The following is a 60,948-nucleotide window of genomic DNA, read 5'->3' on the forward strand; positions in this document are numbered from 1 at the left end:
ATTACCAATCGCCAGATATCTGAAAATAAAAAAATAAAATAGAATTAGATACTTTCATAGCATATGTTCTTAAATCTAGCACATTACTTGACATTATTTAATGGAAAAGTAGCTGATAAATATATGAAACAAGCACATAGTAGTATATTTTTAAAACATATGATTTATATTCTGATATAAAACTAAATAAGGAATAGCATTGAAACCTTTCATAAAGTTCAAGACAATTAACATATACACACAGGTGAAGTGTCCTCATCATTACAGGCTGCATTTGAATAATTAACCCCTGCGGAACTGGATTCTGGTGTGACTAATCTAACCACACACAGTTTCTCACAAAAAATAAGGGAGTTTAAATACAGGTCTACTTCATTTACGCACTCAGGCATATAATATTAAAAATGTATAATACATAGGCCATTGACCTAACAACTATGTATTGGAAAACAGGGTGGCATTAAAGTATTTAGTCTGAGAATATATATAGTCTTACCTTAAAGTAATAATAAGCCGTTCTTCAGGTGACACACTCCGCCGCATATTGGTGTCCTGAAAAGTTAAGGAAGGCCTCAACTCCTCCAACAGACGATCAAACGTAGACACCGACATGCGGCAATAATTGAAGAACTTTGGAGGGTGCGCACGGAGCTCAGCGTACAAGCCAACAAAGATACCTTTGCTGGCAGGCTGCGAAAGTATAGGATGCACCCACATGCGCTTCCTCGCGGCTCCTCCTCAATCATTTCTGACTGCTCTCCAAAACAGCGGGAGACCAGCCAGTGCAAAAACACATGGTCAGTGGATGACAGGGTGAAAGTGGACATCCTGCAAAGGATAATCCACTAACAAACACACACACCAATCAACACACAAACCACTCCACCCAAAAATGGAGCTGTCCAAAAAAACAATGCATGCTGGGGGTATTTATATGGTGTTTGCAGTTACAGGTGAATGTAGTGGATTTGTGTAGTGCAGTTTTTTTTAACGCGCGTGGAAAAAAATGCATGCCATCCGGATGTCACACGCACGGGAAAAACACACGAACGCGAGGCAATCGCATAATGAACTGACAGCACTCGCCTGAAAAATCGCAAGCTTTTCACTGAGCGCACCCTGAACGCATCCGGCTAAAAACATGACGCCCGTGTGAAAGAGGCCTTATACTTGCTGGTGGTGCTGTGTCTGAATGTGAGTAATCAGTGAGTAGTCAGGAGTGGCCAGAGACAGAATGACGTGGGAAGCTGGCCTTCTATTGGCGGACTGAAACATGATTTGAAATAATGAATGGGGAGAGGACATGTACTGTGATTGGTTAAAAGAAACATGTGACAAAGTGATGAATGGAGAACGGGGTTCTACTACAGCGAATAGGATAGATATTAAAAGGAGCTTTTTATAATATAGGTGGGTGAATAATTGTGAGGATTTGGAGAGAAGATTCCAATTTTGTATGTGATGTAGATTTACAGTTGCAAGAAAAAGTAGGTGAACCCTTTGAAATGATATGGATTTCTGCACAAATTGGTCATAAAAAGTGATCTGATCTTCATCTAAGTCACAACAATAGACAATCACAGTCTGCTTAAACTAATAACACACAAAGAATTAAATGTTACCATGTTTTTACTGAACACACCATGTAAACAATCCCAGTGCAGGTGGAAAAAGTATGTGAACCCTTGGATTTAATAACTGGTTGAACCTCCTTTGGCAGCAATAACTTCAACCAAATGTTTCCTGCAGTTGCAGATCAGACGTGCACAACGGTCAGGAGTAATTCTTGACCATTCCTCTTTACAGAACTGTTTCAGTTCACCAATATTCTTGGGATGTCTGATGTGAATCGCTTTCTAGAGGTCATGCCACAGCATCTCAATCGGGTTGAGGTCAGGACTCTTACTGGGCCACTCCAGAAGGCATATTTTCTTCTGTTTAAGCCATTCTGTTGTTGATTTACTTCTATGCTTTGGGTCGTTGACCTGTTGCAACACCCATCTTCCGTTGAGCTTCAGCTGGTGGACAGATGGCCTTAAGTTCTCCTGCTAAATGTTTTGATAAACTTGGGAATTCATTTTTCCTTCGATGATAGCCCAGGCCCTGACGCAGCAAAGCAGCCCCAAACCATGATGCCCCCACCACCATACTTCACAGTTGGAATAAGGTTTTGATGTTGGTGTGCTGTGCCTCTTTTTCTCCACACATAGTGTTGTGTGTTTCTTCCAAACAACTCAACTTTGGTTTCATCTGTCCACAGAATATGTTCCCAGTACTGCTGTGGAACATCCAGGTTCTCTTGTGCAAACTGTAAACGTGCAGCAATGTTTTTTTGGACAGCAGTGGCTTCCTCTGTGGTATCCTCCCATGAAATTCATTCATGTTTAGTGTTTTACGTATATCGTAGATTCGCTAACAGGGATGTTAGCATATTCCAGAGACTTTTGTAAGTCTTTAGCTGACACTCTAGGATTCTTCTTCACCTCATTGAGCAGTCTGCGCTGTGCTCTTGCAGTCATATTTACAGGACAGCCAATCCTAGGGAGAGTAGCAGCAGTGCTGAACTTTCTCCATTTATAGAGAATTTGTCTTACCGTGGACTGATGAACAGCAAGGCTTTTGGAGATACTTTTATAACCCTTTCCACCTTTATGCAAGTCAACAATTCTTAATCGTAGGTCTTCTGAGAGCTCTTTTGTGCGAGGCATCATTAACATCAGGCAATGCTTCTTGTGAAAAGCAAACCCAGAACTGGTGTGTGTTTTTTATAGGGCAGGGCAGCTGTAACCAATACCTCCAATCTCATAATGAACTGACAGCACTCGCCTGAAAAATCGCAAGCTTTTCACTGAGCGCACCCTGAACGCATCCGGCTAAAAACATGACGCCCGTGTGAAAGAGGCCTTATACTTGCTGGTGGTGCTGTGTCTGAATGTGAGTAATCAGTGAGTAGTCAGGAGTGGCCAGAGACAGAATGACGTGGGAAGCTGGCCTTCTATTGGCGGACTGAAACATGATTTGAAATAATGAATGGGGAGAGGACATGTACTGTGATTGGTTAAAAGAAACATGTGACAAAGTGATGAATGGAGAACGGGGTTCTACTACAGCGAATAGGATAGATATTAAAAGGAGCTTTTTATAATATAGGTGGGTGAATAATTGTGAGGATTTGGAGAGAAGATTCCAATTTTGTATGTGATGTAGATTTACAGTTGCAAGAAAAAGTAGGTGAACCCTTTGAAATGATATGGATTTCTGCACAAATTGGTCATAAAAAGTGATCTGATCTTCATCTAAGTCACAACAATAGACAATCACAGTCTGCTTAAACTAATAACACACAAAGAATTAAATGTTACCATGTTTTTACTGAACACACCATGTAAACAATCCCAGTGCAGGTGGAAAAAGTATGTGAACCCTTGGATTTAATAACTGGTTGAACCTCCTTTGGCAGCAATAACTTCAACCAAATGTTTCCTGCAGTTGCAGATCAGACGTGCACAACGGTCAGGAGTAATTCTTGACCATTCCTCTTTACAGAACTGTTTCAGTTCACCAATATTCTTGGGATGTCTGATGTGAATCGCTTTCTAGAGGTCATGCCACAGCATCTCAATCGGGTTGAGGTCAGGACTCTTACTGGGCCACTCCAGAAGGCATATTTTCTTCTGTTTAAGCCATTCTGTTGTTGATTTACTTCTATGCTTTGGGTCGTTGACCTGTTGCAACACCCATCTTCCGTTGAGCTTCAGCTGGTGGACAGATGGCCTTAAGTTCTCCTGCTAAATGTTTTGATAAACTTGGGAATTCATTTTTCCTTCGATGATAGCCCAGGCCCTGACGCAGCAAAGCAGCCCCAAACCATGATGCCCCCACCACCATACTTCACAGTTGGAATAAGGTTTTGATGTTGGTGTGCTGTGCCTCTTTTTCTCCACACATAGTGTTGTGTGTTTCTTCCAAACAACTCAACTTTGGTTTCATCTGTCCACAGAATATGTTCCCAGTACTGCTGTGGAACATCCAGGTTCTCTTGTGCAAACTGTAAACGTGCAGCAATGTTTTTTTGGACAGCAGTGGCTTCCTCTGTGGTATCCTCCCATGAAATTCATTCATGTTTAGTGTTTTACGTATATCGTAGATTCGCTAACAGGGATGTTAGCATATTCCAGAGACTTTTGTAAGTCTTTAGCTGACACTCTAGGATTCTTCTTCACCTCATTGAGCAGTCTGCGCTGTGCTCTTGCAGTCATATTTACAGGACAGCCAATCCTAGGGAGAGTAGCAGCAGTGCTGAACTTTCTCCATTTATAGAGAATTTGTCTTACCGTGGACTGATGAACAGCAAGGCTTTTGGAGATACTTTTATAACCCTTTCCACCTTTATGCAAGTCAACAATTCTTAATCGTAGGTCTTCTGAGAGCTCTTTTGTGCGAGGCATCATTAACATCAGGCAATGCTTCTTGTGAAAAGCAAACCCAGAACTGGTGTGTGTTTTTTATAGGGCAGGGCAGCTGTAACCAATACCTCCAATCTCATCTCATTGATTGGACTCCAGTTGGCTTACACCTCACTCCAATTAGCTCTTGGAGATGTCATTAGTCTAGGGGTTCACATACTTTTTCCACCTGCACTGTGAATGTTTACATGGTGTGTTCAATAAAAACATGGTAACATTTAATTCTTTGTGTGGTATTAGTTTAAGCAGACTGTGATTGTCTATTGTTGTGACTTAGATGAAGATCAGCTCACATTTTATGACCAATTTGTGCAGAAATCCAAATCATTCCAAAGGGTTCACATACTTTTTCTTGCAACTGTATATAAGATATGTTATATGGGAAGTGGGAAATGTTTTAGGGGCCATTTTAGTTGTTTGTTCTGCAGGTGTGCTGTTTGTTGAACATGATGTAATTTTCCTAGCCATGGGAATTGGGGGAGGGGGGAGAAGTTAAATAGCTTCCATTCCTATCAATGTTAGATTTCTCCCCTGACGAAGCCATGTGCGAAACCCGGGTCAGGTTGTGATGAAAAGTTGTTTTTAAGAGATGCTGGCAATTTTAATATGTTTCTGAGTATAATAAAATCTTGGATTTGAATGCATCAAAGGTACCTCACTATTGTGTGATCCTTGATACTTTGCAGAGGAACCCTTAGTGATTTTGTTCCAAGCGGACGCTGGAAGTGTCGACATCTTGGGTCTGACTATCTGGATAACTGCAGTAAAGGATAACGTTCCATTTGATTGAGGAGCAGCGCGGTTCCACCACTATCGCACTATAAAAATATCACAAGATCTACCCCATTAGGTGAATGCCGTAAGAAAAGAAATAAAAAGTGTGCCATTTTTTGGTCACCTTGCTCCAAAAGAAGTGTAATATCGAGCGATCAAAAATCATATCTACCCAAAAATGGTACCAATAAAAACATTATGTCTTTCCAGAAAATCAGCGGATAAATGAAAAAATATGGCATTCAGTAAATGGTGACACAAAGTAGTTTTAAAAAAGAAAAAATGCTTTTATAGTGTAAAACTGAAACAAAAAATACATATTTAGCATTGCTGCGTCCGTAACGACCTGCTCTATAAAGAGTCTAAAAATATTACATGATATATCCCGTCAGATGAATGCTGTAAAAAATAAAAACAGTGCAGAAGAGCCATTTTTTTTCGTTACCATGCCTCGCAAAAAGTGTAATATTGAGCGATCAAAATACCCCAAAATAGAACCAGTGAAGCTGTCACCTTATCCTGTAGTTTCCAAAATAGGGTCACTTTTGGGAGTTTCTACTGGGTGCATCACTGGGTCTTCAAATGTGACATGGCAACTTAAAATTATCCCAGTGAAATCTGCCCTACAAAATCCATATGTTACTCCCTTCTGTGCCCTGCAGTTTATGACCACATATCAGGTGTTTCTGTAAACTGAAGAATCAGCGTAATAAATATTGAGTTTTGTTTGGCTGTTAAACTTTGCTGCCTTATAGATAAAACATGGATTTAAATGGAAAATCTGCAAAAAAAAGTGAAAAGTAACATTTTGACATTTTTATTTTAGTTCTAACACCTAAAGGTGGTAATATTTGAATGATAGCGTGAGAAAGAAAGCACCGCGGCACTCACCACTGGTCACAAAGTTGCTGTTTGCAGTTTATATCTTAATGCACATCGTGGACGCGCACAGAACACAGGCAAATGGATAGGCCTATCCATTCACCTGTGTCCACCACTGGTCACTGCAAACAGCAACTTTGTGACCAGTGGTGAGTGCCGCGGTGCTTTCTTTCTCACGCTATCATCATTATCATTATATCACCGATAGAGCACCACCGTGAAGGTTCGGGATCCTAGTGTTTAAAGCGCTTCAGTGACTATATAGGCACATGTAGCAGTGCGGGTTTCGTTCTTTTTCTCATTCCTTGTTAAAGGGAACCTGTCACCTAAAAAGCGCATATAAAACCGCCAGCAGTACTTCATAGTAGCCCCCAGTCTGTTAATAATCATATGTTTGATCGGTTAGTCTGATGCTTCATAGGTTCAAAAAACAATGTTTTAAGCGCCATCAGCGCTATCTTGCTGGTCAGCTTGAAGTCAAGAGGGCAGCGGCTTCCTTGCTTCAAGTCAAGGTAAGCACGCCCCCTAACCGTCCCCTCTCTTGTTAGATTGACAGCCTGCAGTGCGGCCGGGATCGCATAAGTCTCGCGCATGCGCGGTGCGCTCCCTGGTAAGGTGCGATCCAGTCTACGGCTGTCGCTGTTAGCCGGGTTCCAGCGGTGCACTGAGCATGCGCGAGACTTATGCGATCACGGCCGCACTGCAGGCTGTCAATCTAACAAGAAAGGGGACGGTTAGGGGGCGTGCTTACCTTGACTTGAAGCAAGGAAGCTACTGCCCTCTTGACTTCAAGCTGACCAGCAAGATAGCGCTGATGGCGCTTAAAACATCGTTTTTTGAACCTATGGAGCATCAGACTAACTGATCAAGCATATGATTATTAACAGACTGGGGGCTACTATGAGGTAATGCTGGCCGTTTTTTATATGCGTTTTTTAGGTGACAGGTTCCCTTTAATATTTGAATATCTTAACGGGTGTTGTTTCTAAAATGGGGTCATTCATGGGCGGCTTGTATTATGTAAGCCCTACAAAGTGACTTCATAACTGAAAGCTTTCAAAAGAGTTTTTTTAGAAATGTAGTTAAACATTTAAAAAACTGCACCTAAAATTCCAATCAATCTAACATCCGAGAAAAATAAAATTACGTTTACAAGATGATGCCATCATAAAAAAGGGCATATGGGAAATGTCAAGTAATAATTATAAATAAAGCCAAAACATCAACTCAAATTTACTACTTTCATGAAGTAAGATGTGTAAAGTCTCCTTGTGGGACGAAAACTAAAATAAGAGTGTTTACCCAATTTTTCAGTTTTAGCAATGGGGCTATCTAACTGCAAAAAAAAACAATTAAATTTCTGAGCCAATCTAGGTGTATTTGATATTATTTTTCACAGGACACCTTAGCCCAGTGGTGGTGAACCTACGGCATGGATGCCAGAGGCAGCACCCTGGAGAAAGTCTATGGTGTACCAATATGCCTTAGAGTTTTCCTACCATTCATCAGCGCAGGGCGCACTATGACCAGCACAGGCAGCGCACTGAATGCAGGCAGGATATTATAGCTAAATGATAAAGCACATGGAAGATGTACTATATTGGGCTGTAGTGTTCAGGCTAAATTGCCGTGTGGGCACTTTTGCAATAAATATGTGGGTTTTGGGTTACAGTTTGGGCACTCGGTCTGTAAAAGGTTCGCCATCACTGCCTTAGCCCTTTCTTTTGTGCCATTAGATGACAGATATAATTTTTTGTAACAATATTTAAGAAAAAAATTAACATTTTCAAAACATTTTTCCTTTCTTAGCAATTTCAAGACCAAACATGTCTAAAACCATTATTGTATGTTTGTACGGTGAAAATGGATGCTGTCTGTGTAATTTATCTACTGGCTGGGCTCACCGCGAATCTTCAAAGGACTGGGGCGCATTTTGGCTATTTTTCTATTGCTGGTATTATAGCAACGTACTGCCAGTACAGATGTAGTACAGTGCCAAAACATTAGAAACGCCTTCAAAGTGATTTTTTTTTATGTTGATCCCCTATGGTATTGTCACGGCCATGGTTATGGTCGTGACTCCTTAACCGCAAGCTGTTGCCTGCGGTTTGTTTTTGGTTGTTCAACCACAGGTGAGGGCTGCTAGTGTGTTGCCTCACTTGTGGTTGCCGCGGGCAACAAGTGGTTGGAGATTGTCGCAGATAGCAGCCTGAGCTGGTGCTAGGCAGCTTGCAGCATCTTCATGCGGTTACACCTAGCTACCTCTTTGTTAGGTGTGTGTGTGTGTATGTGTGCACTTGGTTTTATGTTATTGTGTACACTTCCCCTTTTAGTGGTGTTTTCCCTTCCCTGGTGATGGAAGGGTTAACTCCCTTTTTGTGTCTGTGAGTCACGGGGTGTGTCTGATTGTTGGGTGTGGCCTCTTGGCCCTATAAAGCCTCAGTTGAAGGCAGTAGCCAGAGAGGGTGCTTCAGCCATGCTTGCTGGAGACATCCTCCTGGTTACTTACCAACTGCCAGTGGGGGCCATCCTTCTGGTCATAGCAAATATAATGTCGTTTGGTGTCTAGAAGATGTGTTTGGTTTTATGTTTGTTTATTGCACCTATGGTCCTGGGTTCCTGTGTGTAGTGTGTGGTGTGCTGAGTCCTGTTGTCTGTGGGTTCTACTTCCACATGGGTTCCAGGCTTTGTGTCTATGGCAGGTGAGAGTTATGTTTGTGGCAAGTACCTGCCATTGCCATAGGTTGCATTTGTTCTCCCTTCCTTGCAGCTTGGCCAGTGAGACTCCTGTTCCTCCGTATCCAGAAGGAACAGGTTGTCTTACCCTGACTCCTAGCCCAGGGACTGGTCGGAGGGTGAGTTAGGGCTCCGAGGTTCCTGAGCATGAGTCCTCCTACCTTAAAGGTCGGCCCATGCAGCTAGGAGTTAGGGTCAGGTTAGGGACGCGATAGGAGGTGACCTGCTCCCTAATCCTGTCGTCCTGGTCAAGCAGCGACCATCTTCCATCAACGCACGGCTGAGGGTTTTCCCCATCCTCAGCCGTGACAGGTATTCATCTTGGGGAAATTTAGACATTTTATAATTTTAGATTTTTCAACATAAATGAAAAAAAAATGTGTGTACATTTGCATATTTTACACAGGCAAAGTCTATCCTATTCCTAAAACTACCAGTAATATATTTTTTTATGAAAGTAAAAAGAGGAAACAATGTGTGTGTGTATTAGGGTTGCACCGGGTAACGGACTTTCGAAACCCAATCGATTGTACCCGGATTGATACGATACCGGGACACAGCTGTCACCCGCCCTCAATGACAGGGCATGGCGATCCGCCGAACTGCGTCTATTAACCCCGCACCTAAGGGGTTAATAGACACGGTTTGGCGGAATCCCTGTCATTGAGGGTGGGTGATGGCTGTGTGATTCGTCATTTTTTAGTCACCTTGTCCCCCTTCAAAAATAGGATAGGACTGTTCTATGTTCCATAAAATGCAGAATGCACGTGGCTTTTTTGGTATTGTTTTCGCGTGGTATCGAGTATCGCAATACTTTTTTATGGCATCAAAATCGAATCAAAATTTTGGCATCGTGACAACCCTTTTGTTTACATAGTCTGCTATACTATTGCTAAAACTGATAACTATAACTTTTTTAATTTTCTTTATTTTACTATTAAGATGTTACTGTTTACTGACTCCAGAGGGAGGACCTCCTTTTCCCCACTCCATTTACTGACTCCAGAGGGAGGACCTCCTATTATCCTCTCCCTTTATTGACTCCAGAGGGAGGACCTCCTATTATCCTCTCCCTTTACTGTCTCCAGAGGGGGGACCTCCTTTTACCCTCTCCAATTACTGACTCCAGAGGGAGGACCTCCTTTTTCCCACTCCATTTACTGACTCCAGAGGGAAGACCTCCTTTTTACCACTACATTTACTGACTCCAGAGGGAAGACCTTCTTATCATCTCCATTTACTGACTCAAGAAGGAGGACCTCCTTTTTCCCACTCCATTTACTGACTCCAGAGGGTGGACCTCCTTTTTCCCACTCCATTTACTGACTCCAGAGGGAGGACCTCCTTTTTCCCACTACATTTACTGACTCCAGAGGGAGGACCTCCTATTATCCTCTCCATTTACTGACTCCAGAGGGAGGACCTTCTTTTTACCCTCTCCATTTACTGACTCCAGAGGGAGAACCTCCTTTTGCCCACTCCATTTACTGACTCCAGAGGGAGGACCTCCTTTTGCCCACTCCATTTACTGACTCCAGAGGGAGGACCTCCTTTTTCCCACTACATTTACTGACTCAAGAGGGAAGACCTCCTTATCATCTCCATTTACTGACTCCAGAAGGAGGACCTCCTTTTCCCAATCAATTTACTGACTCCAGAGTAAGGACCTCCTATTATCCTCTCTATTTACTGACTCCAAAAGAAGGACCTCCTATTGCCCACTCCATTTACTGGCTCCAGAGGCAGGGCCTCCTTTTTCCCACTCAATTTACTGACTCCAGAGGGAGGACCTCCTATCATCCTCTGCATTTACTGACTCCAGAGGGAGGACCTCCTTTTTCCCTCTCCATTTACTGACTCCAGAGGGAGGACCTCCTTATCATCTCCATTTACTGACTCCAGAAGGTGGACCTCCTTTTGCCCACTCCATGTACTAAATCCAGAGGAAGGACCTCCTTATCATCTCCATTTACTAACTCCAGAGGGAGGACCTCCTATTACCCACTCCATTTACTGACTCCAGAGGGAGGACCTCCTATTACCCACTCCATTTACTGACTCCAGGAGGAAGGAACTCCTATTACCCACTCAATTTACTGACTCCAGAAGGAGGACCTCCTATTACCCACTCCATTTACTGACTCCAGAGGGTGGACCTCATTTTCCACTCCATTTACTGACTCCAGAAGGAGGACCTCCTATTACCCTCTCCATGTACTGACTCAAGAGGGAGGACCTCCTATTATCCTCTCCATTTACTGACTTCCAAAGGGAGGACCTCCTTTTTCCCACTCAATTTACTGACTCCAGAGGGAGGACCTCCTTATCATCTCCATTTACTGACTCCAGAGGGAGGACCTCCTATTATCCTCTGCATTTACTGACTCCAGAGGGAGGACCTCCTATTATCCTCTCCATTTACTGACTTCCAGAGGGAGTGCCTCCTTTTTCCCACTCCATTTACTGACTCCAGAGGGAGGACCTCCTATTATCCTCTCCATTTACTGACTCCAGAGGGAGGACGTCCTATTATCCTCTCCATTTACTGACTTCAGAGGGAGGACGTCCTATTATCCTCTCCATTTACTGACTTCAGAGGGAGGACGTCCTATTATCCTCTCCATTTACTGACTCCAGGGGGAGGACCTCCTATTATCCTCTCCATTTACTGACTCCAGAGGGAGGACCTCCTATTATCCTCTCCATTTACTGACTTCAGAGGGAGGACGTCCTATTACCCACTCCATTTACTGACTTCAGAGGGAGGACGTCCTATTACCCACTCCATTTACTGACTTCAGAGGGAGGACGTCCTGTTACTCCCACCATTCTAGTGTTAATCACCAGATCATCGCCAGTATCCGGCTTTACCTGCAGGCACACCAAATGCACATGTGTCACTGTCTGTGATTGGTCTGCCAGCGGCCACGCCCATGAACACGAACAACTCTAGAGGAATGTTCTTATGCCGTGACGTCAGTATTTTAATACCGGCGGCTGTCTTCTGATTGCCTGCGAATACGGCAGTGGAGGCGGGGAGATGATTCCAATAACTTAATTGGCAGACTGTAGAAGTATTGCAAACCCGCTGGGCGGAGACAGCTGAGAACTAAGACGCTGATTGGTGAGATGTTTGAAAGAAGGCGGGGTCTTGCGTTCATCCGGAAGTGCTGTGCTGCTGATGTGGCCGGAGGCGGAGCTACGAAGAAGGGATACGGGAAGAAATCTGTGGGATCTAAGCCGTGCAGGAGAGCCCTGAGAAGAGTGGGTGCACGTCCAGGGTGATCCGGGGAGAGGTAATGGCGGATACTGGGCTGCACTGCACATCCTTGTGTAGGTGGGCACCCTGTTCTGTGTGGTGCTGGCCAGGTCATCACGGGGCACTGTCTGATACTAGCACATTGGTACTAGTTGGGGGCATAGTACTACCCCTGATTTTACAGTGGAGCATGTCCTACATCCCCTGTGATCACCAGATGAGAACACATTGCATCTATCAGCTTGTCGCCTCCAGTAACATCATCATCATCGTCCCTGGTGCTCCTTGGGCATCACATCGTTGCGTTGCAATCCCTAGAATGTATCCCTGCACCCATGGGTACAAATCATGTTATGATCACTAATTGACATCACTTTTCCAATGTGGGACACTGCTACCGTGTGCCCCATGCTACACATGTGTGTGTTAACCCCTACTGGTAACACCCAGAGGGACTTTTTTATTGCAGAAGTCTGACAATTCTTTAACAAACTTCTAGTAGGAATAATAGAGGGATGTCACAACAGAGTCATCAGTCCGGGAAACATGCTGTGTATGATGGCTTCATCTCTCTGAGCCGAACTCGCAGCATCCTAATGATTTATGCTGCTGTCAGTTCCTGCCGGGCTGTGATCCCTCTGTACTGTACTCCCGGCGTTATATGAGAACAGTAGGTCTGCAGTCAGACAGGAACTCGCAGCATCCTAATGATTTACGCTGCTGTGAGTTCCTGCCGGGCTGTGATCCCTCTGTACTGTACTCCCGGCGTTATATGAGAACAGTAGGCCTGCAGTCAGGCAGGAACTCGCAGCATCCTAATGATTTATGCTGCTGTCAGTTCCTGCCGGGCTGTGATCCCTCTGTACTGTACTCCCGGCGTTATATGAGAACAGTAGGTCTGCAGTCAGACAGGAACTCGCAGCATCCTAATGATTTACGCTGCTGTGAGTTCCTGCCGGGCTGTGATCCCTCTGTACTGTACTCCCAGCGTTATGAGAACAGTAGGTCTGCAGTCAGGCAGGAACTCGCAGCATCCTAATGATTTATGCTGCTGTGAGTTCCTGCCGGGCTGTGATCCCTCTGTACTGTACTCCCGGCGTTATATGAGAACAGTAGGCCTGCAGTCAGACAGGAACTCGCAGCATCCTAATGATTTACGCTGCTGTGAGTTCCTGCCGGGCTGTGATCCCTCTGTACTGTACTCCCAGCGTTATATGAGAACAGTAGGCCTGCAGTCAGGCAGGAACTCGCAGCATCCTAATGATTTACGCTGCTGTGAGTTCCTGCCGGGCTGTGATCCCTCTGTACTGTACTCCCAGCGTTATATGAGAACAGTAGGCCTGCAGTCAGGCAGGAACTCGCAGCATCCTAATGATTTATGCTGCTGTCAGTTCCTGCCGGGCTGTGATCCCTCTGTACTGTACTCCCGGCGTTATATGAGAACAGTAGGCCTGCAGTCAGGCAGGAACTCGCAGCATCCTAATGATTTACGCTGCTGTGAGTTCCTGCCGGGCTGTGATCCCTCTGTACTGTACTCCCAGCGTTATATGAGAACAGTAGGCCTGCAGTCAGGCAGGAACTCGCAGCATCCTAATGATTTACGCTGCTGTGAGTTCCTGCCGGGCTGTGATCCCTCTGTACTGTACTCCCGGCGTTATATGAGAACAGTAGGCCTGCAGTCAGACAGGAACTCGCAGCATCCTACGTCACGATGTTGTGAGTTCAGGTTAGAGGAGGAGTCTTTGGTCTGGGAAATGCAGCCATCACATGTGGCGTGGTTCCTGGGCCGAGCATGCTAGTGTGACATTAGCCTAGTAGTCAATAAAACAGGAGAGGTGACAGGTCCTCTACAAAACACAGAAACGGGTTCAACTGTCAAATTGGTTAAAAATAAAACTTTCTATGCAGGAATTTTATATTTTATTTTTGTTGTTCTGTTCTTAATAGACGTAGGGGGAGGTTTATCAAACTGGTGTAAAGTAGAACTAGCTTAGTTGCCCATAGCAACCAATCAGATTCCACCTTTCATTTTTGACAGCTCCTTTGGAAAATGAAAAGGAGGAGTCTGATTGGTTGCTATGGACAACTAAGCCAGTTCTACTTTACACCAGTTTGATAAATCTCCCCCGTAGTTCCAGCTCCCGCCAGGTGTCACCCAGCTTTCCTGTACAGCAAATCTGCCTAGTTACACAGCATACCCAATGAGACTGGAAGAGCTGGGTGATGGCCACTGGATAGGAGTAAAGGACTAATCAGGTGGCTTATGAGATGGTCATTCTTGTATTCTAGGCCGGAGTCAGCTCGGGATGTTTAGCCGTCTTTCTGGCATTGCCAACACAGTCCTTCATGAGCTTTCTGGTGATGGCGAAGGATCTGAAGACACAAGGGACCCCGTAAGTTACACTCAACACGGATAAGATGTGAGACACAAGCAATAGTACAAAATGTGCTGCCAGGCAGGACTTGTGTTATTCGACCACTGTTTATACCCGTTTCAGTCCAGAAACTCAGACGTTCACCAAATCTGGGCTCTTTCTGCATTTGGGAGTCGTGTGGGTGGTCCTGGTAGGGGACTGACAGCCTTCCCTGTAGGATTAGCCATGCCGTTAGCTGTCAGTCACTGACTATCGCTTCCCACAAGCCCCCCAAAGTATAGAAAGGGCAGGGATTTAAATGTAAAATTATTAATTTTACTGACTATTTCCCCATGCAACTATAGACCGATCTGCTCCGCTCCTCCTGCTCTATAACATGCTGATTGCACTCAGTGGCGTACATATAGGGGTCGCAGGGGTCGCAGTTGCGACCGGGCCCGGCACCCAAGGGGGCCCGGCCGCCTGCGGACCCCTGGCCCTGCTGCTTCAGCTGCATCTGACTCTATTTATCAGTTCCAGTCCACACACTTCCCCCCCCTTGCGGTCAGCGCCGGGCCCGGGCAGGAGCGAGCACGGCGTCAATCCTGCGAGACCTGTGAACTCCTGTTGCAGGTCTCGCGGGAACATGCGCGCGCGCGCCTGAACTCACGCAGCAGACGGGATCCGGACATGAGAGAGGACGGCCGTAAAGTGAGGACCGTGCGCCGACCGACCAGAAGACAGAAGTTCCTGCTGCACCAGAAGACGACTCGGTAAGTAAAAGGAAAAGCCGCGGGCCGCACTGACTGAATAGTGGACTTAGTCACTCACACTGGACTGGAGTTGTTGAAGTAGTAGAGAGGGCCCCCAGCCCAGGCCTACCCCCGGCCCCTGGCAGATGACCGGGGGGGGGGAGGGTTTGCACACTGGCAGTGGCACTCTGTCAGAAAAAGCCCACCTCAGGGCACTGAGTCTGACTACTCGAGTAGTGGGGGCCCTGGCCTGAGAGTCACACTGGACTGGAGTTGTTGAAGTAGTAGAGAGGGCCCCCAGCCCAGGCCTCCCCCCTGGCCCCTGGCAGATGACCGGGGGGGGGGGGGGGAGGGTTTGCACTGGCACTCTGGCAGGAAAAGCCCGCCTCAGGGCACTGACTCGAGTAGTGGGCCTGATTATAATGACCAGCAGCAGTGCGGCCCTGGAGGGCTGAATTTATTGATGGGATTGCCAGATTGGGGTCTTTGGGGCCTGGGCTGATCTGATCATCTAAGGGGTCTTTGCTTTCGGCTGATGATTGATCTGGTGGCTGATGGGGGGTCTTTGGGCTGATGGGCATGGGGGGCTGGGGGGCTTTGGGCTGATGATTGATCTGGTGGCTGAGTGGGGGGTCTGATGGGGGTCTTTGGCTGATCTGAGGTCTGATGGGCAGGGGGGGGCTGGGGGTCTTTGGGCTGATTGATCTGGTGGCTTATGGGGGGTCTTTAGGCTGATCTGAGGTCTGATGGGCATGGGGTCTAAGTGGGGATCTTTGGGCTAATCTGACGTCTGATGGGGGCTGACTGTGGGTCTGATGGGGGTCTGGGCTGATCTGAGGTCTGATCCGTGCTGACTAGGGCTCTTTGGGCTGATCTGAGGTCTGATGGGGGTTGACTGGGGGTCTGATGGGGGTCTTTGGGCTGATCTGAAGTCTGATGGGGCTGACTGGGGGTCTTTGGGCTGGTCTGATGGGGTAGGAAACTAAGATGTCTGTCTGTCAAACTCTGCAGAGATGAGAGGTGGCTGAAAGAAATCATCATGGTGGTCCGGTCTGAATGGAGAAGATGAAGAAAGAGAACATCTACTGTACATCAAAGGAGACGTCAGGGGATGTAAGAGGTATGGGCGCGATATATAGGTAGGGCTGTGCGTGGGTGTGGCTTGAGGGTGGGCGACTGGGCGAGGACACAGGGGCCCCATAATCTCCTATTGCCCGGGGAAGTGCCCCTCCCGAGACCAGGCTCTGGATCCGCCACTGGGGGCGGCGGCGGGGGGGGGCCCATGGATCAGTTTCGCACAGGGGCCCCATGGATTGTGTGTACGCCACTGATTGCACTGCGTTTTTCCGGGGGCCATGTTCCCTTTAAAGGGGTTTTCCAAGATTTTAATACTGATGACCTATCCTCCAGATAGGCCATCAGTGCCTGATTGGTGGGGGTCCGACGACTGGACTCCCGCCGATGAGCTGTCTGAGAAGACAGCTGCACTTACAGTAGCGCCGCGGCCTACTCGCTTCTTTCCCTACATCAGTGACACATTCATCAGTCACCTGGCCTAGGCGCAGCTCAGCCCCATAGAAGTGAATGGGGCTGAGCGCAATACCAAGCACTGCCGCTGTATAATGTATGGCACTATGCTTACGTGAGCTGAGAGGGGGCCATAGCGCCTACAGGAGTGGCGGTGCCTTCTCAGACAGCTGATTGGTGGGTGTCCTCGGTGTTGGACCCCCACCAATCAGATACTGATCACCTATCCTGAGGATAGATCATCTCAGACAATCTATATACAATCTATACAGAAGGTATAGACGTATATGTTAAATATGACGTATACATTAAGTATGTGGAGGCACCCACATCAATCCATTGAAGGAGGGTAGGAGTTCCATAGATAAAGATATACAATAATCTAACAAATATCCACATTATAGAGACAGACCTCCATAGTTCTGTGACTATATAGCCTAGGTACGAGTGTGACAAATATTGTGTATAGCACATACAATATTTATATGTGATGGAAAAAAAGAACCAGAAAAATCATGATATGAAATCTGATGTAGACCACGCGGTACAGCATATATGCCCAAAACTGTCCATATGAATAGCATAGAGATCCAGGCCAACTCACCGGATTGCTTGAGGAACACCGTAAGGTGTATCGGTGACCACCACTGGAGAAGTAGCTGCTGCATATGGAAAATGGGCACTAAATTCCACAGGGTGCACCAGGTCTGATCAGGGTCTGATTCTGGAGCACTCTGCGTCTATTTGAAAGGGAAAAAGAGTGTCATGTGACAGATTTTAAGGCAAAGTGACTGGGCCCGGGCTGCAGCCCCACTGTATCTGTAACATGGCAGACAATGATAATGACTTCCTTTTAAGAAATTGGGAAAAAGGTTTGGTCAGAAGCGAGGAACGTTACATGAGCTAAGGGCACTGTGATGCATTTATTTTTCACTCGAGCTGCACTTGAGGGGGTATTACCATCTCAGCGCCATCCAGGGGTGTCTAGAGTTAAAGGGGTTTTCCAGGATTTTTATACTGATGACCTCAGGGAAAGCTGAGAGAGGCCACAGTGCTCACAGGAGCACCGATGCCTTCTCAGACAGCTGATCACTGGGGGTCCCGGGTGTCGGACTCCAACCGATCAGAAACCCTCAGTATAAAAATCTCGGAAAACCCCTTTGAGGAAACATCTAAGGCTACTTTAACACTTGCGATTTCCCTTTCCGCTATTGAGATCTGTCATAGGATCTCGATAGCGGCAGGGGGGCGCTTCAGTTTTGTCCCCATTTATTGTCAATGAGGACAAAACTGAACTGATTGAAACAGAGTGCACCAGACTGCATTCCGAGGTTCCTCTCCCATCGCGGACAGAATAACGATGCAGGCTGCGTTTTTCTGTCTACGATGTGGTGTGGAGCAAGACGGATCCGCCCTGACACACAATGTAAGTCAATGGGGGCGGATCGGTTTTCTCAGACACAATAGAAAACGGATCCGTCCCGCATTAACTTTCAATGTTGTTCATGACGTCATGGCTATATAAGATCTAGTACAACCGGATCTGTTCATAACGGATGCAGGTGGTTGTATTATCAGAATGGATGCGTTTTTGCTGATCCATGGCGGATCCAGCAAAAATGCTGGTGTGAAAGTAGCCTAAGGCTACTTTCACACTAGCGTTTAAGTTTTCCGGTATTGAGATCCGTCCTAGGGGCTCAATACTGGGGGGAAAAAAAAACTTCAGTTTTGTCCCCAGTCATTGTCAATGGGTACAAAACTGAACTGATCAAAATGGAGTGCTCCAAAATGCATTCCGTTCGTTTAGTTGCGTTCCCATACCGGAGAAAAAACCGCAACATGTTCTGACATAATAGAAAACGGATCCGTCCTCCATTTACTTTCAATGGAGTACATGACGGATCCGTCTTGGGTATGTTAAAGATAATACAATGGATGCAGACGGTTGTATTATCAGTAACAGAGGCGTTTTTGCTGAACTCTGCCGGATCAGGCAAAAACGGAAGCGTGAAAGTCGCCTAAGCCTGCTTTGCTCAGCTGTTTCCATAACCCTGTAGCTAGATGTACTATGCTTTTTGCAAAGCGCCTATTCATTGCTATGAGAGTTACAGAACAGAAAGAGAGGAGGGCAGCCCGCTCAGCCATGGCTGTAACACCGCCCCCATCTTCTGCACTAAAAGGCCGAGATGGGAGTACCCATCCTACAGATGTCGCATCTTCAGGGTGCACAGACATGAACAACAGCCTGCATTCTAACGATATGTCTGTAGGGTAAATGTGGGCATTTTAATACTGTCGGTCAGGGGTCAGCAACTTTTCGGCACTCCTGCTGAGAACTGCCAAGCAAATGTGCATGCTGGGAGTTTTTCAACAGCTGGAGTGCCGAAGGTTCGTGACCCCCTGCTGTAGGTTATTATTCAGTCACCTCTGTCTCCAAAGGGAAGAATTATTATTATAAAAACCATTGGCACCATCATTAGTTTTATTTCCAAATCTTATTTTTATGTATTTTGGGGTTTTCTTTTGTTAGTTCTTGACAAATAATATCCAGCGACTCAGAAGTGTTGTGACAACTGAAGAAAATGCCAAGCGGCACATATCTCTCCTCTAAACAGTGAGATTCATCCTCGGGCAAATGTACACCTCGTCCCTGCAGAATGCAGATTTCTTCTTGATTACCTTCATCACTTATTCCTATGCCCCAGCAGGATTACATTTACAGGGTAATTAGGAGTTGGGTGCATAAGGAGTCGTCATAACAGCTTGGGGCACATTTACTAAGACCGGTGTTTTAGACGCCGGTCCTAATAAACCCCTAAGATGGCGGTGGATCTGCCGATGTTATTAAGAGTCACCGGCCTCTCCACAACTTCACCGCAACCAGCGCCAGTTCTAAATGTAAGACCACTTCCTAGCTGTTTTACATTGAGACCCTTTTCTACGCCTAAAACAGGCGTAGAAAATGGTAAATGAGACAGGCCTGTCCCTGGCAACACCATGCCTACAGTTTTACACCTGCTGGAAAACTCACAGATAGCGGCGCAATCTGCGCCTGAAATACGCCTAATTTAGTATTTAGACCCCCATAGTATAAACCTTCTGTATTTCAGTATTCTGGAAGTCAAAGGGGTTTTCCACGATTTTAATACTGATGATCTATCCCAGGGATGCTCAACCTGTGGCCCTCTAGCTATTGCAAAACTACAACTCCCAGCATGCCCTCATAGCTGTAGGCTGTCCAGGCATGCTGGGAGTTGTAGTTTTTCAACAGCTGGAGGGCCGCAGGTTGGGCATCCTTAATCTATTCCATCAATCATTTACAAGTGATGGTCCATCCTGAGGACAGGTCATCACTTGTAAAGGGTTGGATATATAGGGGAAAATTGTGGCTTACGCTGCAGACTGTCTGGAGAACGGCTGTGTAATTGTCAGGAGTAATGTTGAGCGAGCTTGTGTTTTAAGTTCGGAATTTAGAATCCATAACGCGATTCTTCGATAACCCGAACTTTAGACACCGATCTTAAAACACAAGTTCGCTCAACACTAGTCATAAGTGGTGTGGGGGGTTAGCTCTTCTCCGGGGGTCATTCTCACAGATACGCCTTTAGGACACCAAGTTTCAGGTCCAAACAGTGTATTTATTGTTCAACACCAGCAACAATAAAATGACAAAATAATAAACACTCGCCCGTCCAGGCTCTAACTAAACATAAAGTTTCCTGACTCACCTAGGTCCCAGTTCACACCCTGTGAACTCGTGCGGCTTTGTCAGCCAATGTCCCACAGCCTCCTGGCTGTACAGAGCACAGTACGCCCACTGTCTCCAGTTCAGTATTTCTTGTGGGGGATTGGGGCTCAGTAGTCTGCCTGACTATGGCCCTGCGACCCTCCCAGGCGTCGCTGTGTCCCCCAACTCCAGGCTATCTCACAGCTTTGTGGTCCCTCAGCCTTGCCCAGCTGAGACCACACAGACAGAGCCTCCAGGCCTCTGTCCACAGGTAACACACTACCCCCTTTCTGACACTCTGGGAGGTGCTTTGTGCCAGGCTGATTACCTCAAGCTTCTCTTACCTGTGGTGGAACAGGGGTGTGGACCGAACTATCCACCCCTTCCTTGCCTCTAACCTGAGTGAGACCTGTCACTGTCTCACAGTGGTTATTTGGAGGGTGAGGGCGATAACCGGAGAATCACTGTACGGCACAACCAATTTATTTCTTAAACAAAGCAAATATCCCACTGTCTAGTGTTACCATTAAGCTGGCAATACACATTTGACAAACGTCAAGCAAATAGTTTTCTGCAAGCCCCTTTGAGATGAATGGTCCTTTACAAATCTGCCGAGGTGTATCTAGCCTTTCTCTGATGATGATCTCTTTCCTCATATTCTCCATCCAGACCACCATGAAGATTTTTCAGCCATCTCTCGTTTCGAAACATCTTAGTTTCCTACTTTTCCATCATCCCACCTTCTGGACAAATCATCCTGCCATCCCTAAAAAAAAGTGCCGCTGTGCTTCCCAATATTATACTGCAAAAACAATCCCCTTGATAATACTAGTACCATGCAGATAGTGCCCTTCAATAATTATTTGCATGTAGTGTCCTAAAATAACTGCGCCCAACAAATAGTGTCCCTGACACTTATAGGATAAACATAATGTCCCCAAAAAACAACTGTGCTAAGCTGATACTCTGCCGGGATGCTCCCAAAGTCCCACCACATAGAAACATAGAATGTGTCGGCAGATAAGAACCATTTGGCCCATATAGTCTGCCCAATATACTAAGTACTATGGATAGCCCCTGGCCCTATCTTATATGAAGGATGGCCTTATGCCTATCCCATGCATGCTTAAAGGGGTTGTCCGGGTTCAGAGCTGAACCCAGACATCCCTCCATTTTCACCCTGGCAGCCCCCCTGACATGTACATCGGAGCAGTTCATGCTCTGATGCTCTCCTTTGTCCTGTGCTAAATCACGCAGGGCAAAGGCATTTTTAAGAGTTCCGGTGACGTACTGGGGCTGACCGGAACCCCGGTGACGTCACCGGCACTGATGGGCGGGATTTAGCCCGCCCCTCAGAGCCGGTGACGTCACCGAACACACTGCCGGGTGGAAGTTACCGCCCGGCAGTGTTTTATTGAAAACGAAAAAGCCTGTGCCCTGCGCGATTTAGCTAGCCTCAGGGGGCTGTCTGGGTGAAAATAAGGGTATGTCGGGGTTCAGCTCTGAACCCGGACAACCCCAGAGGTTGCGCTACATTTTTCCGGAAGAGTAAAAATACTCCTCTTACCATTTTTGAGGAGTATTTTTAGCCGAGGAGGAGTACAAAAGTTGAAGTAATTTTTAAATACATAATACGTAGCCTGCACTTATTCACATCTGCGTTTGGAGCCTCCGTCACAGATTTTGTTAAAAAGACTAGACAAACACTACGATTTCCCATCCTGCAAAACAACTAAAAAAAAGTATACATTTTTTTTACAATGGAACTCTAGGGTGATGGATACCACAGTATGGCATCTGTCTGAGGGGTCCGTTAACATACAGTTTTTTTTGTATACGTTAAACATGACAAAAATCCAACACTTCCTTCATTGTTCTGCCCATCTAACAGAACATCTGCCCAGAACAACAGAAATAAATAGTGGTGGTGTGAACGGGGCCTAAGAGGTGGGTATGCAGCGAACCATTACTGGTCTAATTAACATGAAGCAATTATGGCCAAGTGATAAAGTCCAGTCCAATATGGTGGATCTTCCCTGTACTTTATCACTTGGCTATAATAGCCTGCTGTGTATTTACTACATACTGCAGCACACACCCTGCACTACATACATCAGTGTGAGATGTGTGCGATATGTGTGTGTGTGTGGCGTGGTGCAGTGTGAGATGTGTGTGATGCATCGCACACTGCACTACATACATTACACATATGGATACATTGCTGCACTTTCACCTTGTGGTGCAGGTCAGACTGGATGCCCGGGCTCCCTTGCAGTGGTCCAGCACTTCATTCCTCTTCAGCTCCACGCCATGATTGCCGGCACAGCGCTGCCCCTGCTCTCCTCGTACATCGGGACTCGGGAACCGGCCCCTCCTCCGTTCACCCCCCGCCGCCTTCCCCTGCTGCAGGGCGCTGTATCGCTCCGGTAACCGCCCAAACTAACCAATAGCAAAACTCCTTACTGTATGGAGCTTTGCTATTGGTTATTTCAGGCACAGGCAGCATCGCTGCTGAATGTAGGGGATAAGTCTAAGGCGTATTGGTATAATTCCCCTATATAATACCCACAGTAAATGCCCCTATAGTGCTCCCACATAATGTACCATTATAAAATGCCTCGTTCTGCTCCTCTTCTTTTTATGTGTCCCAGTATAAACCTATACAGAGTGGATGCCCTCATAGTGCCCCCATATAAAATACCCCTTCTTTGTGCCCTCAGTAGATGCCCCCCAATAACGTGCCAGTAAGAAGTGCCCCTAGATTCCCCCATAGTGCTCCTCTCCTGCATTGTGCCAATAAAAAATAATAAAAAAATACAAATACTGTGCCTCCATTCGGCTTTGTGATGCGATGCAGGCTTCTTCCGCCCTGTGTCCCGCTCTGTATGGCTCAGGCAGTGGGATGATCGCGCCGCCTGCACCGCCTCTCTACAGACACTTGGCCTGCAGCCTATCAGAGGAATGGGGAAGGGAGACTCCTCTCCCCGGCCCCGCTGAGTCCATCTGTATCGCTGTCCTGAGGACGATGATTCAGATTAATATAGAAATGACTTCTTTCCACAATGCTGCCCTGCCGCTGCCACCCCCCACTTGTCGCCAGCGCTGCGTTTCATGGGGCGATCGCCTCCCCTCGCCTAAACGTCGGTGCGGCCCTGCCGTATGCTAATATATCTTTACCGTTCCTTTTGTCAATAGGGTGTGTCCCTGCACTGTCTGATGCTGTCTGCACTGTTGGAGGAATGGTAAAAGCCATTGGTCAATGTATTTGCATATTTTTAGGATGAAACAGTCACATTCCAAAACTACACCTAAAAAATGCTATCATTTTCAGCAGATGAATACAAAATATCATATAATACATTGGGGAATCCCCATATAATACATTGGGGAATATATAATAGACTAATACCGACCAGTGTAGCTCAGATCCCAACGCACGCGTTTCGCATCTCGCTTCCTCAGGGGACGCCAATTGTGTTCTGTGTATATAAGTTCTTATTGGTGTGGTGGATTTATTCTGATATACCCACTTGTGACTCTGTTGGAGCCATTTGTATATTGGTGTAAATGCGTCAAATTTATGCAAAGTGCGCACAGTAATAGTGCAGTGTGGTTGCTCCTATCTCAGTAAAAGTAACTTTTTACAACTTTTTGGGGACTTTGTAAAATGTGTTGCAAAAGGGATCTGATGTGAAATTCTGACCAAATTTCTACTCTAAATCTGTAGGTGGTGTTGGAAGGTGCACTGAATGAACGACCCCAAAAAGTATGACTATTTGAAGCCAGGATTCGGGTGGGCAGGGCTTGATGAATTTCCCCCTTTATGGATTGCTGGTTTCTATTAAGAATATAAATACATTTTAAGAGCTGGAATTAAAATACTGTAATTGTAGTTGTGATCAATCCTGACCCTGAATGTTCCAGTGACAGCCTTTTCTCCTATATACAGGACCCTGGACCAGCATCTGGAACTGGGGAGGACCTGTCAGAAGACCAGATGGAAAGACTGGCGCATTATGAGCAGCTGGTGGTGCAGCTAAAAGAGTTGATCCAGCAGAAGGACGTGGAGATACACCACAAAGATGCAGAGCTTCAGCAGAAGGAAAGCCAGATCAAGGTACAGACTAGGGATTCGACCGATATTGATTTTTTTAGGGCCGATACCGATAATTTGTGAACTTTCAGGCCGATAGCCGATAATTTATACCGATATTCTGGGAATTTTCATTTTTGAAAAAAAAATTAAAATTCCCACAAATCTGCTGAAAATTAATGTTTATTGTTAATGTGTATTTTTTTTTTTTTGTAAATCTCTTTCTTTTTCATTTATACTTAATATTTTGGTGTTTTATTTTTATAACTTTTTTTTTTTTTTTTTTTTTTTTTTTTTTACTAACTTTTAGCCCCCTTAGGGACTAGAACCCTTGTCCTATTCACCCTGATAGAGATTCGTGCTGCAGACTCCTTGCAGATTTCCAGAACCGAATGAGCATTCTGCGGATTTGAAAAACTGCGGCATGCTCGCATTTCCGCATGGAAAGTGTCCTCTGCATGTGGAAAAGATTTGTAAAATGTCATCCTCCTGCCTTGTAGTCTAATCTGCTGCACAAATCCTTAGGCCATCTGCCGTGTCTGAATTCACCCTATGGTAACATATGCACGTTGCAGATTACGCGTTTTTTTTTTGTTTTTTTTTTCTGTGCTGATTCTCACATGGAAAAACGACAGCGTAATACAGTACCAGCAATGTTTATAAGATTAGACAAATCTGTACACTTTGCTTTTTGTTTCCGTGAGGAAATTGACCTGCCCCATGGATTTTGAAATCAACTGTGTGTCAATTGTTTGTGAGATTTTTGGTGAGGTTTTCACTTTTTTCAATGGAAAGGTAAGGTCTGCGGAAAATTGTAACTGATGCAGATTTGCACAGAAATCCACATGGAAATTTGTGCAAAATTTATGCAAGGCTACTCACACCCGTGTGCAGATAGCTTAAGGGCTCATGCACACGACCGCGCTGTGTTTTGCGGTCTGCGAAACACGGATGCCAGCCACGTGTGTTCCTCAATTTGCGGAACAGAACGGGCGGCCCATGATAGAAATGCCACAAAATGGACAAGAATAGGGCATGTTCTATTTTTTTTTTTGAGCAACAGATGCAGATAGCGCATGGAGTGCTGTGCGCATCTTTAGCAGCCCCATTGAAGTGAATGGGTCCCCATCCGAGCTACAAAAAAGAACGGCTGTGTGCATGAGCTCTTAGGCTACTTTCACACCTGCGTTAGGTGCGGATCCGTCTGGTATCTGCACAGTCGGATCCGCACCTATAATGCAAACGATTGTATCCGTTCAGAACGGATCCATCTGCATTACTCTGTCAAAAAAAAAGTCTAAGTCTAAGGCCTCATGCACACGATCGTTGTTGTGTTCCGTTCCGCAAAATGGGGTTCCGTTGTTCCGTGTGTCTTCCTTTATTTTTGGAGGATCACCAGACATAAAGGAAAGTAAAAAAAAAAAAATCTAAGACAGGTTTGCCATGCAAATTATAGGAAAAAAACGGACGCGGACGACAATCTTGTGTGCCTCCGTGTTTTTTAGCTGTCCCATTGACTTGAATGGGTCCGCAAACCGTTTTACGCGAAAATAATAGGACAGGTTATATTTTTTTGACGGACTGGAAGCACGAATCGCGGATGGCAAACAGTGCATTAGCCGAGTTTTCAACTGACCCATTGAAAGTCAATGGGTCCGCAGAAAAACGGAACAGCGGACATGGAATAAAACAATGGTCGTGTGCATGAGGCCTAAGTGTGAGTCAAACTGATCCGTCCCCATTGACTTACATTATAAGTCAGGACGGATCCATTTGGCTCCGCACCGCCAGGCGGACACCAAAACGCTGCAAGCAGCGTTTTGGTGTCCACCTCCAAAGCGAAACTGAGCCAAACTGATGCATTCTGAACGGATCCTTATCCATTCAGAATGCATTGGGGCTGAGCTGATCCGTTTGGGGCCGCTTGTGAGAGCCCTGAAACGGATCTCGCAGGCGGACCCAGAAACGGCAGTGTGAAAGTAGCCCAAGACTGCTTTCACACGCATCAGGTTGTGTGGCACAAATTTCTGCAACTGAAAATCACATGGATTTCTACAAGTCCTATTCTGGTGACTGAAAGTGATTTTTCAGTCGCAGAGATTCCTAAAATAAAATCGTCTGCATGTGAAAGCACCCTCATATTGACCATAGTGCTGCCCGGCAGATGACCACTTTGTATCTGGTCTTGCATTGACTGGAGAATGTGGACATTTCCTAAACCTCAGGTAACGTAGATCTGCGGCGTCCATTTATCTTGTTTAGTCAAGGAAAAGTTGTGCAAATACATTGGTCATGCATTGTTGACTGTATCTTTGGTTTAGCTCTGTTTTCCTCACATTTCTGTCCTCGCTCTCCTTGTATCCTTTTTATATTGTGTGCATATCCTGGAACACATTGTTTTCTATATAGCAGCTTGTCTCCTGATGTGACATGTGAACAATGCCCTGTTCTCATTACTGGCTGGTTATTGCGGTGTACCTGCTTATTCTTTCTTCTTTTCTATGTGGTCTCCAGCATGTTGAGGTTGGCACAATGAAGAATTTGCTTGGTTCTTATTCACACTACTATGTAATCCCTGCTAATGTAAATTAAAATGATGTAGTCAGTGCTCCAGACTAAAAAAAATACAGGAGCCATTGGCTGCTAAACTGAAAATTTAGCCAAATTAAATATTTTGTCGCCAAATTGAAAATATATATAATTAGAATAAAAATTTAAAAAAAGACTTGTTGAAGATGAGACGCAAGTCACAGTAGTGAGCCAGCACTACATATAGGAGAATACAGCACCACATACCTCCTTACATCCAGTGACATCTACTGATCTACTGTCATGTAGACCTTCTTTTTCCTCTTCTCCTCCATTTGACCCAGAATGCCATGACAAATTATTTTAGCCGCATCTCGTCTCTACAGAGTTTGTTACAGATACGTAAAATTTTTCTATTCCATCAACCCCCCCCATCCTGGTGTCCCAACAGTGTCATCCTGCTGCCCTTCCCAATACTGTGCCCGTGGTGCTCCCCAATGCCCCAGGTACTGTACTGAAAAAATAGTGACCCCACTATAAATAATGTCCCTATAGTGTCTACAGCAGTTATAAATGCCACCTAGAGTGCCCCTAGTAGTAATAATAATAAAACCTTAGATTAATTCCTCCCCATACACACTGCCCTCACATAGTAATTTCCCCCCACACTGCCTGCACAGTAGTAACTTCTCCCACACTGCCCCCATATAGTAATTTCCCCACACATCGTAATTACCCCCCCACTGCCCACACAGTAGAAATATGCTCCACAGTGGTAATTTTCCCCCATACTGTCCTTTAGTGCCGCCCTTATGGCCAGTAATGTCTCCCTAGTGCCTTCCTTATGGCTAGTAATGTTGGCACAAAAAAAAAACTAAAATCTTATACTCACCTGTGTCCTTTCGCAGGCGCTCACTATATGCTGGTACAGCCCGGAATAGTCTGTCGCAGACGCGCACGCCTCACTGCTGTTTGTCCTGGCACAGGCGGGCATGATGATGTCATCACGCCTGCCTGCGCTAGGATTTCATTAGAAAATAGACCTCAGGCCTGTAGCATAGGTGATCGGCGGCGGGGCAAGGAATTATTGGCTCCCATGCCCCGCCGCAACATTCAGCTACAGCGTGGCAGCCCTGTCGCAAATGGCGACAAGGCTAAAAAGTCTTGTCGCCATCTTAAAGTTTTAAGGCGCATTGGTGACCATTTTGGTCACCATCTGGAGCGCTGGTCGTCATAGGGGGATTATTAGAATATACAAGGAATCTGTTTGCTGTGATTTCTGTGGTCTTCTTCCTGAAAGCATTGCAAACTATAAACTTCTTTACGCAGCCATTTTTTCTGCCCATGTTCCTCCTTCATTTTTTGCCATAAACTAAAATGTATCCTAGCAGATGGAAGAAGCGGCACACACCACAACCTCTGTAAGCAGTCATTAGGCCAGTAGCCTTTGTGTGATGGCTGAGGCACCTGGAAATGGCCCATTAAGGCTGCATTTATCAAAACTTTCTTTGTTGCCCATAGCAGCCAATCGGAGCTCAGCTTTCATTTTCCAGAGCTGGTTAAGAAATGATAGCTGTGCTGTGATGGGTTGCTATGGGTAACAGTCTTACTGACTGTCTTACTGTTTTGATAAATGAGGCCCAATGTATAAAACAAATGTTGGCCTTTTTGCTCTGGTTTCATGGAACATTTTCCCAATATACTGGCTTTATTCCCCTGGATGGCATACAATCCAGAACTGCTAAGTTCATTGGGGCCAATTTACTAATGTATAAGGCTGCCTTCACATCATAGTTTTGTCTCATGGCATATACTTTAAACATATGCCTCCATTGGATGGCGTATAAAGATGAGTGAACTGGTTTGATCGATTCATTCAGTGGAACCCGAATGTTCCACGAGAGACTAGTACACAAATGTGTGTTTCTCAACAATATATATGCGTTGTCTAAGTGGTACTCTTTCTCATTACGGCGAGCCCATGGTATGCTGCACACGCAGAATTGTAGGCCATACTATGCCCCTACTATGCTAAGTACATGTGCGCATTATTTTAGATCAGGCGATGTCCCTCTGGGTTTCTGGGAAAGATATTTAAATTAGCTTTCCTAAACCTATCTGACAAAGGCAGATGTTAGACATGATAGTTTGCATATACTGTATGCTACCAAAAATTCTGAGGAGCGTTGTGTAGCCTCCAGTAGTCGTCACATATATTAATTGGTCTCCATAATAGAAATAGTATCCACCCAGAGGTTCCCCCTACAGCCTTGCAGCTAGAAATGTTGTTCTCATCTGCTTTGTTCTGGAAAAAAAAAAAAAAGATATCTATCTATATATATATATATATATATATATATATATATATATATATATATATATATATATATATATATATATATATATATATATATAGAGAGACGAAAAAAGTCGGACTGCACTCCAAAATGATGGTGAAATAAAGTGTTTTAATCACCCATAATATGGCAACTTGCGACGTTTCGGCTCACAAGAGCCTTCCTCAGGCTTGAGGAAGGCTCTTGTGAGCCGAAACGTCGCAAGTTGCCATATTATGGGTGATTAAAACACTTTATTTCACCATCATTTTGGAGTGCAGTCCGACTTTTTTCGTCTCTACAAATCTTGGGTACAGCCGTTGCCCTCTGCTGGACTTTGCACCCGCAACCCGGTTGGTGCTCCCGCTGGACTTTTTCTTCTTTTATATATATTATATTATATTATATTATATATTTTTTTTTTTTTTTTTTTTTAAGGACTATGCAACCTTTTTTTCTGAGGGGTATGTTCACTGTGGGACAAAAACATGATGTGACCGCTGCATTGGATGTATCATTAAAATTTTTATCACAGTGGCTCAGGCGATATATTTGGTGTCACGTTTTTTTGTCTGACCTTACACCAACTATTGGTTGATTCCTTCGAGAAATAGTTTTGTTCAAAATTTTGGTGCAGAATGGTAAATTTTAAGCTATGCCGACTTGGCTGATGAGGCACGGTGAATTATTGCTTTGACTTACCTCATAATTATATCTAAAATGAGATGTGCCAAGTTATTTCAGAATTCAACACAACCACAGTAGTCAATATGGGCCACTACTTTACAATCTCCTTTACATTTGACTGGCGGAAGTCAGTGCTGGAACTACACAGCTCCGTCCATTGTGCAGTGGACAGAGCTAACTGCTGCAGACAGACAGAGCTGCTCCCATTGAAGTGAATAGGAGAAGCACTGTAGTAACCAGCTCCATGCACTCTACAATGGACGGAGCACTGACGTCTACTACTGGTGCTTGAGTTACTGGAGAACAGCTGATCAGTGGGGGTGCGGTGTGTCAGACCCTCACTGATCAGTTAGCTATGTCCTGAGGATAAGCCATCACTAACCTTTTTTTAAGGGGCAGTCTGAATGACATATTGAGAGAAATTTATCGTAGTGTCTGGCTCTGGTCATCTGTGAAATAGGTAAGAACTTGCCTGCTTTGGGGTGTTGTAGATGTACAATATAAATATATAATGAGAGATGCGACTATTTGTCTTTGTTGCATTCTAGTTGGAGAGAGAAGCTTCAGATGCAAAATTTGCAAAGCTGAAACTTCAGGCGAAAGCTAAAGTGACAACTCTGAACAAGCAGATTGAAGAACTCAGGAGGACAGCAGCTGATCAGGTAACTGGCCAAAGGCATTTTTGAAAACTCACAATAAATGCAGCGGATCTGGAATTTTCTTCAGGTAGCAGTTTGGCTGGTGTCCAAAAAAACAAATAGTCTGGAAAACAGCTGATTGCTGTGGGATTAGGTGGGCATGCACCTAATACTAATGTCAGCCGAACCAGGGTCTGGCAGTAGCTTATTCCCCTTTCCCTATTGAGAACACATGCACGCGTGGCCAAACCGAGTGTCCGTGTTTATGGGGAGGTTGGGATGACTAGGTGTCCACCTACAGATATTGAAGGTGTATGCCAATCTTTGTAGAAGCAACTTCTATTTAAAGATGGTCTGTCTTTGTGAGACAAGAGAGGAATTGATCAAAGCTTCTATGCTGGTTTTCGGGCATAGACAAATTGTATACACCCCCTTTTGCACAAACATTTGCAAATTTTTGCTCATTTACACTACACCCCCAGGGGGGTGAGGGAACAGGGCCTAAGCAGCCCACAGATTTGACACTATTAAATGTAATGCTCATTATACCAGCACAGCATCTGATACACATCTGAGCACAGTTTCATGCTACCAGATGCCTCATTTGAGTACATTTTCCTTATGGGGTATGCTGTTTGACAATTTTTTGATCTTTGTTCATTTATCTCCTTTTGTGTTCAGACAAGCCAAGAGGGAGGTGACGCAAAAAAACGTAATGGACAAAATGAGTCAACAAAAAGCGTAGAGTTTAACGAAGATACCAACTCAAAGCTCCAGGATAACATTAATGAACTTACAAGACAGCTACATGAGAGTCAAAGTACCATCAGTTTAGTCACAAAACAGCTTTCAGAAAGTCAAGAAACTATTGCTGGCCTGACAAAACAGCTTCAAGACAGTCAAGAAAGTGTGCAGGAGCTTACAAAATCCCTCCAAGAAAGGGAGGATGCTGCTAAAAGTCTTCAGGAGAAGCTAGAGCTTGAAGTAAGAATGGCCACAATAAGAAATATGTGCATGAATTATTAGTTACTGAAAGTCACAAATGAGTCCTAAAGGTTAAAAGGGTTATCCAAGAGTAAGACAGACCTCCCAGAGTGGACAACCTGCAGTGGAGATCATACTAACCTGGTCCCTGCCTTTGGGCTCAGTGTTTAATGCTCACGGGCCAGGTCTTCCTCTCCCTGTGCTGCGAAACATCCATTGATGGGATGACATGTGACCACTGCAGCCAATCACAAGCCATAGAGGTGACCTACCCCCCTTGCATCACATGTCTCCCGTTCCACAAATGTTGATCTCAGGCTAAGCACAGGAGGAAGAGGAAGAGCCGGGAGTTCTAGACACCGAACCCAGCTCGGGAACCAGGTAAGTATAATCTCGACCACGGTTTGGCCACTCCTGAAGGTTTGTCTTACTCTTGGATGACTCTTTTAACTAAAAATAGTTTTAAAGGAAGCTATCTTTTTGACATTTTACACTTCTAGCATTTAGGCCTAAATGGTTCTCTTCTGTTGTGGGGGGAAAAAAAATCTCAAAAACTAGTTGTTGTAATTGGATAGTTTAAAAAAAGATTATAATTTGTCTCATTTTTCTTTTTTCTTCTGCTTGAGTCATGAACAAATCTCTTACAAAATATGTTGGAAACCTTATCGAGACATCATGTGGACTTAGATTCCTGCCTTGGTTTCTGTATATATCTCATACATTTCAAGTTTGGGCAGCACAGATACATATATTTCCATTTTGAAAGAAATGGTTTTCATGTCAACATATAGTTTTTTTTTCTTCATTGTACATTTACAATATAGTGTCATATTTTACATAGTATTGAAATTATACAATGGTCTCAAGTTATAGTGGCCTCATAAAGCAATATATAATAATATATTTTATCCTATGTCTTACTTAGCTTATTTTAATGTAAAACAATCACTAAATAATTTAACACCCTGTTCTTTGACAAAAAACTTCGACAATGAGTCTGGTGAATTAAGCTTAAAGGGGTTATCCAGAAAAAGATATTTATGACTTATCATCAGGATAGGTCATCCGTATCGTATCTGCGGGGGTGTGACACCCTGGACCCCCGCTGATCAGCTGTTAGAAGAGCCTTGAGCACCGCAGCCTCTTTTTAGACCAGTGACATCACTGTACATCAGTCACATGGTCTAGTTGTAGCTCAGTCCCATTCAAGTCAATGGGGCTGAACTGCAATACCAAGCACTGCCACTATATGATGTACGACACGATCTTTGGAAAGCTGCCGGGAACCTACATCACTCACCAGAGCTTCGGTGAGCGCAGTGGCTCCCTGATACAGCTGATCGGTGGGGACACAGGGTCACGGACCCCCGCTGATATGATAAAGATCAACTATTCTGAGGATGTCATCATTATCTTTTCCAGGATAGCACCTTTACTAAACAGCACCCATGTAAAAGGAAAAAGAACCCCAAGAAACTCAGATGGTGATCGGAAGTGTAGATGAGGTGTTTTGAGAAGTCTTTGGTTGTACAAAATATATTGTGTGAAAGAATAGGCAGAGGAGCCTTGGCCAATGGCTCAACTCATACGAAAGTTATTCCAGCAATACGGGTTATTTGTTGTGACATCATGATTATATAGGACATTACTGAAACATGTTGAAGTAGTGCATTCCTGTGGACCGTATTGCTGGATTAAATTGTGCGTGAGTTGAGCCACTGTCCAGGGTTCTTCCTCTTATACTTTCACGCAATACATTGTGTGCAAATGATTATACTTTAAAGGAAGGAAATACTACAAACACCTCATACAACCAAAGATGGCTCAGAATACCTCACCTGCAGGCCCAGGGTTTTGCTTACCATCCGAGTTCCATGGTGTACTTTTTCTTTTTACATGGGTGCTGTTTATTAAACTTAAAGGGACACTGACAGGCCCAATAAGCATAATTCATTCTCTCTCTCTCTATCTCTATCTCTAATCTCTATCTCTAATCTCTAAATATATATATATAATGGGACAGCACTCCAAGACTTGAAAAAAAGTAGAAATCTTTATTCACCCATGTGAAAAATAATTGCAACGTTTCAGCTCACAACTGAGCCTTTCTCAAGGCTTGAGAAAGGCTCAGTTGTGAGCTGAAACGTTGCAATTATTTTTCACATGGGTGAATAAAGATTTCTACTTTTTTTTTCAAGTCTTGGAGTGCTGTCCCATTCTCTACATATATAAGAAGGTGAAAGCTCATTCCTTTTGGACATAGCACCCGAGCCAACAGACTGGTGCCGCCAAATTCTTTTTCTAATATATATATATGCGCACAGGTCTTCTATTGTGTATTAAAAACCTATAAGGCGAACTCCTGTCCACCTTATGAACACTGCAAACTGATGTTTTATAACCTGATGTAATCAGACTTCTTTCTGCCCAAGGGGCGGCATTTCAGCTTCACTTCTGCCCAGCCAGCCGCGCCCCAACAGCCGTTTTGAAGCGCCGCCCAGCTCATCAATATTCACTTTGCTGGGCGGCTTCTGCTGTCCCCGACCTTCCGAGATCCCGCGCATGCCCAGTAGAAAGTTATGGGATCTCGGAACATCTGGGACAGCAGAAGCCGCCCAGCAAAGTGAATATTGATGAGCTGGGCGGTGCTTCAAAACGGCAGTTGGGGCGCGGCTGCCTGGGCAGAAGTGAAGCTGAAACGCCGCTCCTTGGGCAGAAAGAAGACCGATTACATCAGGTTATAAAACCTCAGTTTTCAGTGTTCATAAGGTGGACAAGAGTTAGACTTATATGTTTTTAATACACAATAGAAGACCTGTGTGTGTGTGTGTATATGTATATGTATATAATATATAAATATATATATATACATACACACACTTATTGGGCCTGTCAGTGTCCCTTTAAAGACTATGTACACCAGGGCCAATTATTTTATGATTGCGTTTTACTCATTTTGGGTTAAAACTTTTTTTTTTTTATTGGTCTTCAAGTATTGAGCCTTTCTGTCACACTTCTAATAAAGCTTATAATAAACCTTATCTCTAAACTACTAAAAGGTCATAAACACTTATTTAAGCAACATTGTTGTCAATGATAATAATTGGGCTATATTGAGTGTTTATAAGGTAAGAGATAAGGAGCCATCAGCTGAGCTGCCTGATGGAACAGAGTGAAAATTCAGAGCCTGCTGCTACTGAAACTCAAGGCTGCACAGAGACAGGGGTTCAAAATGTTTAATAAAGACCAATTGGAAAAAAAAAAAAAAAAATCTTATTTTGATTAGTTTTCACCTTACTGCACATAGTAGTGTAAAGTAAAGGTTTGGATTTTGTAATTAGTACACAAAAAAGTAGAATATGTGGTAATACATCCAAAACAATTTAAGCATTACACTATATGCTGTTATGCTTGCACCGTATTTGATCTGTTCACACTTTCTTAGTAAATAATACATTGTTTTGGAATGAACATATGTATAATGATTCTTGGGTTGCCCTATTGTGTGCTTCAGACTCAACAACTACAGAGGACACTGGAGGAAAAGAATGAAGGTCTCCACTCTCGCAATCAGGTAGTGGAGATGTTGGAGCAAGAACTACAGAGTGCTGAACTACAGAAGCAGGTAAGCCCTCCCCATTTATTTACTAAATAAAGAAAAAATTGCAATCACATAATCTAGAAGGTAGGTAGGTAGCGAAACAGTCAGGGGAACAGGCAGGAGGTTCAGAAGACGACGCACAGTATTTCAGTAGTTACTGTTGGTCCTAAAAATCATGGAAACCAGATGTATATTTACTGGTCCTAAAGAAATAGTAGAATGGAATGGTAGTTGACAGGGGATTTCACACTACTTTTTACCCAAATATTTATTCTACAGGTGAAACTCGAAAAATTTGAATATTGTGCAAAGTTTATTTTATTTCAGTAATGCAACTTAAAAGGTGAAACTAACATATGAGAGAGACTCAGTACATGCAAAGCGAGATATTTCAAGCCTTTAGGCCTCATGCACACGACTGTTCCGTTTTTTGCTGTCCGCAAACGGCGGATCCACAAATAACGGAAGCTGTCCGTGTGCCTTCCACAATTTGTGGAACGGAATGGGCGGCCCATTGTAGAAATGCCTATTCTTGTCCTTTTTTTTGCAGGGCCACGGAACGGAGCAACGGATGCGGACAGCACAGTGAATGGGTCCACATTCGAGCCGCCGCGGACCTAAACAACGGCCATGTGCATGAGGCCTTATTTGTTATAATTGAGATAATTATTGAATACAGTTTATGAAAACCCCAAAGTCTCAATTTTGAGGTCCCCTTTGCTCAGGGGGTATGGATTAATTAGCTGACTAGAGTGTGACACTCTGAGCCTAGAATATTGAACCTTTTCACAATATTCTAATTTTAAGTTGCATTACTGAAATAAAGGAACTTTTGCACTATATAAAAAATTTGAAGTTTCACCTGTAAGTCTTAGGCCTTATCACACAACCGTATGTATTTTGCGGTTTGCAAAATACAGATGACGTCTGTGTGACATGCTTGTTGCATCAGTTTTCTTTGTGGACCCATTGACTTCAATGGGTCTGTGGTCTGCATTTTGCGGCCAAGTATAGGACATGTTTTTGCAGAACGGACATACAGATGTGGAAAGCACACGTACCACAAAATACATATGGTTGTGAGGCTTTGTGTAATTTCAGTGCACAAAGTATAACTATGTTTTGTTTTTTTCTTAAATCCATATTATCTTTCTACAAAATCATTCATATGCAGTGCATAACTTATAAGGCTTTTCAGGATTTTTTTTTTGTGCCTCTTTACACCAGCCTCATAGCTTCCATACATTACATAAATCATGGCGCTTTGACAAATCTGTTTGCTAGTGGATACAGATGGACACAGACAGAGCCCAATAACTTAAATGGGATTTGTCTAGGTTTGGGTCTTTTTGAGAGCAAGAGTAGCACTGCAGGCTGTGCTATTCCTTCTGTCACATATGCTGGATAGCGCTACTGAAACTTCCAAACTCCGATGTGACCTAAGCCTTATTTGCTGTTATATTGCTTATGCATAAGCTTATTATATACATTACTTTTTACATTTGTCATAGTCTGGTACATTGTAAGGCCCACTCATCCATCCTTCATAGGTTCTGTCAGAGCAGTTTCGCGAGATGGAAAAAGAATTGATGTCTCTGCAAGAATCTCTAGATGTTGAACAAAAAGAAAGTTCTCAACAAGCTGCATTGTACAAAGGCATAGCGGAGGAGAAAGATATTTTATGCCAGCAGTTACAGGAAGCTCTTGATAAAGAGAAAGATGCAGCAAGTGAAATAGAATGTCTGAACTCACAACTGGAGAAAGCAAAACAGCCACTGGGCTCTACACCACCGCCAGATTTGGAACAAATCCGAGTAGAACTACTAGGCGCACAAGAGGAGCTAGAAAGATTACGAGCAGAGCTAGAGAAAGAAAAAGGAGCTCAGGCAGAGTTACAGCAATTAAGACCAGAGCTTGAAAATAAGAAGGGTGCCCAGGAGGAGTTGCAGCAGCTACGAGAATTGCTTGAAAAGGAGAAAGGTGCCCAGGAGGAGTTACAGCAATTAAGAGCAGAGCTTGAAAGAGAGAAGGGTGCCCAGGAGGAGTTACAGCAACTAAGAGCAGAACTTGACAAGGCAAAGGGTGCCCAGGAGGAGTTACAGCAACTAAGAGCAGAACTTGAGAAGGCGAAGGGTGCCCAAGAGGAGTTGCAGCAACTAAAAGAACAGTTTGAAAGGGATAAGGGTTCCCAGGAGGAGTTGCAGCAACTAAAAGAACAGTTTGAAAGGGATAAGGGTGACCAGGAGGAGTTGCAGCAGCTAAGAGCACAGCTTGAAAGAGAGAAGGGTACCCAGGAGGAGTTACAGCAACTAAAAGAAGAGATGGAAAAGCAGAATGGTGCCCAGGAGACGTTGCAGCAACTAAAAGAAGAGCTTGAGAAAGGTGTTCAGGAGGAGTTGCAGCAACGAAGAGAAGAGCTGGAAAAGCAGAATGGTGCCCAGGAGGAGTTGCAGCAACTAAAAGAAGAGCTTGAGAAAGGTGTTCAGGAGGAGTTGCAGCAACGAAGAGAAGAGCTGGAAAAGCAGAATGGTGCCCAGGAGACGTTGCAGCAACTAAAAGAAGAGCTTGAGAAAGGTGTTCAGGAGGAGTTGCAGCAACTAAGAGAACAGCTTGAAAAGCAGAAGGGTGCCCAGGAGGAGTTGCAGCAACTAAGAGCAGAGTTTGAGAACGCAAATAGTTCCCAGGAGGAGTTGCAGCGTTTAAAAGCAGAATTGGAACAGCAGAAAGAAACCCAAACCCAGATGCACATTGAGCTGGAAAGGTTGAAGGAATCTAATGAAGAGTTGTTGGTTAAAGCGGAAGGAGGTGAGCAAGATGCACACAATAGAAATGAACATGATGAACATAATATGGAAATTGAAGGTTTGAAAACTGAGTTAGAAAAGGGTAAAAAAAGGCAAGACAAGTTGTCCAGAATGAAGGAAGAACTAAAAAGAGTGAAGGATTCCCTTGAGGAATTTGATCATGTGAAAGAAGAGATTGAAAGAGGGCAGAAAACAATAAGTGAATTGGAGAGGATGAGAAAGGAGGTGGAAAGAATAAGGGAAGCGGAGACTGAAATAAATACATTGCAAGAAGGACAACAGCTTGTGAAAAAACAGCAAGAGCAGAGTAATGTGGAATCTGAAAATCTTAGTGGACAGGAATTAACTCGAGAGGATCCAGCAAGTGGTGAAAAGGACTTGCAAACAGGTGAGATGCTTAGTAAAATGGTACCTTTTTTTTTTATTACTTCATTGAACCTAAAATACAAAATGAAGGCACTTGACGAATAGTATTTTACCCTTAAAACTTCACTTTTAATGATAACATCTAAAAATATATAATATACCCACATACCCAACGCGTTTCCCCCAGTTGAATGTATAGGTTCATCAGGGGACCAAAGTATGCAAATTGCACAATGGCACCAATAAGAATGGCCAATGAATATACTGACCTACGGCCGCTGTGGGGCTGTTTGGAAATTAGATTTTTTTTTCACAACTATGGGCGATTGTTTGTTTGAAAGACAAGACATCACTGTGACTGGGAATCTTTGGACAGGTAGAGACTTTGAGGTGAGGGCACAGCCACTGATAAGTGGGGCCGCCCCTTTCGGGGAGATTACTATGCTTTTAGGCAGGGACAGCATAGTAATATAGTGATAGAATCCTGATGCCTAAAAGCGGACTGTGTACAACAATCATCTGTATTTTCTTTCAACACTTGGAAAATATTTGGAGAATTGTGGACTACAAGCTGAACCACCGTTATTCAAGTGATCTACACTGAGCTATGTGGTTGAATTAATCCCTCTACTACTGAAGCCCACAGTACTGTGAGAAACCACATCTGTGGTAATAATTGTATGTCATCAAACTGATTATCAGTCCCATCTTGTGATTAAGTACCTCCATTAAATTCAGTTTATTTTTGTTTTCTGACGTGGGTATATTATATATTGTTTTGATGTTATCATTAAAAGTGAAGTTTTAAGGGTAAAATACTGGTCAGTGATATATATTTATATACTTACCCAGTCTGTACACAATTAATTAGTATTCAGTGAAGTTTTAATTTTTTTCACTTAAAGAATAGTCTTAATAAAGAATATTCAACTTTATACAGCTCCTATAAAGACATACTGTATTTTTTGCTTTATAAGACGCACACTTTTTCCCCCTCCAAAGTGGGGTGAAAAGTCAGTGCGTCTTATAAAGGGAATGTGGCGAAAATCAAGATGGGTGGCACTATTTCAGAATCTTAGGAGCTTTGACTAAGCCTGCTCCTGAGTCTGTGACTTAACCATAGGGTGGGCTGATTCACTGAATGCTAAACTGCAACCGCCAGCCCACACGTCCTTACCACACAGATGCCAGAGCCGCTCCAGAGCAGGGGAGAAGAATAGATGAGTGCACTTCACCTTCTCCTCAGCTGATTGGTGGTGAGCTCCAGCGGGAACTGCTGCTGCTCCTCCGCCTCCACCAATCGGCTTACTACCTTCCTCCCATCGTACCAGGAGTGCTGCTGCAGAGCTCCACCCCGTTGCTTCTGCTGTGAGAGAGAGAAAGGGATGATGTTTCTGTGGCGCTATATTGCCCTATGCCCTGGCTGCAGCTCGGGCCAGTATAAAAATTAAATGCGTGTTAAATATGACTATAACCCCCCCCCCGCCCCCCAGCCAGTAATCCACCCATGTACTACAGTACATGGGTGGATTAGTCATATTTAATATAAACACCTGACAATTACAGAACAGTCCTTGGACAGTGTTTATATTAAATATGACTTAAACCCCCCCCCCCACCCCCCGCCATCCATAGGAATGCACTGCAGTATATGGGTGGATTCCTATGGATGCGGGGAGTTATAGTCCTATTTAATATAAACACAAGCCAATATTGGTATAGTCCCTGAACAGAGTTTATATTTAATGGAATTATAATCCCCCTCATCTTTTAAGAATACACCAATGCAGAGTACATACAGTACATCGGTACATTCTTTAGGATGATGGGTGTTGTAGTCACATGACAGTGTGGCATCCAGAGATCCCCCATAACAGTGCATCATCCACAGATATCCCCCCCCCCCCCCCCCCCAAAAAAAAACTGTCATCCAGAGATCCCGCGTATCAGTTTGTCCTCCACAGATCTCCCCCCCCCCCCCCCCCCATAAGTGTGTCACCCACAGACCCCCATTAGTTCAAAACCCTCCAAAAGCACACTATTTGGTTCCAAATATTATATCTTTTTTTCTTAATTTCCTCCTCAAAAACCTAGGTGAGTCTTATAAAGAGAAAAATACAGTATATTTCCTAAGTTACAGACTACAAATAAGCCCTGTTTGCAGCACAATATTCTCACTCTGTTACGCTATTTCTTATATTCCCTTTTCTTGCTATCTTCCTGACAATTAGTACAGACATTGCACTTCTTTTACCACCATTTTCACCGTTTATATTAAATTTGGGGCTTTCATACCTCTGTTCTAACACAATATTTAAATATACAACACAAAAATAACACTGTGTAGTTTTTTAGTACTTGACTAAAGACTGAGGTAAAGTTGACATTCTAAAATGTACTGTTAAACAATCTTACTTTGTAGGTGAAGATTCTGATGCCATATCTACAGGAAGTTATCAGGAATCAGTAGTGAGTCACCAGGTGAGGTACAATCTGTAACTACTGGGCTTGAATGCTTGTGAATTTTGGTTTCTGCTGTTTTCAAGTGGGAAATATATATGTAATCTTCAATTATCTACATTATGACCATTCCCTTTTTTTCTTTTAAGGTGTTGCAGTCCACTATTTTGAATGTACAGACAAATTTAGTATCTCAAGAGCTTGTTCTTGATGTTGCCATTGAAGATTTAAAGGAGAAGCAACTGTCTATCCTCATGATGGACCTACTAGATACTCAGGAAGAAATTAATAAGCTGAAAGGAGAACTGCCGGTGGAAGAAAATCTAAATGAACCAAGTGCACTAAATGAGCAGGCCATAGAAAAGAGTAAATATATATCAGAGGAAGCTGACACGTACATTCAGACACATGACTCTTCTGATCTCAAATACCAGAGTATTAATGCAGACAAAGATAATGCAATTATTTCATTGAAAAATACAGTTGCTGAGCTCCAAAATCAAATTGAGACTATAACATCTGAGAAGGCGCAAATCTCATTAAAGTTTGAGACACTTGTAAATGAACAGACTACAGCTCAAAAAGTGCAGGCATCAATTGAACGTTTGGAGATTGAAAATCAACAACTGACTGACTATGAAAGCCAAAATATACTTTTAGAACAATTAAAGAGTTTGGAAAATGAGTCCAAGTCTAAAGACTTAAAGATCACTGCTTTACAGAAAGATCTAGACCATATGAATATTCTACTGTCTGAGCGGAGTGAACTTTCAAAGCTACAAGAAAACCAGTTGGAAGAGAAGGAACGACACATGGAAAGCCTTAAGGAGATACTTGGCCTTAGTCAAAATAAAGAGGTGAGACTGTCTGAGGAACTTGCAAATAATGAGCGTGAAAAAGTCTTACTTCAAGAACTGCTTTCACAAAAAACTATAGAAATTCAAGGCTTTCTAGAATCCATTTCAGAGAAGGATCGACAAGTTGAAGAGATAAGCCTCAGCTTTTCTGATAAGGTGGTCCTTCTAAATGAGGAGAAATATTCCATGAGTAAGCAGATAAAAACCTTGAAGGAACAGCTGAACTCAACCATCCAGGATCAAGGGGAGGGCGAAGAATTACTACAGGCATTGAGAAGAGAAAATATAGAAATACATTTACAAATAGAAAAGATAGCTAAAGAGAAATGTCACCTTCAGGAAATGTTTGAATCTGTTCAGAGTGAGCTTGGTGAGTTGAACAGTCAGTTGGAAACTGTAAAATTGAAGCATTCCGAGAGCCAGGAAATTATTAAATTTGCCCAGGAAGAGCGAGAAGTGCTGCAGATAAAATTACAAGATCAGAAAAATGAACTCTTGAAGAAACAGAAGGAATTTGAAGAGCTGCATATTCAGTTAGATACTCAAATGAATAACTATGTACAGCAGCTGCAACTCCTAACGGAACAACAACAGAGTAGTTTGGAAGTTATTGATAGTTTGCAACGTGAAAAGACTGCATTAGAGAATCAGTTACAGGCTTACCTAAACACATCAGAACATGAGGTAGAATTAAAAGAAAAAGAGGAACTTCAGGCTCAACTAGAAGATCATAAAAAAGAGATTGAGCAGCTGAAAAGAAAGTTACAAGCCTCACTAGTTAGCAAAAAAGAGCTGAATCGCAAAATCTCTAAACTAGAGAAACAAACTGTTAACCGTGCAGTGAACCAAGCCAAAGACTTTACTAGCAGTGTTGATCCGGATGTAAAATCCCTTGTTGAAGAGGTATCTGAACAAAGCATCATCGAAGATAGTCTAAAACAGCAACTGAATGAAAGAGAATCTGACCTGGAAACTTGTCGTAAAGAACTGGCTGAAAAAAGTGCAGCTAATGAGCAGTTTCAGAACTTGATTGAAGAATTAACTTTAGAGCTAAGAGAGAAATCAAAACAGATTGAGTCTTTAAAAAGTGAGCAGACAGAGAGACCTTCAGCAGAATCTCCTCTGTCAGATGCAGTAAATGCTGAGATTAACGAGACAAGAATTCAACTTGAAAACCGAATCGCAACTCTTGAGCAAGACAAAGAGATCTTGCAGAAAAAAGTTCAGGAGGTTGTGAACTCTCGCAGAGATACCATTAAAAAGGCACAAGAAAAAGACCGCCACCATCGTGAACAGCTAAAGCAGCAGAAAGAAGAATTTAATTTATTGCAAGAAAAGTATGAAAAACTACAATTAAATCAAAGGGAACATCAGACTGATGAAGTAGTCCTTGAAGAAAGAGATGCACAAAATGTAAGGCCATGTATATCAGGAAAGCCACAAAATACTAATATATCTGAACATCTTATTTCCATATCTATTTCACAGGATAATTCTGAAGAATCACATTGGGGAAAGGAATGGGTAGATTTTTCATCTGCAGACATGGAGGGCCCTGTGGCTGACAGGTCAGCCATTTTGGATTTGACAGTTAAAAACCACGAAATGCAGATTGAAGTCCTTCAGTCCCAGAAAAATGAACTGGAATTAAATGCTTTACAACTAGAAGATAAAATAAAGGGCCATTTGGAAGGGATTACACATCTGCAGGATAGCATAGACCAATTAACTAGAGAACTACAAAATGAGAGAGAGAAAAATTTGAATTTAGAAATGCAGGCATCCACACTGAAAGCAGAACTGGAAAGCAGTAACCAGGAAATATCTCAACTAAATGAAGTTACAATCAGGAATTTAAAGGAGGAATTAATGAGGAAGAAAGAGGAGATTGGACAACTTCATCAGGATTTGGAAGTTGTAAATGTATCTCTTAAGAATGGAAATATGTTGTTGGTCGAGAAAGCTGAAGTTATATTGTCCCTTGAATCTCAGCTAGAGGTTCAGACTAAAGAGTATGAAGCACACCACAGAAGACTTGAAATGCAATCTCTCGAATCGCAAAATAAGCAGGAAGAAGAGGTGGCTGAAGCAAAGGGCAAGCAACAGCTTCAAAGAAAGCTTCAGGCTGCACTGATCTCTAGAAAAGAAGCACTGAAAGAAAAAAAGGCTTTGAAACTAGAATTGGACACTGTTATGAATCTTAAGGTTGACCTGTCCAACAGACTACAGCTCTCGGAGGGTTTGGTTAACCAACTAAATGTTGACAAAGATACATTGCTTCAGAAAGTATCTGCTCAGAAAGTAGAGAAGGACCAGCTTATTGCTGAAATTGACAAACGTTTATTGGAAAACCAAAATTTGGAAGCTTCATGTGAAAGCCTAAAACTTGCTTTGGACAGTATAACACAAGATAAAGATGATTTAAGGAAAGAATTGGAATCCTTGAAGTTGTCTCAAAATTCTCAGCTATCTGAGTTGCAAGAAAAACTTACAGACTTGCAGAAGGAGTATGAGACACTACTACAGTCTTATGAGAATGTGAGCAATGAAACGGATAGGATGAAGCGTGCAGTAGAAACGGTGAGACAGGAAAAGCAAGAGTTATTTAGTAAAATAAAAAGTGTGGAGACTGAAAAGAAACAAGTAGAGAATCAGGTGGAGGAGGCAGAACAAGAAATTGAAAATATGAAAGAAAAAATGAGGAAATTTGCTAAGTCTAAGCAGCAAAAAATACTTGAATTGGAAGAAGAAAATGAAAGATTAAGGGGAGAATTGCAACCAGCAGTGGGGGAGCAGACGTATAATGCAACTGATGCAGAAAATTCCAGACTAAAAGAAGAGATTAGTAAGGTCCACTCGGAAAACCATAGCCTAACACTTCAGTTAAAACAAATAAAGTCTGAAAAAGATATGGTAGCTCAAGAAATAGAATTGTTAAGAGTCCAGTTACATAATGTTGAGTCTCATGTACAAATGAGTCAGCTGGAGCATACATCTGAAATACACGAAGATGTCGTTATTGAAAGTAAGGTTGAGACGGCTTGTGCACAACTTCCAGGAACTGAAGAGGTAATTGAAGAACAACAGGCATCTGTAGAGCTGGCTTCAAAATATGAGATAAACCAACAACAAGAAGCCTTAGAAGAAAATCTACAAATGAAAGAACTGATCAGGAAGCTAGAAAGTGATATCATGATGAAGCAAAATGAAATAGAGCGTATGGATGGAGAAATAAAGGTTTTGATAGGTGATAAGTTTAGCTTGGAGACTCAGCTGACAGATTTACAAAGTAGGGTTACTAATATGGAAATAGAAAATGTAGAGCTTGAAAAGAAATATCAGATAGCTGTTGGTGACCTGGGTGAAGTTAACAGGCAGAAAAATGCCATTGAACTTGAGAAGGATGAGCTAGAAGAAAGGCTAATGAACCAGATGGCTGAGCTCAATGGAAGCATTGGTAATTTCCAGCAAGATGCTATGGATTTGCAAGTAAAAAATAACAGTCTGCAAAAAGAGTTGAGAAACATTAAACTCCAGTTAGAGGAGGAAAAACGACAGATGGAAAGGCAGAAGATTGAAGCTCTGTCAGAGGCACAAAAGGAATATGTGGAAAAGTTAAAATCTGCAAATCAGAGTGCAAAAGGTGGGAAATCCCAGTCAAAGGAGCTTCAGGAGTTGCTCAAAGAGAAGCAGCAAGAAGTTCGACACTTGCAGAAAGATTGCATAAAATATCAGGAGAGTATCAGTAGTTTGGAAAGGACAATAAAAGCTCTAGAATTTGAGCACAATAAGTGTGAAAAAGAAAAACTAATCTCTAATGATAGACTAATGAAAGCAATGGAGGACACAAACAAGGCTCAGAATGATCTAGCATCTTCTCGTGTTCTGCTTGATGACACACAGAGTGAGGCAGCAAGGGTCCTAGCTGAAAACCTGAAACTAAAGGATGAAATGCGGACAATGACTGAAAATACAACAGAAATGCTGAAAAGGAAAGAGGAAGATATGGAAAGAAGACTTGAAATAGAGGGAGACAAACATGGGAAGCAAATGGTTAATTTAAAGGAGAAAATGCATGCACTGCAACAAGAAAAAGGCAACCTTGAGGCATCTATTGTGAACTTACAAAGCCGTATAAATGAAAAGGACCAGGAATTAAAGGACTTACAAGGCAACTTAAATCAAAATATAGCTAAGCTTGCAGCCTTTACTCGAAGCATGTGTTCTTTGCAAAACGATAGAGACCGTGTTATAGAAGAGTCCAAAAAGTGGAGTGAGACGTTTACTAATGCAATGCAGAAAAAGGACCTTGACCTGAATGACAAGGAGAAAGTTTGTTTGGATCTTAAAAATGAACTACTGCATATAACATCACAGCTTGAAGAATGTAAGGTTGAGGTAACCAGGTATGATTGTAATTCTAATTCCTTACATATGTAGATTGTTCCCTGAAACATACTGTTTGTCAGATGTGGAAAAATGCTGCAAAGTAAAAGTGATTTCAAAAGATAGAAATGTTAATAGTTTATTTTTATCAATGGACAAAATGCAAAGTGAATCAACAAAAGAGAAATGTAAATCAAACCATTATGCAGTGTGACCACCCTTTGCCTTCAAAACAGGATCTATTCTTCTAGGTACAGTTGCACAAAGTTTTTGAAGAACCTCAGCTAGGAGATTGTTTCAAACATTTTGGAGAACTAACCAGAGATCTTCTGTGCATGTAGGCTAGGTAAAATCCCAGAAAGACTTGGTGTTGAGATTAGGGCTCTGTGGAGGCCATACCATCCCTTCCAGGGCTCTTTGCTTTTCTTTACCCTGAAGATAGTTCTTAGGGTGGGTTCACATAACATTTGATGCCATACAGTGGCATCTGTTCACTATAAAGTTCCATTGTAGGAAAAAAAAAGTATACATTTTTTTTACCTGACGTGCAGGATACAAGAACATGGTGTCCTGTGTTTATGTATCCTTCTTTTTTTTTTTTGTAACGTATATGTCAAACGGAGGTTATCCAAGACTGTAAAAAGAAGCTGCATTGGCGGTGCGGGGCCCAGAAGCGGCGCAGGGAGCCAGATAAGTATATTCATTGTGAGGGGCTCGGCGTATGGGGGACATATTTTTATAGTCTTGGATAACCCCTTTAATGACTGGCTGTATGTTTTGGGTCATTGTCCTGCTGCACAATAAATTTAGAGCCAATTAGACGCCTCCTTGAAGGTATACAGGCAGATACTTATCCATCATGGAGGAGTCTGATTGGTTACAAATTTATTCTGCAGCATGAAGAGCTTTCCTTTTTTATTCATTCACTTTGCATTTTGTTAATTGAGGAAAATAAGCCTTCTTACTTTGCAGCATTTTTTCCACACCTACAGTACCTAAAACTTCTGTACAATACTGTATATTCTACTTATCCCTTTTTTTTTTTTTGTTTTTTTTTTTTTTTTTTTTTGTTTCAGACTTCAAACAGAAAATAAGGAACTTGTGATAAGCGGGCAGACTGAAGCAGAAGCCCACCTAAAATTGAAAGATTCTCTGTTGGAAGAGAAAGCAATTCTTTCATCCTCTTTGGAGGAAGAGCAGAAGAGGCAAAGCGCTTGTCAGCAGGAACTGAGATTGCGCACTCAGGAAGCAAATGATAGGCGTAATCGATTGGATGCTCTGGAGGTGGAAGTAAACCAGATTAAATCTGAAAATGAGAATCTGCTGGAATCAGTAAAAAGCTTAGAAGCAGAGGTCCAAAACTGGAAGTTGCACAATGAGCAGATTCAGAGTGATCTACAGGCTTCCAAATCACTTATAGAACAGTTACACAGAGACCTAGAGCAGAAGGAGCAAGATGTGGTGCAGTTGTTAAATTCTCGTGATGAAGCTGTGAGTAAAGCAGTTGGTGAACTGCATGATGTGCATGCTATTGAATGCAGAACACTAGAAGATAGACTCAAAGAAAGTGAGAGGGGGAGACTAGACATGCAAGACAAAATAGAAGAATTAAAAACTCAATTAAAAGCTGCGCAAGAAGAGTTTGACCGAAGTAAAGGCCAGCTGGAGTCCTTCACCAAGTCTATGTGCTCACTACAGGAGGAGCGAGAACGCGTTTTGAGTGACTATGAACAGTTAGAGCAACGGCATCTTGATGCAATTCTTGCCAAAGATGGCCTAATTCAAGAGGCAGCAGCCGAGAGCAATACGCTATGTGAAGAATTAAGACTGTTGCGTAGTCGTACTGATGACTTAAATGCACAAAATGCTAAATTGAATGCTCAGCTAACTCGCTACCGGGATGACTTGAAAGAGCTTATTTCATTGAAGGACTCCCAACTGAAGCAGCTCCTGGGTGAAAAATTACAGGAGATTGAAAAACTAAGACATGAGCAAAGTAACCAAGAGCAGCAGTTGGTCCAAGAAAAAGGCCAACGAGAGATTTTACAACAGGAGCTAGATGAAAGCAAGTTAGAAAAGCAGAGGTTACTGGAAGAGGTTAATAACCTAAAACTCAATGTATCTCAACTGCAAGCTGAAATTGGGACCCTAGAAAATCAGCTTAAACAGGCGAAGGAAGAGATGCAGATGTTGAAAGATCAATTGATACAGATGCAGAAGGAACTGGTACAGGTTCAAGAAGAAAGTTCTCGCATACAGGTAGAAGCAGAACAGAGAGTGAAGAGTGCAGAAGATGAACTGAGTAAGAAGTTGCAGAGCATGCATCATGATACTGGAATCTTGCGTAATGAGACAGAGACAGCAGGGGAACGAGTAGCTGAACTTGCAAGAGATCTAATGGAATCTGAACAGAGGTTGCTAACTGCAAATGAAGAAATATCTGGTCTTAAAGCTCAGCTCCAGGCATTTAAAGGCTCAATGAGGTCTTTGCAGGACAGTCATGATTTAGCTCAAGAAGAGATACAAAGGCTGCAGGAGCAACTGATGGACGTATCTGTCCTGGATACAGAGATCAGTACCGTAAAGACAGAAAAGGACCGTCTCAGTACTATGTTATCAGAAAGCAAGGAACAGCAATACACATTGGAAATGGAGCTTAAAGATCTTACTAAAACTTTACAAGCTAGGGAAGAAGAAATAACAAGAATGGCGTCTGAACTTCACACCTCACAGACACAGCTGCAAAACATGTCCAAAACAATGGGTAATCTGCAGGAAGATCACAGTAGGCTGCAAGGCACCTTGAAGACCCCACGCAAAGAAGTTGAAAGGAGTTTGCAGAGTCCTTCCCAAAGAGAAACAAAGGTACAGTATTAAACATGTCACAGAATAACAGTATTCACATTAAGGCCTCATGCACACGTTGTGTGCATCCGTGTCATTTTTTTTGACGGACAACGGTTCGCGGACCCATTCAAGTCAATGGGTCAGTGAAAAAACACGGAGGCACACAAGATTCTCATCTGCGTCCGTGATCCGTGTCCGTAGGCTACTTTCGCACAGACGGATCCGTCTGCATAACAGCTTTTCAGATCTGAGTGTTCACAAAAGGTGCGGCACCTGAGGGGTTAATTGTGCGGATCACAGCCCCCTGTAAGAGATCGGGTGCTGCCAGGCAGCAGTTATGTCCACAGTTCTTAGTATATTCTAACTTGAAGCGTCCCCATCACTATGGGAACGCCTCTGTGTTAGAATATACTGTCGGATCTGAGTTTTCACGATCTAACTCAAATCTGATGGTATATTCTAACATATAGGCATTCCCATGGTGATGGGGACGCTTTAAGTTAAAATATACCATCGGATTGGAGAAAACTCCGAAAGGAACTCCTGACTTTACATTTAAAGTCAATGGGGGACGGATCCGTTTGCAATTGCACCATATTGTGTCAACGTCAAACGGATCCATCCCCATTGACTTGCATTGTAAGTCAGGACGGAAGCGTTTGGCTCCGCACGGCCAGGCGGACACCAAAACAACTTTTTTTTTACTTTCCTTCATGTCTGGTGATCCTCCCAAAAATCAAGGAAGACACACGGAAGAAAAAACGGACACGGGTCACAGAACAACGGAACCCTGTTTTGCGGACCGTGAAAAAATACTGTTGTGTGCATGAGGCCTAACAAATAGAGTAGCTGTAGCCTTATGGACAAGAGTAGAAAATCCAAGGTATCGAAAATGGAGGAAAAGTAATGTTGGATACTGACGAAGAGTTATGCTCAGGTAATTGTGCAGTAAAGGAAAGCAAATACAAAGTATCAATGATGTTTTAAGAGCTGAAAGTCAAAACTGTTAGACACGCAACCATAGCCATTGTTGGAGACTGTTCACAAATAGTTTTACTGAGATTGAAATAGAATACAGGTGACAATGAGGATCCAAGGAATGGAAAAGGAGTACTCTATACAAGGATAAAGCCTTGAAATAAGACACATCACACAGCCAAAGATTGCAGTGTGGTGCTGCTTACATCACAAATACAGTGAGCACTCAGGATTTCTTTTGACATGTTTTATCACGGCCAGACGGACCCCATTGAAATTAATACCACTGTTTTTAATGGCCATTAAAAACAAAAACACTGTGCAAAAAAGGGATTAAAGGTTAAAACTTCACCACTTGCACATGAGGGAATACTTCCTCCGTACTAGAGGCAGCGGGACCTGATGCTCCCAACTAGGTCCTGCTGCATTCAGTGCAGAACGAGTATTCCTGGGATTGCTTGAGGTGAGTGTGTGAGTGTGTGTGTGTGTGTGTATGTATATATATTTGTATATATAAATTATATATATTTTTTTTTTAAAGCATCTGTCAACACTAGGGAAGATGGGGGGACTATTATACATACTCGAGTGCTATGTGGGGACCATTATATATAGTAGAGTACCATGTGGTGGCCTATATATATATATATATATATATATATATATATATATATATATATATATATATATATATATATATATATATATATATAATTTTACTATAGTACTATGTGGTGTGTTGTGTGCATGTAGCTTAGGGTAGGATTGTTTTGTTAAGCAACAGAAGAGATCTGGAAGATTCATCAGGGGGAGATTCATCAAACTAGTGTGATGGAGAACTGGCTTAGATACCCATGGCAACCAATCAGATTCCACCTTTAATTTTTCAGAGCTGCTTTGGAAAATGAAAGGATCAATCTGATAGGTTGTCATGGACTGTTAGTTTTCCTTTCGCACCAGTTTTGATAAATCTCCCTGATTTGTCCTTGCTAGTCCAAGTACCCTGAACCACTTAGAAATATATACTTTTGGACTCCGTGTTTGTAGAAATTGGCAGTGAACAAAGAACAAATTAATTGAACGATAACAGACACTATGAATTGATGACTGTTCTATTAGGGGTTGTCCGGCCTAGGAGTTGACATCCCCAATGGTCATAACTTGTGGCCAAAGAAAACAGCTCACCTGTCGTCCTTCCATTCCCATGACGCGGCTGGACCAGCATTTGCTTGATTTTGTGACTGCTCTGACCAATTACTGGCCTCAGAGGTCACGTGTTACATCAGCTTGTCACCAGCAGTGCGAGGCATAACTCTGTCTATGTTTTATCTAGAGCAGGGATCCGCAACCTTCGGCACTCCAGCTGTTGTGAAACTACAATTCCCAGCATGCTCCATTCATTTCTATGAGAGTTCTTAGAAGAGCAGAACAAGTATGCATGCTGGGAGTTGTAGTTTCACAACAGCTGGAGTGCCGGAGGTTGCCTACCCCTGATCTAGAGTGTCCCTATAAGTACCCCATCTAGCAAGGAATTGTTTACGTTTTCATGGGATTTATCTTTCAGATCTCTAATAATGAAGACAGCAAATCGGGTGAAGAACTACAAAAGGTGCAGACAGAAGTGCAAAACTTACAGACTCAGCTGAGTGAAACACTTAAACAGGTGCACCTCAAGGAACACCGAATCCAGCAACTGAACTCAAAGGTCCGCTATGAAAGTACTCATTCCAGTTCATAACGTATGTATGGCCCTGGCACGTGATGCAGGTGTGACTGCAAGGAGTTAATATATATTTTTTTTTAACCAATAGAAATCAGAATTTTCAGCTTGAGATTTTTGACGCAGATCTGTGCCACATAGAGATGTTGTTTTTTTTTTTTTATTCTTCCCATTCATTTCAATAAGAGATTCTTGGCTGATTCTGCCCCAAGCTAGGGCATGTTGCATCTTTTTTTTTTCGCCCTTTTTTTTTTACACGTGTTAAAAAAACAAAAAAAAATGCTGCTTCCTAATTGAAAAGGAATGGAAGGCAGTTTTGAGGTGTTTCTTGGAGCTGATTTTGAGGCAGAAACACTCCAATATCATCGCCTCTTTCTGTGAACTATTATGCTGCTGTGCCCATGTTTTCCCCTAAATTCCTCTTTATAGTATTTTTTCTTTTTTTTTTTCTTTACAGTTTTCTCAGATATTTGAGGAGAAAAATGCTTTATCTATACAATTGCGTGGAAGCAACCAGCAACTACGAGATGCTAACAGTCGATCTTCATCTCTTGAACGACAGCTTCAGGAATTGCAGCAAAAGAACTTGGTAAAAAGAAAATGGGGGGAGATTTATGCAGCTGCTTTGCCAGTTTTCTGGGGTTGAAAAGTCACATGTTTTGGCGCAAGTCTGACACATTTAACAATGAGTGCACCAGAAAGCTAGCACACATTGCACCTGAAATGTACTTTAGTTTCTGGCTGAAGCAGATTCAGTTCTGCAGCATGGGTGGCTCGAGATGCACCTCCTATTAATTGCACGCCAGCGCAGCACAGACTAAGACCGTCATACAAAACATTGGTCTTAGTGACTCTCCCCCATAGTCCTTCAAAGGAGCACCAACGCAACACTCGTCAAGAGTGGAGGCAAACTGTAAATGAATGGAGTTAATGCCGCTAATTCTCACAGTCTAACAGGGGCAGGACCCATATTGATCCGCAGCCATATTGCTACAGGGGTATTCCAGCCAGTAAATCTGTATGACGAGGATGTAAATGTAGTACTAATGTAATTATCATTAGCAGCCCATGTACATTAGAGGGATGCTGGCAGGGTAGATAATCTAATGTGTATGGGGGTGGGGGGTAATTACCAAACTTAGTGGTAAAAAAAAAAAAATCTGTATTCATAGAAAGTTTGTCTATGGCAGGAAACCTTGCCAACAACTGATTCTGCCCCTGGAGCCCCACAGGAGAAAAAGGAACCACCAATGGAAGCAGATCAGCAACTCTTGGAACTCCAGGAAAGGTGGGTCGTTTCTAGATATCGGAGATATACAGGACTGTACTGTATGTAATTAACTGAAGAAAGGTTGCTATCTAACCAATTTATAGAGGACCTGCAACCGCTCCTGACATGTCTCTTTTAGTAACTACTTGCATTCCCCATGTAATAATGACTCTGGAGCATCTTTTCATAGAACTCTTTGTTCTGCTACTAGAACTGTCCAATCAGTGCTGCCACTATCAGACTGTGCAGGGACACCCCCCAACTGGTAATGCCTAGTTGAGGATAACTAAAGGAACGGAACAACATGGAGGTATATGAAAAGAGGCTCCCGAATCATTATTTACTAAAACAGACATGTCAGGAATGGTGACAGGTCTTCCTTAGGCCTCTTTCACACTACAGTATGTTGCATTCAGTGTTTTGCGTTCCGTTTTTCACGGATCCGTTGTTCCGTTTTTTGCTTCCGTTGTGGTTCCGTTTCCGTTCCGTTGTTCCGTTCCGTTTTTCCGTATGGCAAATACAGTATACAGTAATTTCATATTAAAAATTGGGCTGGACATAACATTTTCAATAGATGTTTCCGCAAAAAACGGAACGGATACGGAAGACATACGGATGCATTTCCGTATGCATTCCGTTTTTTTGCGGACCCATAGACTTTAATGGAGCCACGGAACGTGATTTGCGGCCAAATATAGGACATGTTCTATCTTTAAACGGAACGGAAAAACGGAAATACGGAAACGGAATGCACACGGAGTACATTCCGTTTTTTTTGCGGAACCATTGAAATGAATGGTTCCGTATACGGACCGTATACGGACCGCAAAAAACGGCCCGCAAAACGGCAAAAAAAAACGGTCGTGTGAAAGAGGCCTTAAAGGGTTTCTCCTGGAAAGATACTGAAAAAACTTTATTATAAATAAACTCTTAAATGCCTTTAATTATTTAGAAGGGCTCGTTTAGTCTAGGGGACAATCAGTGAAAGAGCTAAAATGGCGGCTCTAAGATTTATGACCACAAAATCCGTCCTTCTCCTGACACTGCAGGACGGCCGGTGTGAGACAGCACTGAGCCCTATGTAAAGTCTGCCGGTCTCGGCACTGTGAAGCTGTACATTATGTGCAGATGACAGCTGAGCTAATGCTCCGAAAGGAGTTTACCTCATCCCGTACTCGGAGGCTGAAGGGTAGGAATGAGGACCAGGTACGCTGCTGTAGGGGCAGGGGCGTCATTAGAAAACACTTCAGCCTGCGAGTACGGGCTGAGGAAAACTGCTTTCTGAAGCACAGGGACACAGCGGAGCATTATCTCAGCTGTCATCTGCACATAATATACAGCTTTACAGTACTGATACCAACAGACTTTACATAGGGCTCTGTGCTCTGCTTTCTCACACCGGCCGTCCTGCAGTGTCACAAGAAGGACGGATTTTATGATCATAAATCTAAGAGCTGCCATTTTAAATCCTCCACTGATTGTCCCCTAGACTAAATGAGCCATTATAAATGGGGATGAGCGAATTTTCATATTTTCGGTTCTTGTTGTGGTATTTACTGAATTGCGTTATGGATTCCGTTACCATGGACCATAACGCAATTCCATAAGGCATTGCGTCATAATAGAAGTCTATGGCCTGCATAACGGATCCGTCCGGTTTACGTTATGCAGGAGAGGTCTCCAGCATAACATAAACCAGACAGATCCGTTATGTAGGCCTTGGACTTCTATTATGACGTAATGAATAACGAAATGCCTCTAAAGGCATTCCGTTATGGAATTGTGTGTTATGGTCCATGGTAACGGAATCCATAACCCAATTCAGTAAATACCACAGCACAAACCGAAAACAAATTTCAGAATATGAAATTCGCTTATTAAAAGCATTTAAGAGTTGTTGTTTTTTTTTTGTAATAACATGTTTTTTCAGTATTTTCATTGTTATCTTTCCCGGGGAACCCCTTTAAATATTAATAGCATATTCCTAGAAAAGGGGGGTGTGGGGGTCCAACTCCCACAAGGCCTGCTGAGGAACTGTATGAAGGTGGGCTGGAGCTCTATACATATGGTTGTCACTGTGCCTGGTACTGCAGCTCATCCCCATTCTCCGCTCCATTGTTTTTATTTTTTTTTGTTTTTTTTTCATTTTGTAACTGTTGTATAGTGGGAGGTGTATATACTTTATTCAGCAATCAGGTTGCTGGTTGTAAGGAATCGCGACAACAAACTACGCCAAAAAACAGTCCACTGTGAAAGGAATAAGGGAAGAGCAATCGCCTTTTCAGTAATATCAGCTTCAATACATTTTTTCATTTCCGAGAGGTGATGTGGCAATAGATGACCGCAGTATTGCGTCTTTCCTGTCATTCTGAAAAGTGGTTGGAAGTTGTGTGTAGTGCTTTTCTTATAATTTTAGTGCATATGTCTGTATATACAGGTATTTGGGATTAAAGCAGCAGAATACTGAGCAAGAACAAGTGAGATCAGTCCTGGAGCAACAGCTGAGAGAGGAGCGCCAAATATCAGAGTGCAGGATTCAGGAGCTGGAAGAAAATCTAAACAGGTGAGTAAATGCAGCCATATGTATTTTGCAGTCCGCAAACCCTGCATCCGCAAAATATGAATACTAGCCATATGCATGCCTTATTTTCAAATAGAAGTGCATATTCTTGTCCACAAAATGGACAAAAATAGGACATGTTCTATAATTTGTGGACCAGTCACCCGGATGTGGACAGAACACGGCCCAAAAGAAATGAATGGGTCCACGCGTGATCTGCAAAAAAGTGTGGATCAGACGTGGACGTAAAATACAGCCATGTGCGTGATTTCTAAATGCATGGAGTTCTGCAACTGCAATTTTGATGTGTAGAAGTTTATATAAAAAAATCTATCATTGCAAATCTGAGTAAATATCAATTTCCTTGTGTCTTCGCTATTGACCATTATAGAAACTTGTATATTTCAGGATTTTTGTACATGGCTACATATATAGACCGACAAACACCAGAAATCACTTAAACCCAGGTTTATGATAAAATAAATAACCTGATTTAAATTTTTTGATGGCTTCATTTTAATATCCGTTTTATTTCTGTTAGACCTGGAACGCCCCTTCATCTCATGGTTCTGCTCAACCAAGCTGTAGTCCTCCAGTTCTGCTCAGTAGTAACTGAGAAGTCCAGGATGGCAAAAGTCGTACATTTATCCACTGCCTCAATATTGAGATTTGATAACCAAGCTAAAGTTTGAAGCTGAACACCATAGCTCCTAAAAAGATATTTGAATGAATTCTTTAAAAAAACAACATCCTCTTCAAGTGAAGGAATTATAAGAAAATGTTTCTTCCAAATCGGAGATATCACGATCTTATTGACCTATGGCATCAGGGGCGTAGTTAAAGGCTTACACATAGCCTTCGTGGTGCCAGAGGCAAAAATTGAAACGCCACTTCCTCCCCCATACCAAATTCTTGACCTAACGCCTTCCCTCCAGCCAGATGTGTAACTTGACCAGCATGCCCTTTCTATAATACCGGTCATCTCAGCTCCTGGGCCCAGTAGTAACTGCTACCTCTGCACCCCCTATAGCTACGCCCCTGTATGGCATATACAGTTAAGGGTCAGCAGGTGATATTTTGTGAACACTTGACAAAAGTGTCAATTAAGCCTGACCTGAAGTTGGTGCGCCTATCTTTTATATGCTTTGTACTGTGCTGCTTTATTATTTAGCAGCACTGGAACTGAGGGGTTTGAATTGTAAGTATAATTTGTAATTGTTTTAACCCATTACCTGACATTTTCACCATTTTTATTTGAACTTGGACAACCCTGTTAAGTTGCTAATATATAAACAGTGGTGATCAAACGGTGGCCTGCACACTATCTGTTATAGGTTATGCTGACTAGTTACAGCAAATAAACATGAATGTTAATATCAGTTGTAAGGATACAATCTAAGAAAATAGAAACGTATAAAACCTTATTATAACTATAGAAAAACCATAGATGTCTATAAATGTGATGGTTATGAGTTGTCCAATATCTTCATATAAATCATATATCATGTCTTGTCACCCTATTTTAGGCTTAGACCACATGACTGGTCAACTTCTCAGGACTCTGCACCACATGAGCTGTCATTGCTAATTGAAACCCATGGAACTGCAAGTGTTAAGGTAGGTATTAAATCTAATTAAAACTCTGCTGGCTCTAACAGGGTATTTTTGGGGACCAAAGCCAGAAGTGTATCCAAAAAGACGAAAAGTATGAAGAACTGTATCAGTACTAATAGGTCAGAGGAACTAGACTTGTATTTCTCTTGAAGATGTTTTGCTAGTCATTGAACTGGCTTTCTCAGTTAGAATGACTTGTACAAGAAATCTCCAGCATTAAATATTGGTGACTCATGCTTCAGTCAGCATAATCTGTTTAAAGGACAGTATCCAATGCTGTGTTAAAGAGTAACTGCAGTGACGGGGAACATTTTTGTATTATACTTTATTTAGGGAAAACTTTTATTTGTGGTAGAAAACTGTGGCTTAAATATCCCAGCAATGATCATTGCTAAGGGACATCCGTCTTCTATCAGCATAGGAGAGATGGCCTTTGTCTGCCCTGCTCCCTCACAGCCTGGTGGGCACAGGAGCCTTATGTGTTAAAATTGATTATACATTTCCCCTTTTTATTAAATATAATGCACTTGTACACTGTGTAATCTCTCCCTAAAACTTCCCCCTGAACTCCCGGTGTGCTGACCAACGAACCAGCCGGCGGGAGCAATTCCTTACAGAGCAGTAAGCGCTCACTACAGGCAGTGCAGGGAGAAGCGGTTATACAGTATATAGTGACAGTTATGGGCTATATAGTATATAAGGGGCTGCAGCTCTCTCCCTGTCACAGCTCAGTAGGCGTGGCCATGCTCTCCCTATCACAGCTCAGTAGGCGTGTCCATGCTCTCCCTATCACAGCTCAGTAGGCAGTTGAAGGATGTAACTGAGCATGTGCGGCCATATCAGTGAGCTGGTCAAAGAAATAAGAAAAAGAACAAAGAGCAGGTACCACTATACAGATACATATACAGCAACATTTTTCTTTACATGCAATTATAAAAGTATTCGGATCCAGGTGCTGGCTTGAAAACTCTAGAATATTTTTCGTGGAACAACCCCTTTAAGTGCTACCTTACAGACCTTTTCCATACTTTTGTATTACTGTGTAAATATTCATTTTATGTAATGCTTACCAAAAGAAATGTTCATATATTGTGGTTCTTCATTATTCCCTTCTGTTTCTTAACTTCAACAGACACGAAGCTCGTCTTTACGGAGATTTCTTCGGTTTTTCTTGTGTTCTCGCACCAAGGCCCCCCTTCTCTTTTCCGTTTACCTACTAGTCATCCATGCACTGCTATTCCTCTGCTTTACTGGACACCTGTGAGTGAACATGCCTCAAACTGCAAACCCTGGAGAGCATCAGACCCTGCATGCTGCAATCCATCAGGAAATAAACTAAAACCACAATTCGTGCCAATCGATAGAGCTGCTCTGTGGCATCAGTACCTGATGGTAATAGACCAGGGCTACACCACATAGTATGAGCACAGGAAGCAGGACACGTGGAATCCTGCCCGGTTCACCTTTGTTGCCTTCTCCACAACCCAAGCCTGACTTTTTGCTTCTTGTGATTTTTTGAATTTACCTTTTATTCTCTTTGGGCATTTTTTGGTCCTGACTTCCTCATCTGCACCTTTTTCAGCAGTATGATTATGAAACATTGTATGTTTGTCTGTAAAACCTTTTGTATAATTCTACCAAATCTGCTAACCCCTTCAAGGAATCATTGAGGACTGAAGCATATTTATTATAATTAATGCACAAAGACCAAAACTTTTCGTTCCTGTAAATGTTTTGTATTGATGACTTTATGCAAAACGGCTCTCAACAGCTAAAAGGTTCTATACTAATTGAAATGGCGGGCATTTTATTCTTTTCATGTAGATTCCCTTTCTTCAGTTTGATGATATTTTAATGGTATACAATACAATGGGGGAGATTTATCAAAACTGGTGTAAATGAAAACTGGCTTAGTTGCCCTTAGCTACTTTGTAAAAATTAAATTTGGAATCTGATTGATTGCTATGGGCAGAATCTCCCACAATGTCTTGTCATATTAGTGACTGTTTCACCCTCGGGCACATAGAAATGCAGTCTTCTGGAAGTGGCTTCCATGTGCACATGCAACTTCTGTATAAAAATAGGAAAAGCGTGGCCTCGTCAAGTGTAGAACTCATATATGCAACTATCTAAAAAAACAGAAGTTCTCTGTGAATGCTGAAGGCATGTCCGTAGGATAGGACACCATGGAAATATATCCGATTATAGCTTTATAAACTCTTTATACGCTAAGTATGTCAGCTTGCGGACACACAATTGCCTCTCTTGCCTTTGAATTCTTTACACATATTCTAGACCTCATGTAACATAACTGTCTGACCACAGCAACCAATCAAGAACCTGGCTATTATTTTCTTAAAGTGTAATTGCCATTCTATTTTTATTTGTGTAATGTATAGGGGCAGTGACACTGACCATTTTTGTAATATACTTTAATTACTGAAATCGGACATTTCTATTAGAAAAATAGCTGTAAAGTGGCCCATTTTAAGCCTTCGCAACGCTCCCTTACATAATTGTGGAGACTCGCTCAACACTGACCGTGTTATGTAAACAGAGGACATAGGAGCGTCGCTAAGGCTCAAAATGAGCCACTTTACAGCTATTTTTCTAATAGAAATGTACGATTTCAGTAATTAAAGTACATTACAAAAATGGTCAGTTTCATTGCCCCTACACATTATTAAAATAGAACGGCAGTTACATTTTAAAAGCATCGGACGAATGAAAGCTGGATTCTGATCGGTTGCTATACACAAGGCCACTCAATTCGAAACCATTTTTATACTTAATGCCCAATGTGTATTAGGCTACTTTCACACTAGCGTTTTTAGTTTTCCGGTATTGAGATCTGTCATAGAAAACAGATCCGTCCTCTATTGACTTTCAATGGAGTTCATGACGGATCCGTTAAAGATTAATACAACCGGATCCGTTCATAGCGGATGCAGATGGATGTATTTATCCGTAACGGACGCATTTTTGCTAGACCCTGCCGGATCCAGCAAAAACGCTAGTGTGAAAATAGTCTAAGTTCTGTGGGCTTCAACCTAAACACCATATACAGTACCGCATGGTTCTTGGTGCACTATAGACAAGCCACTGTCTGATGTTGACAATAGATATGTCATACTGCAGCTGTGCAACACCTTGTACATGTACATCGGAGGTGTGTAACATGATGTTTACATGCTGTGTGAATGCTTGTTCTGTGTTATACATAATGTATTTTATACTGTAATCTTGTTGGCCTAATTTTTTATGCACTTGCACATTTTAATTTTTTATTTTTAAGTACTAGGGTATGTGCAGCATCAGAACCACATTTTTTGTTGTTCCAGTGCATCTAAAACGAAACACGAAGTCACTTTGCAATATGTCCTAACTAACCTTTTCCCATCATTGTGGGTCTACCACCCTGCAGACCTATGCATCATCTCCATGGTAACAGACAACAATCAAACCCTGTATAGTCTGATCCTGTAGCCTTACATTTTTCCATAAAGAAAGTATGACCGTAGACTATATAGGGCTTGTCTGTAGTCTGCAACTAGTAATGAGCAAAGCGAGATGCTTCATCCAAAGTCGCTTTGTTCAAAACTTCTGAATAATACTGTACGGAGATCGGTCTCCGTACAGTATTAGAATATATGGGTTCCGATGAGCCAAAGTTAGTTATTCAACGAAATCACGCTTGACTTCGTGAATAACTTTGGTTGCTGATTTTTAAAGTGGAAAACC

At 42.8% G+C, this 60,948-nt stretch overlaps 1 protein-coding gene across 2 annotated transcripts; it reads left to right on the top strand.

Moving 5' to 3' along the window:
- Positions 1–12,027: 12,027 nt before the first annotated feature.
- On the top strand, positions 12,028–59,645 carry LOC122927752 (golgin subfamily B member 1-like). Of its 2 annotated transcripts, XM_044279897.1 has the most exons (16): positions 12,028–12,154; positions 14,407–14,510; positions 24,427–24,594; positions 30,671–30,784; positions 31,442–31,744; positions 35,259–35,369; positions 36,896–38,537; positions 40,938–40,996; positions 41,125–46,238; positions 47,295–49,083; positions 51,608–51,748; positions 52,221–52,352; positions 52,954–53,051; positions 55,471–55,596; positions 57,120–57,210; positions 58,340–59,645. In XM_044279897.1, the coding sequence occupies exons 2-16, from the start codon at positions 14,424–14,426 to the stop codon at positions 58,469–58,471; spliced, it is 10,107 nt and encodes a 3,368-aa protein (XP_044135832.1). In that variant the 5' UTR covers positions 12,028–12,154; positions 14,407–14,423; the 3' UTR covers positions 58,472–59,645. The 2 variants fall into 2 exon arrangements, with proteins under 2 accessions (XP_044135832.1, XP_044135833.1); XM_044279898.1 differs by lacking the exon at positions 14,407–14,510 and having other exon boundaries at positions 12,053–12,154.
- The last annotated feature ends 1,303 nt before the right edge of the window (positions 59,646–60,948 follow it).

The sequence above is a fragment of the Bufo gargarizans genome, chromosome 2, assembly GCF_014858855.1.
Source record: "Bufo gargarizans isolate SCDJY-AF-19 chromosome 2, ASM1485885v1, whole genome shotgun sequence".
NCBI classification, from domain to species: Eukaryota; Metazoa; Chordata; class Amphibia; order Anura; family Bufonidae; genus Bufo; species Bufo gargarizans.

What these genes read in the sequence shown, in the direction of transcription:
- LOC122927752 (XM_044279897.1), top strand. Translation starts at nt 14,424, where the DNA reads ATGTTTAGCCGTCTTTCTGGCATTGCCAACACAGTCCTTCATGAGCTT. An exon ending in GGAGGACAGCAGCTGATCAG is followed by an intron (nt 30,785 to 31,441) that starts GTAACTGGCCAA and finishes TTTTGTGTTCAG; the next exon opens with ACAAGCCAAGAGGGAGGTGA. An exon ending in ATGGAACTGCAAGTGTTAAG is followed by an intron (nt 57,211 to 58,339) that starts GTAGGTATTAAA and finishes TAACTTCAACAG; the next exon opens with ACACGAAGCTCGTCTTTACG.